This window comes from Phodopus roborovskii, unplaced genomic scaffold, assembly GCF_943737965.1.
Source record: "Phodopus roborovskii unplaced genomic scaffold, PHOROB, whole genome shotgun sequence".
NCBI lineage: Eukaryota > Metazoa > Chordata > Mammalia > Rodentia > Cricetidae > Phodopus > Phodopus roborovskii.
In genome coordinates this window covers 49118859-49180702 of record NW_026126480.1, presented here as the reverse complement: position 1 = coordinate 49180702, position 61844 = coordinate 49118859, and the positions used below count along the sequence as shown (strand labels likewise).

The window sequence follows — 61844 nt, the reverse complement described above, 5'->3', positions numbered from 1 at the left end:
AGGGAGGGTGATGCCTTCCAGGAGGGATCAACAAAATCTGTCAAGTCATTGGAATAGGCCCTCCCTCCTGCCTCTAGGTTAAGGGAGTATCCCTCCATGGGGAATGTCTGAGCAAGGTTTGTAGCGATTTTTTTTTTTTTTTTCATTTCACTGAGGTGTTTCTCTGTGTAACTTTACCACAAAAGATGGTTGAACTCTCAAATGCATTCCTCCCCGGATGTGGTTATCAAAAGTTTGGAGGTTCCCTCTCTGTCTTCTATGCTGATTCTGATTTGACTCTATTGTCATCAGATTTAGTACATGTAGGTTTGTTTGGGATCCTGGGACTTGGAGAGCATATGCTTGTTGCATTCCTTTTTCTGCAGAGACCTAAAGAAACACTCATTTATCCTAGACCAAAGAAGAGCCTGTCCAAGTCCAGTTGGTAAATATGCAGTTATGATTTTCTTATCTATTACCAAGTATCTGTCAAAAAGCATCTCAAGGGAGGATGGCTTTAGTCTGGCTTGTGGTTTAAGAGAGTAGAGTCCAGGGAAGGCACGGAGATGGGAGCAGCTCAAGGCAATGGCAGTGGGCAGGAAGCAGAGCCAGACTGTAAATCTCATGTCCCACCACCAGGGACCCACTTCCTCCTACTAAAACCTACCTCTGAAATGTCCCACAACCTCCCAAAATAACACCGCCAGCTGGAGGCCAAGTTCAAACACAGGAGCTTGCCTGAAGCATTCCACATTCAAACCACAACAGCAAACCAGTGAGTTTATTGGAGTTACTCTCAGGAGCCTGTAACATTACTATAAAGCCGCAACCCCAACCAACCTTCCACCTCTTGTAAACTCCAGCCAACCTTCTGTTGTAATTTAAGAAAGGCAGTGCACGAGAGAAAGATGCCATGAGACAGGGTTCAAGCGGAGGGTTTTTTTTTTTTTAATTAGGGAAAGGGATCATAAAAAGGGGAAAGTGGGGAGATCAGTCTCCAGGGACAGGAGCAGCAGGGGAGAAAAAAGGGGGCACAGAGAAAGGGGAGGGAGGGAGGAACAGACAGAGAGGGGGAGAGAAAAAGAGAAGGAGAGGATGAGAGGTGGACAGGGCCCTTTTAAAAGGGAACATAGTGAATACGCACAGGTGGTGCTCTTAGTGGCTGTAGCTGAGCATGTATCCTGTCCAAACCCCAAGGACAGGACAGTATAGACACCTTCTACCTCTTCTATACTCCAGCAACCTTCTGTCTCGTGTATACTCCAGCCCTCGTCAAGAGCACATACACCTAGGAAACGACCCCTTGCAGGCCCAGTTAAGGCAGACGAGAACAGCAACCAGAACCCCAATATCCCATGATTCTCTCTCAACATAAGAATGTTAACAGTTTTATTGCCCCGGACCATGCTATCAGCTGTATTCTGCTTAGTTCCTTGCCATGACTGCAGGCTAAGGTCTTCTGTAGGTCACTGTGGCAGCTCTGCTTCCAGACAGGTCACATAACCTGGAGGAAGCAACTGCTCAACAATGGTCCCTGGGCATTTGAGAGGAGGCTGTGTGCCCAGGGTGGGGTGCCTCCGGATGAAGACTAGGTTCTGTTGGCTGATAGCATTAAACTCTGCTACATCCTTGTTGGCCTACGGTCTCATTGTTCTAACAGTTGTTCAGAGGGGGTTGACAGCATCTCTAACTATAACTGTAAATTTGTGTTTCTTCTTTTATTCCTATTAGCTTTGGGGCATAAGCTTTTCAGCTTTTAGTCCCCTCCTCTAAGAAGACCTGACTGTTCTGTTTCTCAGAGCTGCCCTCACTGGAGTGGCATTCTGGGCTGGGGAACAGCTCTTCCCACACTTGGAGGATGCCCTGACACCTTTGAACTTTGTAGTTTCTGATGAAGAATCTGCTGTTAGTTGAGTTGGTGCTTCCCGTAGGTAACACATTTCTTTTTTTTTTTTTTTTTCCTTTTTTTTTTAAATTTTTTTTTATTTTACATGTCGATCCCAATTCCCTCTCCCTCCCTCTTACCCTCTGTGCCCCCTCACATGCACCCTGACCACCCTCCCCTTCCATCATCCCACTTCAATTCCACATGTAGGGCAATGCCATCCAGTTGGGATCATGTAAATCTGTCAAGTCATTTGGGGTATGGATTAGGACTTCTCTCCTGTCTCTAGGTTAAGGCAGTATCCCTCCATGGGGGATGTCCACAAGGTCCTTTTGTGCACCAGGAATACATCCTGGTTCCACTGTCTGAGGTCCCTTAGACTGCTCAGTCCCTCTGGCAGAGACCCATATTCAGGGGGGCCTGAGTCAGTCCCATGCTGGCTTCCCAGCTATCAGTCTGGGGGCCCATTAGCTCCTCCTTGTTCAGGTCAGCTGCCTCTATGTGTTTCTCTATGTCTTGTCCTCTCCCTCTGCATCTGGATTCTTTCCCACTGTTTTCAAAATGTTCTCTTTGGTTTTCAGAAGTTTGGTGCCAAGGCCTCCATGTGGGTTCTTAGGATTGGTCCTGCTTGAGATTCACTTGGCTTATTGAGCATTCATGTGCTTGGCCATACTCAAGATATTTTATTTTTTAAGTAATTTTTATTTTTAATTATGTGTGTGTCTGTGTATCTGTGCATGTGAGGCCAGGTACCTGTGAAGATGAGAGAGGGAGACAGATCCCCCTGATTTGAAATTACATTGTGAGCTTCAACACTGGTGTTAGGAACCCAACTCAGGACCCCTGCAAGAGCATCAAGTGCTCTCAACTGTTGAGCCATCTTTCCCACTCTACTCAGGAGTTTTCACCCTCTTTGGTACTTCTTTTTCCTTCCACACCCTCTGCCTCTTCTTCCATAATTCCCTCTGCTTTGTGAGTCAGCTTTGGTTACTATAACTAAATACAAATAACTAAGATAGTCATCATAGGATGATAATGGACAAATAATAGCGTTGGTTTGGGGTTTGGGGCTAATGTTGTGGAGGTTCTAGTTCATGCCCATTGGGCTCATGCTTAGGACCTGTGACAGCCCACACATCACAGCAGGAGTGTGTAGTGAACCAAAACCTCTAGCCTCATGGATGAAAAGCAAAAGAAAGAAAAATAAAGAGCTAGTATCTCAACGGCTCCTTCAAAGGCATGCTCCCAGTGACCCAAGATCTCCTATCAGACCCCATTCCATAAAGATTCTACCACATCGCCATAGCCCACACTAGGAACCAAGCCTTCAACAGATTGGCCCTTCAGGTGACATCAAAGGTCAACTATCTAAGATGTTTGACATTGACTGTCAACTTGACACAATCTAGAACCTAGAAGACAAAACCCTGCACATGTCTGTAAGAGAGTTTCTGTATTGGGTTAAGTGAGGTGTAAATACCCACTCTGAATATGGGGATCAACATCCCACGGACTCAATAAAAAGAAAAAAGCAAACTGGGTTTCAGCATTCATCTGTCTCTGCTTTCTCTGGATGACCAACTGCCCTGTGCTTCTGCTTCATGCCTTTCCAGTCACAATGGACTATACCCCCGAACTGTGAGTCAGAACAAAACCTCCCTAAGCTGCTTTTGTTGGAAGGCACAAGTGTGAGCTCTCTGACACAGTCCTTGGAATTGCTAGGGCCGTGTGTGTGTGTGTGTGTGTGTGTGTGTGTGTGTGTGTGTGTGTGTGTGCGCGCCTTCCCAGCCTCTGTTAGTCTATCTCCTCTCTAGCATGGATCATCTCCATTGACTTACATCTTTCAGCTCAGTGTTTCAGCCTTTCCCTTCCTTCTGTCACTTAAGTCCACTATAGTAGCTATTTTTCTCATTGCTGTGACCAAATACAAGACACAACCTAAGGGATGAAGAGCTCATTTTGGCTCATGGTTTGCAAAGATACAGCCCATCATGATGGGGATGGTATAATAGCGGGCCATTCTGTAGCCAGTGGTTGTACTTCCCCGTGGACCAAAATCAGAGAGAGTTAGGTAGAGCAAGGGCTTGGTTCCAACCCCTAAGGCCCATCCCTCAGTGATCCACTTCCTCCAGCAAAGCCCCATCTCCTAAAAGTTCCACAACCTCCCCAAACAATGCCCTCAGTAGAAGACCAAGGGTTGAAACAGGTGAGCCTGTGAAATACATTTTACATCTGGACACACACACACACACACACACACACACACACACACACACACACTGAGCTTTTGTCTTTTTTTTTTAATCCTTTCCATTATTGGAGTTTTCAGTACTAAAGCATCTCCATTTGGTTCTCCTTAATATATTTTAATTTTAATTTTATTTTATGTGTATTGTTTTGCCCGCATGTATGTCTGTGTACCACTTGCATGACTGGTGCCTGAAGAACACTGTGCCAGAAGAAGGCATTGGATCCCCTGGAACTGGGGCTACAGTTGGTTGTGAGCTGCCATGTGGGTACTAGGAATCCAACTGGAGTCATCTGGAAGAGCAGCCAATGCTCTTAACCTCTGAGCCATCTCTCTAGCCCTTGGTATTTTTAAATCTTTGTTTTCATTCTCTGTTCTCTGTTGAGCCTCTGTGTGTGTCTTAAACTTGCCTCTGTGTTGCCCCATGGAAGCCTTTTTACAGGGGCTGTGTTACAGTCTTAGCTGGGTAATCAGACTGTGTTGCCTTGGGATTGACCTCTGCTGGTCGCCTTTGACTTCAGCCTGAGATCTTCCTGGTTCTTGTACTGAATTTTTATCAAAGCCTATGTTTTGGGCTTAAACTCTGGGCTTAAAAATCACCTAACCCTGATTCACCAGGAGGAAGCAGATGCTCACAGTCCCTGCAGGCGTCTGAATGCCCAAGGGATCTCTGCTCACTGCTCACATGGGTCTGATTCTTGTTGACTAGGGTCAGACAAGGCACCTAGCTACAACTCTTCACTAGACCTCCACTGACACTGTAGAGGCTTGGTCACCAGTGAGGTGAAGCCAAGAGGGAGAGATAGGCGCTTTATTGCCGATACTGTTGGGGGTGGTATCCATGTATCCACACAGCCTTCACTGAAATCTCAGTGGTCTAAAGGGAAGTGGCCAGCTGAGACAAAATCCAGCTGGGGTTCCTTAACCCCAACAACCTCTACTGTCTTTTGCACACTGCCCCCCCCCACACACACACAGTTTTGTTTGGCTATACTAAGGCAATTTTCTCTGTGTGTGTGTGTGTGTGTGTGTGTGTGTGTGTGTGTGTGTGTGTGTGTGTGTGTGTGTTCTTATTTATTTGGGGAATAGGGGTTGAAGGGAGAGGATTGAGACAAGGTCTTGCTATGTAGCCCTGGCCTGGTACTTACTGTGTACACTGGCCTTGAACATGTGGAAATACCTCCTCCTCTCAAGTGCTGGAAACACAAACATAAGCCACTGTGCCTGGCTCTTTCTCCATTTCCTCTAGGGTTCCCCCTTTTTCTGTTCGGATGGTGTTCTACTCTGCCAACCTCAGCTCCATGGCTAGGTCATCGCAGGCTGAGATCACCATCCCACTAAAACATCACCTCAGGAGACTTGTCCTTAGGAAAGCAAGGATCTTGACGGGATTTGCATTTCAGTAGATGAAAGGGAGGTTTTTAAGCTGCAGCAGTGAGTCAGAGTGAAGAGTCAGTGAGGTTGATCCTCAGCTTCTCTCTGTGGCGTCCCCCAGGTTCCTAACTCAAGGTCTCACAACATCGTGCTTGGGCCTCAGTCTGTTCCGTCTAGCAAGCTGCTGCCTTCATCTTGAGCTCTCCCTGTCGTGAGCCTGCAGACTGTGGATAGAGGCACCACAGTCTGAATGAGAAACCGCCCCCTCCTGCTGCAGGTTCACACATTAAACACGAGGATCCAGCTGGCACCACCATTTTAGGCATTTAGCTTGAGCTCCCTTCCTTCCTCTCCCTGGGAACTGGAGACTCTCCTCCTTCAGGGGAGCCAGCTGCCATAGTTGGAATGTGAAATGCCCCGCTCCCCCAGCTCATGTGTTGAACACATGCTCCTCACCTTGGGAAGTTCTGGAAACATTAGCTGGAGCCTAGCTGGTGAAAGTAGGTTACTGCCACTTGCCTCTCTGTTTCCTGTCTGCCATGAGAGCAAGAACTTCCTCTACTACGGCTCCTGCCGTCGTGATGTGTCCAAGTGATCATAGGTTGAATGGATCCTCTGAAAACATGAGCCAAAACCAGCCCTTCCTCCTTCAGATTGTTTACACCAGGTACTTTATCACAACCCTGAAGAAAACAGCTACTGTGCTGATCGAATGCTCACACTTCGTCTACTTCCTTGTCCTGGTTTGTATCCCCTCTGATACTGTCCACATCTCTCTACTCCCCAGTCTTTAACGTGGGGTCCTTTCTATGCTGTCTAAATGTGTGACTATGAGTGGCAGATGTGTCCATCCTTTGCGAGCCACTCCTCACACTGAAGGGACCCCCCTCTGTCTCAGCCTTCTTCCTCCCTGTTCACAGGGAGCCTGCCATGCCCTCCGCCTGCCTTGCTCTACTTTACAACCTGTTTTTTTTTCCCCTCCTGGATTCTTTTCATGGCCCCACCACAGCTAAGTGTGTGTGTGTGTGTGTGTGTGTGTGTGTGTGTGTGTTGCTCACATGGACATTGCCTCCCCAGCCTCTGTAGCTCTCGGTAGGATCATCATTTGATTTGGCCTAAAAAACTGTGGCTTAAAAAGCCAAAAGGTATTCCCAATACACTGTGGGCTTACTCGGCCTCTCCCCTGCTGATGGAGGATCACAAGGATCTCTAGACACCATAGCACCAATAACAAGGAAATCTGCCCAAGAGCATTATAAGAAGTGCTTATTTTCCATCACTTTATATTTCCCAGGTGGGATCATAAGCCTGAATGAATGAAGGGGTGTGTTTGTGTGTGTGTGTGTGTGTGTGTGTGTGTGTGTGTGTGTGTGTGTGTGTGTGTAAGCCCATGGGGGTGGTGGAGAAGTACATGGAAAGCCATGGCTGAGGTTTCTGGAATGGACCTTCTAAGACCTCAGGAATCAGGGTCACATGTGGTAACTTCATGGTGATAGTGGCAGGGACCCAGAGAGGAGACAAAGAGGAGGGGAAGAGGAGAAGAACCTTGTGCAGAGCCCAGGCCATTCCTGTCCAGACTATGATGCCCACACAGGGCCCAGGGGATCTCACATCAGGAAGAGAGCAAGGCCAGGCAACAGAACTGAGCTTGGCCTCAGCTGTCCTTCCTCTGGCCTTTTGGCAACTCCCGGGGTTGCTGAGGTCCAGAGAGGCTCAGAACCCTGCACAGGGCTGCACATAACTACCTTCCTGATGAGATCCTTGCCCTCCCTGCTCTGGACCAGGGAGCCAGCAGTCTCAGAGACACCCACGCTCCTTCTCAGACCACTCCTGCTTCACCCAGGTGCCCACTGGGTGGGGCCAGGTTGTCTAGACTGTGGGGCTCCTTAGCCCCCAGCTTTTGTCCCCAGAATGCTTGGAATAGAAGAGGAAGCCCCACACAAAGGGCTGTTTGCCTTTCTCCCAGCTCTGGAACAATACTTGGGCTGGGAGCCAACCTTGGGGCCCCAGGCCCACCAGCTGGAGGTTGCTGTTGCTCATCAGCTAGAGAATAAAGGGTGGGTAGGGACAGACTCTAGAGGCTGCATTTCCTGCTGGGAAGATGGGACTTTGTGAAGGGGTTTTGAACATAGAGCGTTTAGGTTAAGTGGATGTGGAGCCTTCGGGACATCGTGTTAGATGGGGAGTGTATCCCGTGCACAGACTCAGAAGAGACATGCAGGATGTGATGAAGTAGAACCTGGTGATGCTAGGTCTCAGGTGGGAAGCCAGCCTGTCTGGGGCAAGGCTGGACACAGGTGGACTCAAGCCAGCCTGATTGGAGCAAGGCTGGATACAAGTGAGTTCTGCAGCAGGAGAGAGGAGGAAGTGGCCTGTATCCACCCTGCCTAGATCCCCAAGCTCTCCATTCAGCACGCTGTGTCTCCTTCAGTGTCCCCAAGGCCCCTTTCTCAAACAATCCATACCCCAGCTCCTCTAGCCTGTCTAGGCTCCTCACTTTATCTGGCCCTTCTCTCACCATCCCATCCCTACCACCTATGAACCAAGCATCCGGCTTGCCATCATCCCAGAGCAACCTGTTTCTCTTATGCAGTCTCCATGCTGGCTTTACTTAAGGTTTGGTCATGGATCACTGGAATATGCTCACGTCTGTCTTTGGATAAAAGCTGACTGCAAAAGAGTCAGTGATATTCCCTGGTTCTAGTTCCCTGGCCATGGATGCAGTCTCAGGAACCGGTCAGAGGAACATAGGGATGCATTTGGTCCCACAGGTGCCTGGACCCAGCTACAAATCCTAGTGTTTGAGGCTTCTCCCCCTCCTCACTGGCCTTCATACTCCACACACAGGGGGCACACGTGATGGAGAAGGCTGCCTCTGAGGACCAAACAAGAGCTGAAACGGCCAACCTTGGCTCCCATCCACCTTGGCTCCTGCAGCAGTCAGCCCCTGACCTGGCCTCCCCAATCCTCCCCCTTCTTGGTGGGAGCTGGGCAGTGCTGCCTCTCTGTAGCCTGGGAACACCTCTACCCTGGGCCTGCCCAACTCCACCTGAGACAACATCCTGGCCTCGATAAATCCTAAGGGCACACGCCAAGCTAAGCAGCTTATCTACCACAAGGCAACCGCACCCAAGAGGAGACACATAGAGGGTAGATAAGGGGACAAGTTGGTGGGTGGTGTTCCCAGATATCCATCAAGGCCAGTGCCAGAGCCTAGCAGGTTCCTCTGCCACCTTGGCGGGGGGAGCCTCAGGTTTCAATCCCTCTTTTTTTTTTTTTTTTTTTTTTTTTTTTTTTTTTTTGTACCCCACACCTGCAGGGATCATTTTGGAGCTGTGTCCAGATGCCCTGGGGATGGCCCATTACTCATGGCAGTGGCTGAGCCTAGGCTACCCATCTTCTGGAGGGAATCGCAAGGTGTCTTGATTCTTAGACTTTCGCCTGTCTGTGCTCCCTGGCCAGGCCACAGCAGGTAGATGGCTTTAAGCTGGGCAGTGAGGTGGTAGGTCTTGCTCTGCAAGGATTTGCTAGGTATCTTTAGGCCTTGGTTTCCCCAACCACAATGACGATGTTGAGGTAGCACCATAAAGTCCTCTGATGTCCCCTCAGGGCCAGGGAGTGTCACCACCACCACCCAAATGTCCAAGCTGGCATGAGCTTGAGACCATAGTAGTAGGGAAGGGAGAGAGAGAAAGAGTTGGAGAAGGTGGCTTCCATGGCTACCAATGGCCTTGCATGGTCACTATTCAGTCTCCACCAGGGTCAGGGCCTATTGCTGCCAGTGGCAGGGCTGCTCCCTGGAACTGCCTTGTCCAAGGTCATATTCCATCTTCAGCAGCCTGCTGGGAGAAGGGCACAAGGCCAGTGCTGGGCTCATTGGAATCCCACAGCTTATCTCAGGTACTATGGGGAGTGGGATATTATGCTGCTATAGAGAGAATATGATGCATGAGACCCCCTCTGATCTGAGTTCCACGCTGGTGTCCTTGGTGTCTGGACAGGCACTGGCAGAACATGCAAGCCTTTGCCTGAAGGAGGGTCTGGTGGATAGTGGCCCTGACTGAGGAAGTGGACCATGAGGCAGAGGGTGCAGGCTCACTCCTCTGAGGCCTACAGTGGGAGGATGTGGTGGGGGAGGCAGACATCCAGGCCTCCCCTGTACTCAGGGTCCTGCTCAGGTACTCGGTCATGCTCATGTCCCTGCCCCAACCTCACACCTTCCCTTCCCTCTTCCTGACCTCCGAAGGGCACTTGATTAATTACACATCTCATTGAGTTGATTTGAGTACTGCTTGATAATTGTCTCTCCATGTTGTTCTGGCTTGTCCCCTCTGCCACTCCTTTCTTCCTTCATGTGGAAGGCTTGAAGTGTTCCTGGGCTTAGAATCTGTAAAACTGTCCCTTCCATTCTGGTACCCCTCACGCTGCCTAACAAGGGGCTGTAAGATGTAGCCAGGCTGTGAGGAGGCACACTATGTGAATGGGACACATGCAACAGGACCTGAAGGGCTGGGACACAGAGCAGAGGACAGCGGGGTGGCTCCACAGGCTGTTTGACTATGTGTAGAGAATAGGGGCCTGGCTGGACCAGGGTCCTAACTGCCATGCTCATTCTGCAAAAGGCGGGAGAAGGACAGCATCATCCATGAGGAAACTGGACAGAGGTTCCTGAACATGTAGCTTCTCCATTTGCTATGACAAAATATTTGACGAAAGCAACTTAAGGAAAGGTTTGTTTGGGCTGACAATTTAAGGGTACAGTCCATCTTGGCAGAGAAGACATAGCAGCAGGAGCATGAGGTGACTGGTCGCATTGTATCTGCAGCTAGTATAAAGAGGGAGGTGAACACTGGTGCTCAGCTCGCTTTCTGCTTCTCAGTCCAGGACTCCAGCCAGCAGGGTGGTGCCCCCCCCCACATTCAGGGTGGGCTGTCCCACCTCAGTTGACCTAATTTAGAAACCCTCTCACATTCATGCCCACAGGTCTGTCTCCTAGGTGATTTTAGCTCCTGTCAATTCAGCACCAATATCACCATGGGGATGCCTTATTCCAGCCTTATATAGACCTATGATGCTGAGGGCCTCAGGAGTGGGGGGACCCAAATACACATATAATTTATATCCAATTATAGATCCCTATCCTCATAGGCCTCCCTCCAAAATGTACCTGCTAAGGGTATCTGAAGTGAGCTGGACACTTGGAGCAATGGCACTGGTCCTGATACACAGCATGCCACCCAGGAGGGCTGAGGAACTAGCCACATGGGATGACAATTGTACCACCCTGCTTCTAGGATGGCAGGAGTCAGGACAGCTTAGTTCCTCTACCAGAAATTTGATTTGTTCCAGATACCTTGGACACAGGCATCTGGGGAAATCTGCCTTGGTCAGCCTACCTGCCTGGTGGGCAACACACACACACACACACACACACACACACACACACACACTTCTAACAACGAGACAGATTTTTGCATACCCAAGTTCACTTGGCTTTACTTCCAAGATCCAAGAGGTGGATACCAAGTATCCAATAGATAACTGGACAAGTGAAGCAGCAATCCTCTGCTTACTGGATGTGTAATCATCCCCATGGGAGGATATTACTCCATCTTTAGAAGAAGGACATTCACCGGGATGACCATCAAGGATGCTGCACTGAATCTAGCAAGATTCCATGTCTCGGAAGTCCCTGTAGTTGACAGATTCATAAAAACAGAAAGAAAAAAAAGAGTGTTGGGTGCTGGAGAATCCATGCTTGATAGGAACAGAGGTCCAACTTTAAAATGTGGAAACTTCTGGAACTGGAATGATGGTGACAGTTACACAACATTGTGAATGGGATTTATACCACTGAAGTGTGCACTTTAGACCTGGATACAATGGGAAGCTGCTTCCCCAGGCCCTCTTTTTTCTAATATGCTCTGTAATGTGGTAAAGTACACAGAGTATGAAATACACCCTTGTGATCATGTTAAGTACACAGTTCTGGCACTGAGTGCAATCACACAGCTATGTGACTGTCACACATTCATCCACAGAGTTTTCCTGTGTCCCCAAAGTGGAGACTAAGGCTGCATTTGGGCTACAGTCAGCACAGGATAAAAATGTTCACTGTACAAAGGTATGGAGGGATTGAGTGAGGAGACAGACAGAAACATCCTCCTCCTGCCTGACATTGTGCCAAATGCACTTCCAGAAGAGACCAATAAAGAACTGATGGAAAGAGAAGAGGGAAGAAGAGAGGAAAAGGAGAAGGATAGGGCAGGGGGGACGAGACAGGCTCCCTGAGACTTATTGGTCCAGGCTACTCTTCACCACAGAAGGACTCAACCAGAGGTCACTTGGGGCTTGGGGCCTTTCTGATGGCCTGTGGTGGACACACATACGATGGCTAGTCATTCCTCTTCTAATTCAGCAAATATTGACCAAGCCATGACCTTGGGCCACTGACCACTAGCCTTTGCAAAGTTCATTGAATGTAGAAAGAACCTTCTGACCAGGATATGGTCTGTTCAAGCCCTGTCTGAACAGCTTAACATGGGGTACCTGGGGGAAGACTAGCTCAAGCCACCGAGCCAACAGTGGTGGTTGTTGGCAGGTCATCGGGTACTTGGGAGATACCCTGTGGATGATAAAAGTGTATGGGTTGCTGTTGGAGCTAGCCTAGAATTTCTTCCGGCTGAGATGGGTGGTTCCAGGTTCCCCAGAGATGCCTGAGTCATGGGCTACAGCCCAGCCAGGTTCCAGGGCCTATGAGCCATGTACCTTGGCATGCAAACTAGCAAAAGACACTTTTATTCATAGAAAAGGAAAATATCTTCTCTGCCACCCTCCTCCTTCAGAAAACAAACTTCGGGTTTATCTTTGGGCACGAGAACCAGCATTGGGTGGAGAGTCTATTCCTCAGACAAAGGACAGACTGGCTCAGAGCAAGGACTCAGAACAAGAACACTACCTGCCACCAAGTGGACTAGGTGACTCTGCAGCCATGCCCATAACCCCACTTCAGGCCAAAAGGGACGGTAAGGGGATAGCAGAGGACAATAGAAGGCCCACACTGATTAACACTCTCAGAAATGACACCAGGACCAGCTATGAGGTCTCCTCAATCCAACGCCTTCCTGAAGTGACCTCCAGGAGAAATGGGACACAACTGCCACTTCTTACCCAGAACCTCTGGGGAATCTTAGGCCTCTTCTGAACCCAGGAAAGAGAGAAAGTACTCACAGTCTCTTAGCAATGTCATTCAAAGCCTGGGAGGACAGTGCCACCACCCCCAGGCTAGAGAGTGTGGACCAGACATAGGGTCCTCCTCAACTGTCTCCTAGACTGGAGACTGGGTGGTTCTGCTTGACTGCCTGTGGACATCCTGGTATCATTAACATCTGCCTGACCCTAGACATGCTGCATTGCCAGGACTGTGCCTGGACTTGGGGGGAGGGTACAGGTACAAGAGGTAGACAAGATCTCAGTTCACAGGAGAGGCTGGCCAGCAAGTGTAGTGACCACACAGGGTGAGGAGTGTGAGAATGAAATGGAAGGTGGAGGGAAATCTTCCTGGTCCTGGGAGGTGGAGAGCATAACTGTGTCCGCCACAGTAGTAAGAGAAGAAGACCAAGTGCGGACAGCAGGAAATATGGGGCAGCTGAGACACCTGAGCAGGGGCAGGTCCTAGACCACAGACAGGATCCTTCTTGGGGGCAGAGCCTGGCCCCTTACCTCTGGAGCTCTGGCTGGGGCCATGTCAAAGTTTACGTGAGCTGGGGGGTTTATAATTGGTCTCAGTACTTCTATAGTGCTCACAGTGCTCCCACACACCATACCTGGCTTAGAATTCAATGTGGATGTCATAAGTCCATCTCCCCAGGCTGTTTGTCCACTAACACCTTGCCACTGAGTGACTGCCTGAGTGACTGCCCTGAGTGACTGCCACACCATCAAACCAAGCTACCAAGGTGTGCCCTCTGTTTACAACTAAATAGGGCTGAGTCACAACTCCTGACAGCCATGGCCAGGCTCCAACCAAGGACCTAAAGTCGCAGGGCAGGTCTGGAGTATGTGGACCCTGGCGTGGAGCCCCCAGACTCACATCCTCTTTGGGGCTTCTTAAGCCCTGAACCCAGTCCCCTCCCATGGCTGTCTTTCATTCTCTTTGATGAGTTAATGCATTTGGTGAGACAGACCCTCTCCTAGCCTGGCAGAGCAGCTATGAGCCAGCACTGAGGGATACTGTCACTCTTCTGTTCTGACAGAACTCTCAGAACCAAACGGTTTCAGCACAGGACTTGAAGGGCAAGTGTCAGAATTCTAAGGACTGAGACAGTCAGGAAAGGAGGGGAGAGCCTGTGCTCCCACAAACAACAGGGTTAGGTTACACGGATGTACCATGTTTGTTCTCAGGGCTAAACCTGCTGCCTTTTAGCTGTAAGACTTGTCAGCTTTTAATTAAGCCATGTGTAGTGGAGCCAACACCACTAGATGCTCAGCTTGATAGGAGTAGGGGGTGATTCCATATTCCCTGAAAACTCCAAATGCCCACCCAGCAAGCCTCTATGTCTCCACATTCTAGCCCTGTGGAACAAAGGTTGGACCTACAGTATCTTTCACCTACTGACAGGTCTCCCAAGTGCTACTTAGAAGGGTTTTTCAAAGCTTCAGGTTCTAGCCCTCTCTCCTGCCAACACACACACACACACACACACACACACACACACACACACACACACCTCCCATCCACCTTCTCTCAGCTTCTGGAAGATTCTCCCAGAAACATGAACCCCTTTCACTACACTAACTGGCTCTTCGTCTGGGCAAGCCCAGCTGGACAGCCAGTGACCCTCACCCTGATGCCTATTTTCCTCTTCCCATGAACCTTTTCACCACCCTCCCTCTCCAATCCCAACTCTATGCTCTCCTAGCAAGGTCTGCTCCAGACCCATACCTGAGGGCTGTCCAGGAAGCCCTCCCCAATTCTGTAGGGCTGCCCACCAAGGGAGGTGAGAGGGCTCTTGATCAAGATTGGTGACAATTGCAGACTGGAACCCTTGCTCATCAGCCACCACACATTCTTATCTAGCAGCCAGACCCGCTGGCCAGGGATGAGTGGCTAGGCTGTTAGTGCTAATCTGGGATTAGCTTGGGAGGGGAGTTTCCCATGAAGGGTCTGTAAGGGGTAAGAATAAGCTGAAGACACTGAGCTATGCCCTAAAAACCCCAAACACAGATCTTGTGTCTATGTTATTCCCTGGCAAGGCAAGAGACAGAGTCAGACCTAGTAGGTCTCCCACTATGCACACTTGGCACTGAAGGGGCCTGTGGCAATCTGACATCCTTCCCATTCCTACAGTTTCACCCACTCAGCCAGAAGAGCATGTAGCACTAGGCCACCCCAAAGATGGAGGGTTCCTTGCTGGCCATGCGGGTATCACCTTGGCGGCTCCCTTAAATGTGACTCATAGTTCATCTCTCCCATGACTCCATGTAGACATTAGTGTGAGATCATAGACAACTGACTTCCACCCTGGCAGCTCCTGCATCCCTGAGAGGCCAAAGCAGTTAGGAGAGCCTACAGTGTGCCTCACCTCAGAAATCTCATCACTCAAGGCCCTGTGACATTGGTGGCTCTGATTCCCAAGCAACACCCAGAGTCCTGCAGGAGGTTTATGAATGACAATCCTGGGTAGGCTCCCATACCAGGGGCTGAAACTGCCAAGGGACATAACTCCCTAAAGTTAAGAAGACTGACTCCTTGGCCCTATCATATTCTCTGTCAGCCATAGGAGAACAGAGAAGCAAGACAACTTATGTGTACCTAGGCCCCAGGGGAGAAGGGTATGGAGACTCTAGGGCCATGCTGGAGGCCTCTGGCACCATGGGAGCCAGAGCTGATGAGCTACTGTGGTCTGCTTTCAGCCTGCAGTCCACACCAGGACTCCAGAATGGTCTGGGGCTCAGGATCATACAAGGAAGATGGGCAGGGAACCCCCACAACTAAATATCAGGGCTGTCCTACACAATGAGAGTTCCTCAATTGTGCTGGGTCCCAGAGCCTGAAGCTAGGCCTAGAGAGACTCTGTCCCCACGATAGTGGGGATGGAAGGGCTTCTTCATCTATGGAAAAACCCTCCACCGGGCCTACACTGCAGAAAGGAGTGGTGTGGAGTAAGACAAACTCCAGGAATGACATAAACAGGGACACAGAGACAGACAGAATTAGGACACAGTGAAAGAGACAGAAACAAGCAAACAAGACAGAGACAGAGATACAAGGAGGTACAGAGATCAAAGAAAGAGGAGGGGACACAGAAACAGAAAGACATAGAGATAGAAAGCTAGGGAGACATGGAAAGAGACTGACAGACAAGGACAAAGACACACAGAGAGATAAAGAGATAGTGGTGAAGATCCAGAGACAGAAAGACAAAGGAGAGACACAAAGACAGAAGACTGCAGAGAGGCACACAGAAGCAGACAGACAAATAGCCAAAGTCAAAGAAAAAGGAGACACAGAGATATAGACTGACATGACAGCAGATTCCCACCGTTCACACCAACATCATTGGCAGAAGCCAGCAGGCAGAAGTAAACAAAGAAGAGCTGTGTGTCTCCTGGAGTTCTGTAAGATGAACAGGGTTCTGGAAAAATATATTGACCTCACACACATGGTTTTCTCCAAACCGTGGCAATGGGAACTTCTGTTTCACGTTTATTACAGTTTTACGTTGTCCAGTTTTAATGGAATATTAAAGTCATGGAAACATAACTGTCTTCTGCCTTCCTCTTCCCAGGGCACTCTCCTTGAACATGATTGTGTCATTTCCCCTTTCTGTGAAAATGCCAGGCTGTCTTAGGGCTCCTACCGCTGTGACAAAACACCATGACCACAAGCAACTTAGGGAGAAAGGGGTTTATTTCATCTTACAGCTTGTAGTCAGGGAAGTAAGGGAAGACTGGAGGCGGGAGCAGACTCAGAGGTCATGGAAGAATGCTTACTGGCTTGCTCATGGCTTACTCAGCCTGCTTTCTTAGGCACTCCAGGACCACCTACCCAGGATGGGCACCATGCATAATGGGCTGAGCCCTCCCATACCAATGTCTCATTAAAAAAACACTCCACAAGCTTGCATACATCTGCTCTTATAGACACATTTTCTCAGTTATGGTTTCCTCATCTCAAATGAACAAAAAAAAAAAGTCAGCACACAGACAAACAGGATTAGGACTCAACCTCCTGACCTTACTTTAATATATTGACCTCCATAAAGATCTATTTCCAAATATAGTCACATTGTGAGGTCCTGAGGATTCCCACACCAACACATGAGTGTGGGGGAAGGAAACAGTTTGAGTGTCACAGTGGGAATAACAAAAGTATCAGCAGTTGAAAGAATAAATAATCATGGTGTGGGCATACAATGTGACCCCACCAGCAACACGTGGGGAGAAGCATGCTTCCAAAGGTCACCATGTGCACGATCCCAGTCAAAGGGACTAATCAAAAGGAAAAGAACCAGGGTGACTTCAGCAGGCATCTGGTGCTGTGGATGTTCTGGGTCTCACCTGGAGCAGGTCCCATATGTGTACCTGTTATGAGCAGTTTCCCGCCAACCTAGTCCTACAGCCGTGTCAGCCCCAAAATAATACAGGGAAACATTATATTATGAAACTGTTGGCCAGTTACTAGCATTTCTTATTAGCTAACACTGTCTTAAATATTAACTTGTTTCTATCAATCTAAGTGTTTCCACATGGTTTTATCGTACCAAAGAGAGGATCCAGACCTCTTCTCTCACATCCTACATCTTGATTCCTCTCTACTACATCTCCCAGAATCCTCTTTGTCTCCTAGCCCCACCTATCTTGCTTTCTTATTGACCAACAGCGCTTTATTCATTAACCAATAAGAGAAACATATTTACAGAATGATGTCTCCCATCATCTCCTCTTTTCTGTCTAAAATAAAAAGTTTACTATGTTAACTTTAACATAATAAAATATATAACAAAACAGTTATCAAATAAGAACTATAGTTAACAATATTTAGTACATTAACATTTAGCAAGATTTAAAGAAAATATTCCATCATCTATCCTAATCTTTGTGAGTCTAAAGTCTTATATATAACTTATCTTTAATCCTAAGGAAAACTATAACCATATCTGTCTTCAACTCCCTCAAAGACCACAGAAGGATAATATATAAACTCTAGAAATGACAGAGACAACTTGCTGCCTGGCCAGTCACCTAAAGTTCTTCTATAATGTTCCATCTTCAGCCTATAGGCCATAGTGTGTCTGGCAGACTTCTCAGCAAAGCAGGAAACTTTAAACTGTCTACCTGTGTTGGTTTGTCAGTCACTTTTCTCTGTGTCCTGCAGACTGTCTGGCAGACTCCTCCATGAAGCAGGAACCCTGTAGCAATGTCCATTTTGTTTCAGCAGTCACTTTCCTGTGGGTCCTGCATGTCCAGTTTATACAGCATAAAGTCAAACAGTCCAGACAAGAGCAGTTCCTTGCCCAAATGGCTACTCTTGCCATATTGGGAGTAACTCCATAACGAATTTCTTTGATGTCCATCTTCCTTTATGACACAGGTGGTATTGCCAGGAACAGTTATGTCTCACTGTCAAGAAAAACCCTAAACCATTTTAAATGCCATATTCTGTAAGTCTTTGAAAGGTTTGAAGAATGTCTATCTATTTGAATTATATCTCTATAATCTAGAAAACATAGCCAACCTAACTATAAGTTTTGACTATTATAAGTAACTACCTATAATTTGTACCTAATTATAAATTACATTTTAATTGAGCTATATAAACACAATACTTAAACAAGAGAATAAATATACATATCACAAAATTGGCCTTAAATTTGTATCAATAAGTGAAAATCCATTACAAAATAAAGCATTCATTTCTATACCATAATACCCTTTTTACCTTTAAAAAGAGATTGGTTGTGATCACTTATAACCATTTATAACCAACCCCATTTAGATGAAAACAAACATTTATAGACAATATTTGGGAATTTGGGCATCAATATTTGGGAATTTGAGTGTCCTCTTTCCAAACTGCTTCCTGCAGGTTGGGGACGCTGTTATACCATGGGAATCCTAAGAAGACACAGAAATCCTGGCTGTAGTGGTCTGCAAGGCTGCCTTGTCCTAGCCGTTTTGAATGTTGGATCACCTGGGACACTGTTTCAGGGGGTCTTGCTTGGTCAAACCATGTTAGTCTGGAAGGAATCCACAGCTTTTCATTTTCTGTGGAAACAAAAATAGAAATTCTTTTCCCCAGTAACCTGTCCTTAGACTTAAATTTTGAAGTTAAAGCATTTTTAAAATATATAAATTGGATTAATCCAGAAGCATTGCTTTTAGCAGTTGTTGTTATTTCCTCTGCAGTCAAACAATTCAAAGACAACACAATAGCAAATAGTATCCAGACTCTCTGGATACTTTACATAGCTTTTTTGTTACTCTATTTATTTTATTTTTATTTTTTCCTTTTTTTGAGACAGGGTTTCTCTGTATACTTTTGTCTGTCCTAGAATTCACTCTGTATACCAGGTATACTTTGAAATCACAGAGATTTGCTTGCCTCTGCCTCCTGAGTGCTGGTTAAAGGCATGTGCCACCACTGTCCAGTCACTTTTTTTTTTTTAACCAAATATGCTCTTTATTTTCTTTCCTAAGCCTATGTATAATTTTAAACACAGTGTAAAAACCTTTTAGGTTTTACTTTATTTGAATCTGTCTTTACAGTATATATCTACCTTTTTTTGTAGCCACAAGTCTTGTATCTGCTAAACAGCATTGCTAAAATTAAAGCCGTAGCTGTTTGGGCAGCTGGCTTTCCAATATGGCAGGGGTACATTTACTGCCAGCACTGAGATCTGTGCTCACTGCCTTGGTCTATGCCACCATCAAGCAGCATGCTGTTGACTTGGAAATGTGGTCACTGTCACTGCCAACTGCTCGTACACAACATTTTTGTTTGGTAGTGGGGCCTCTTAAAAGAGCCCTGTGGTTTTCTGCTGCTTATGCTGAGTCAAGAAGACTCCCATAAAGGGCCACATAAATTTCTGCTTGTCTCTAGCAAAACAGAGCCCACTTGAGAAAAATGCTTCTACCAAGAAGCCTTGCTTGTCTCTGTTCTTTTATTTTTAAAATCCCTTTTTAAGCTTTTGTCAAGTTTTAAGTGGAAGTTCTTAGTGCCCACGTTGCAGGTGCCATTTTGTTATGAGCACTTTCCTGCCAGCCTAGTCCCACAGCTGCGTCAGTCCCAAAATAACACACAGAGACACTATATTAATTTTGAAACTGTTGGCTGGTTACTAGCATTTCTTATTGGTTAGCACTGTCTTAAATATTAACTCATTTCTATCCATCTAAGTGTTTCCACGTGGTCTTATCTTACCAGAGAGAGAGTCCAGACCTCTTCTCTCACGTCCTACATCTTGACTTCTCTCCACTACATCTCCCAAAATCCTCCTGGTCTCCTAGTCCAGATTATCTTGCTTTCCTATTGACCAACATTAACCAATAAGAGAAACATATTTACAGAATGACATATTCCATCATGTACCTGTGTGGACACTCACCAGACCATGCACCTCAGATGCCTGTGAACTAGTGGGCTCAACTCAACTCAGAGAGAGTGTTCTAGCTTCATTTCTGTTGCTGTGATAAAAGAAATTCCCTAACAAAAAGCAATTTAGGGGATGAAATTGTTCTTTTCAGTTTATAATCTCAAGTTAAAGATCACAACTGAGAAAACCAAGGCAGGAACTTCAAACCACTGGTCACATCACACCCACAGTCAAGAGTCATGAATTCACATGAGCTCACTTCCTTGCTTGTGCTCAGCTCCATTTCTCCACTCACACACTTCATGATCCCCTGCCTAGGGAATGGTGCCACCCACAGTGGGCTGAGTCTTCCCACATCAACTAAGATGACCACCCATAGACACACCCACAGGCCAATCCAGTTTAGGTAATCTCTCATTAAAACTCTTTTCTCAGATAACCCTATGCTCTGTTTAGTTGACAGTTGAAGCCAACCACCAGAGACCTAGCACCATGATCAGCTCAGGTACTCTGTGGCTGGTGGAGACAAGACACGATGTTTTTCATGTACTGAAAGAAAAGAAGCTGATACTAGCATTCTAAAGTCAGCTGAATCGTGTTTTGTTTTTTGTTTTGGATTTTTTTTTCATCATTGTGACAAAATACCTGACAGAAACAATTAAGGGGTGAGGAGGTTTTGTTTTGTTTTGTTTTTTTCATTGCAGTTTCAAGGAGGACACATCTCATTGTGGCAAGGAAGACATGGTAGCTGGGATAGCTCCATCCGCACTGGCACTGGCAGAAGTTCACAGCTCAGCTTGTTCACATCTTGGGGAAGTAGAGAGCACAGGAGACAGAAAAAACTCACCTTAAAAACCCACCTGCAGTGAGTCACTTCCTGTAAGTCCTGAGAGTTCCACAACATCCTAAAATAGCCCCACAAACTAAGGACCAAACTCATGAGTCTGTAGGGAACAGTTCACTTTCATCACACATCAGCCTAACGGTGCTCACCACAAGACACAAAGATGACCCCTTGTCTCTGAGGCTGAGGAGGGTTTGGCAGAGGGTGAAAGAGCCATGTGGTAAAGCATAGCGCATGCCATCACACCCTGCAGACATGTAGCATGCAAAATGCAGACGATGCCTCAACGACCTGCTGCCATTCGCCCACAAAAGAGAAACCTGGGAGAGCCAAAGCCAGGACTCTCCCACCATGCATCAGCTTCACAGAGACAGCAAGAGTGTGTCAGAGGGCTTAGAACACTTTTTTTTTTAATTTTTTTTATTTTTTTTTATGCATATAGAGTATTTTTTATTTAATTTTATATAACAAAGTCCAATTAAATGAAAACAAACATTTATACACAATATTTGGGAATTTGGGCGTCGTTCTTTCCAAACTACTTCCTGCTGGTAAGGGGCGCTGTCTTGGGGGATTCGAAGAAGATTCAGATATCCTAGCTGTAGTCTGTAGGGCTGTTTTGTCCAGCTGTTTGGAATGTAGGATCAGCTTGTACTCTGTTTCAGGCGGTCTGGTGTGATCAAACCACATTAGTCTGGAAGGAATCCACATCTTTTCATTTTCTGTGGAAACAAAAATAGAAATACTTTTCCCCAGTAACTTGTTCTTCAACTTAAATTTTGGAGTCAAAGCGTTTTTTTTTTTTTTTTTTTTTTTTTAATTATTTTACATGTCGATCCCAGTTCCCTCTCCCTCCCTCCCTCCCTCCCCCCAAACCCTCCCTCCCTTAGAACACTTTTTTCAAGGGGAGAAAGCAATGTGCTTTCTCTTTGGCTGCTGCTCATGTGACCCACATCCAGTCCTTGTGACTCTCTACCCTCTGTGTGTGAGGGTACCACTGGTCCTCTGTGGAGTTAGCACTTCCCTGGCTTGGCCACATGGAAGTAAGTGATGGCCTCACTCCTCTCAAGTCAGAAGAGGGTGATTGGCCCCAGGAGAGGGACTTGTGGGCTCCAAGAGTGAAACAGGCACCCAGGGTCCCCCCCTTTGGACTCTGGTCAAGCTTATCACTAGTCTTCACAGAGGCTTGGCCACAGGAGTGGGGACAGGAAGCCCTCTCCATTCTTAGGTAAATTTCTATGGCACCTGGCCAGTGCTCTGAAGTCCTGTAGTTTTCCTGAGTTCTGTTGTTTTAGATCTGGCTTCTATTTAGGCTCTGGCCTCATGGACAGGAGCCTCTGGGTGCTGCTGTCCAGGACAGCATGTGCCTTCGCCTGCCACCCATGACCTGGTCTCACCAGGGAAGGATCTCAAAGGCACACCATAAAGGAAAACCACAGTGCACCTCTGAAAGCAGACTCAAGTTCAGCTTGCACTGGGGTCCCCACTGACAGAGTGGGGGACATCTGGGCAGGATAGGGTTGCTGACTAGATCATGATCCAAATTTCCCTAGGGCTTTCTATGAAATGGGAGCTACTCTAAGCTGAAACTGTGACACATAAGCAGAGTGGTCAGTGTAGGGTCAGTGTATCCAGCAGTGCCCAGTGCAAGGCAGGACGGTCACCATGGCAACCAGATAGGCCAGAAGGAAGGCTTTATTTTCCCTCTGTTAACCTGGCCTACACTGTTCTCGGGTCTCCTGCTGCAGGACTGGCCACTCTCTTGTCCTGTGACTGCAGTTCCCAGTGTCCATGCGTGGAGCCTGCCTCAGCTCCTATGAAGGGACAGTTGTCACTGTGATGAACACAACTGACCGACTTTATCCCTGTCCCTCTACCCAGAGGCTGAAGCTAGATCAACAGAGTCAACAGTAAAGGAAAGGACCCTAGTTACAACCGCCTTAGCCCAGGAGCAAGACCCAGAGCCCAGAACTAAGGGGTCAGATGACCTTGGAACCCTGGAGACCCCTAAAGTTGAAGAACAAAAATCACAGGTGCAGAATGACAGCCAAGCCACTATCTGTGTCCCTCGGCTGGTAGGAGCCACCCTCATCTGCACAGGAAGTGTGAAGACAATTAGGTGACTCACTGACCCAGAAAACCACCAAGTCCCAATAAGCAGCATTTTGTGTCCTGGTTACAGCCCCTGAGATGAGAAGATTCCAACAGCCTTGCCACCAAAAAGACACTTTTCAACAATGTGCTATGGAAGCTGTCTTGTTGGGCCATGTTACATAAGCCTGTGCAGAGAAAGAGGCTATGTGGAAAGGGTCTGCATGCTAAAACATGCCAGGTTCAGACTTGGCTTTGGGCCTGAGACAGTGAAATGACACCCAGATTCATGAGGTAGGCATGGTCCTGATCACAACCTCATCTTCAAGATGTGGAGGGGACAACATCTCAAGCTAGCTGGATGTCCCAAAGACCAGGGACCAATCTAAAGCCAAAAACAGTAGAATAACACCAAAGACTTTCACAACACATTTGGGGCTTCAAGGATCATGAGGCCTTTGGGGTAACTGTAGGGGCCCCTGAGCCAAGGTGACCAGGCAGGCAGTCCCTGCTATCTTCTAGCTCAATGCCAAGGTCTCATGGGGTTGCTGATGCATCCAGTCTTGTATCTGTGACAAGCCCCTGGACACTGTCACTGAGAAGGCAGTGGAGATTTTGAGTGTTGTGACCTCAGTATAAGATCTGAATACAGTCTCTCTTGTAAACACCACTCCTGTTGTCCTTGCATTTTCTCTGTAAGAATACTGACAATACCAGCTAGACACATCCATGGCTTCTTGGGGGCCATGCTCCATGCTCCTGGGTTCCCTGCCCCAAACGGCTGAGTGTGTGAGTCATCAGCTCAGGACACTATTACAAAGCACCAGCCAGGGTGCAGCGTCATGGGGCTGGATCTTCCTGAAGCTTCTCTCCTTGCCTTACAGTGTCCTCATGTGGTCATACTGAGTGTCCATGTCCTGAACTCCTCTTAATCCATAGTCAATTAGATTAGGCCCCATCATAGCAACCTCATTGTTATTTAGTCATCTTTTTTAAAAATGTCTTCAGTGGATGGATAAATGTTTCAATGGTTAAGAGCACTTGTCCTTGGAGAGGATGGGGGTTCAGTTCCCATCACATACATGGTGGCTCACAACTATCTGTAACTCCAGTTCTGGGAGATCGGATGTTCTCTTCTGACATCTGAAGGCACCAGGAATGCATGTAGTGCACATACTTACACGCAGGCAAAGCACTCACACATATAAAATAAAAAAAAAAAAACAAATAAATCCCAAAGAAAAGGACCCTCTTTCTAAACAGTTGCTCAGAGGTGTTAGAAGCCATGGCTTCAATGTGTGACTTTTCCACAGTACATACAATTCAGCCAAAGCAGACAAGAGCCATAGCAGAGAGAGGGTTTGAAGTCACAGGGAAAACCTGGCTCCTCTCAGGGGCTCAGAAAGAGGGTGGTTTGCTAGTATGGCTGACAGATTTCTTCAGACTGGGTCTGACTGGACACCATTCCTTCTGCACATTCTGTCTCTCCATGAATGGTCTGCCAGTACTATGACATTTTCAGAACCCATTCCCTCCACACAGGTCCTACTCAGCCCTTGTTTCTGGCCACTGATGTTAAACTCAGTCTGTGTAGCTCAGGCCATGGAGGAGGGGCAGAAGGACCAGAATGACAAGACCTAGTCAAGCAGAGAAGAAAAAGCAAGTGGCTCAAGACCATGTGGCCTCAGTGTCCCATGCCGGTGGCCCAGTGTGTGTGTGTGTGTGTGTGTGTGTGTGTGTGTGTGTGTGTGTGTGTGTGTGTGTTCTGGCTCCCCCTGCTGGTGATCCAGTATACACTCACTGGCTCCCCAGCTGTTTGTTTTCAAACTAACTTTTATTTAAATTAAAAACAATCTTATTTTACATACCAATCCCAGTTTCCTCTCCCTCCCATCCTCCCATCCCACCCCCCATCTACTCCTCAGAGAGGGTGAGGTTTCCCATGGGGATCATCAAAGTCTGTCACATCATTTAGGGCAGGACCTAGGCCCTGCCCCCTGTATTTAGGCCGAGAGAGTATCCCTCCATAAGGAATGGGCTCTCAAAGCCTATTTGCGCACTAGGGATAAATACTGCCAGCTAAGCACTGAGCTGAACTCTTGGAATCCAGTTGTAGAGAAGAAGGAGTGATGAGCAAAAATGGTCAAGACCATGCAGGGGAAATCCACAGAAACAGCTGCCCTGAATAAGTGGGAGCACATGGACCCCAGACTGACAGCTCTGGAACCAGCATAAGACTGAACCAGGACCCCTGAATGTGGGTGTCAACGGGGGTCTGGGCAGTCTATGGCACCCCAGCTGTTCATATGAGTGACTTTAAACTTTAAGGGCAAAGGATGGCGAGATGGACCCCACCACCCCTTAAGTTAGCAAGTAGCCAGTTTTGCTTTGCAGTGTTTTTCCTTGAGGGAATAACATAGTACAGTCAGAGTTGCCCCCTCTCAATCTCACCACAGACAAAGTCATAATCCTGAGTCTAGTGCTTTCCAAGTGTTTATTACATTCATTCGTTTGTTTATGTGGGGGCTGCATGTGTGCCACCACACATGTGTCAAGGTCAGAGGACAACTCCTGGAAGTCAGTCCTCTCCTTCACCTATGTGGGTCTCAGGTTTCTAGATTTGATGGCAGTTGTCTTTACCCCTGAATGATCTTACTGGACCTCAAATGTTTTTATGTTTATTGCATTTGCAAATATCCAAGTAATATGATATTGTTTTACATTTGTAGAAACTAATAAACACCTCCAACCTTGGAGAGATGGCTCAGCCAACAAAGTACTTGCAATCAGGCATAAATACTTATATTCAATCCCCCAGAAAACGTGCAAAAAGCTGGGGAGGGAGAGACAGGAGATTCCCTTGGAACTTGCTGGCCAGCTAGCTTGGCCTAATTAGTATGACCCCAAGTTCAGTGAAGAGACTGTCTCAAAAACAAGATGGACAGAACCTAAAGAATGGCACCCAAGGTTGACTGCTGCCCTCCATGTACACCCACACATGTGTGCACACATATACACACAACACAAACACATACATAACTGTCTTCACTACTGTCTTCTGGTCTCTATGTGAGCACACATGCATGAAAGCAAGTGCACGCTCACACACACACACACACACACACACACACACACACACACACACACACACACTTTCTCTTTCCAAAGGGAGGCCATTTGGGTTTTCTCTTGCATCCATTTAAGAGCCATCACTGGACAGCCACCAAGTGTCTCTGGCTCCCCCAGCTGCTCAATGGTAGTATTACAATCCCAGCATCCAAAAATCTGTGCTGAACTGGACCTGAAGGATGTATTCTGGGAAGACTCCTGAGCTGGCTTTAACCACCACAGAAGAGACCTTGGAGATGAAAGCTGCCCTGTCACCCCAGGTTCTGGGAAGCTGAGATGTGCAGTAGGATGCCAGCCAAGCATCAAACAGGAAACATGAGGAAGACAGGCCTCATGCTGTTGTAAGCCTCCGACACTTGGCAGTTTTTGTCATTGCTGCGGACAGAGTGCATCCTGACTAATACATGTTAGAAAGTTTTCTTTTAAATGTCAATCCTTAGATTTTGAGGCTAAATCCAATTCATGATATTGGGACTCTGGGTAGGATACCGGGCTTCATACACACACACACACACACAGAAAGAGAGAGAGGGAGAGGGAGAGGGAGAGAGAGAGTTTGAACCAAGCTAAGAGTATTGCAGGTAGGTCCATGTGGTTTGATAGTTCTGCCCAACAGTCTTTGGGAAGCCATGTTATAGTTTGTGTATGAAGTATCTCCCCATACCCCCCCCCAAAAAAAGGCTCATAGATTGAAAGGTAAGGGTGTTATCTGGGGATACTCAGTGGGGAGGGGTTAGACCTAGCTAAAGGTTATAGGGGGCTGACTCCTTGCAGGATATCATCCCTGGCCTTGATCAGCCTGTGCTGTGCTGTGCTGTGCTGTGGGCAACTTATCACAGCCACATGTTTCTGCTGCTTTGGTGTCCAACTCAAATGCACAGGATCAACCAATCATGGGCTGATCCCTCAAAACCCTAAGCCAAAATAACCCTTCCTTCCTTTATACTGTTAGTGGTTTGGTGTGTTAATTACGGTAACACAGATGTAAACAATACAGTCCACAAAGTTGCCACTGCTTTTCTTTCAGTTTGTGGCAAAAGCCAATGAATGCCCTGCCCCCAGTTTGTGGCCAGGGCCCTCTTCAGTCACACACACACACACACACACACACACACACACACCATAGGCACAGACACATGGAAATACACGTGTGTTCATGCACACCTGTGTACTCACACCTGAACACACTGTCCCCAGAGCCCAAAGGAAAGTGATACACATGGTAGGGTCACATTGTGTGTGGTGTGCAAAAAACAGTGACTGGACCCTGGGGTCCCTGAGGAAGACTCTCACAACTATCTAGCCCCACCCATTTCCCAGAAATCATCCTCATAGTGGGCAACTCAGACCCTGGCAGAATCAACTTAAACCACACAACCAGAGTGGCTATGCCTGAGTTTATTATCAGAAAGCAAAGGATGGGACAGAAACTCTGAAAATAAATATCTGCAGAGAAGAAGTCAAGCTAGAAGTGGAGGAAGCACAGAGAGTCAGCAGAATGATGCAAGATGGGGAGGGATGTGCACGGTAGAACCCATTCACTTCCTTCCCAGAAACCAGGCACTGGAACGTCTGGTGCGGACTTGCTTGGCCTGCGGGAGCCCACAGACAGTGTCCTGGCACAGACAGCTCTCAATGTGAGTGTAGGTATGGCTCAGCTCACTGCCATCTGGACATTCCAGGGTCACCTGGCGTTCACTGGTCCTCTCCTCCTTGCAGCAAGAACACTTGTGATCCAGATCCTGGACTTGGACAGAGTACCTGGGGACAGGAAGAGCTGAATGAGTGCCAGCCTCCCTGGGAATGGCATCAGCATCCTCCCTCACTGGGGTCTGTCCATGAGTTCCTCCACCCTTCCATCTCACACTTGCAGCCTGGGACTCACATGGCGAAAGTCCCACAGGAGCCAGAACAGTAGTTCATGGAGACATTCTTGGTGCAGCCATTGTAGGAAATCTCCTTCATGACAGGCATGGCGGAGCAAGGGATTCTGGTCTGGTTATTAGGGATGCCTGTGGAAGGAGATGCAAGTACAGAGCGTGGTCTAAGACTGGCTACACACACACACACACACACACACACACACACACACACACACACCTGTCTCCCTCCATCTCTCCCTCCCTTCCCCCATTGTGCTGTGTCCTCTCCCTTCTCCAAGCATGGATAGCCCTTAACTCCCAGTCCCACTGTTCTTTTAGGAAATGAGCCCCAACATGCCCTTCTTGGAAGGAGACTCGGATTCCAATATGTGCACATGAGAGTAGGAGACACAGCAGGACAATAGTCCTGAGTCGCCCTGTCCATATGTCTTTCTGCCCAAGGCTCTGGGTAAAGCCCACCCACCACCCTAAACTTCTCCAGCTGTACTCACATGTCTTACAGCAGCCATTTGGCATGTATGTGATGGAACCCTGAAGGGAAAGAGGAATGAGAAGGAAGCTTAGAGCACACCCAGCGAGTGCCCCTTCTTGCCTTGGGTATGTAAGAGCTGACCTACAGGAGACTATGGAGCAAACCTCCTGGAAACCAGACAGCTAGAGCATCAGGCAGAGCACACACGGCCAGTGTTATAGGGATCCCACTCACCGGAACACAATCACTGGGATTGAAGTCAGGGCAGGTGATGTTGGAGATAGAGGAGATGAGCTGGTTGCTGATTTTCACGCAGCTGAAGAAGGTACACTTGTCATTGGGATTTTTCTGTATGTCCCCAGGCTGTGGACACACATGGGATGAGGATGAGCAAGTACACCCCCCATAGACCAGTCCAGGAAGGTCTGGGAGGTACAGCTTCACAGACAGGAGGCTATCCCTTAGGTCCAGAGTCACTGGGCAAGTGACTCCCATAGGAGAATCTTGGAGACAGGAACTTACCTGCTTGTGGTTACATAACACAAAAATCTCTAATCTACGTCTAACCTGTGAACTAGGACATGATTCTGAACAGGGAAAGGGTCTTTGAAAATCTCAAGGAAAGAATCTGGACATGAAGTCGTCCTACATCAAGGTGGTCCTAACTCCAGGGATGAGCATCCTTGTAAGAGACACAAGAGGACACATGGGCTCAGATAGAAGGGAGGCTGATACATGAAAAGACAAAGTCAGAGAAGATGCAAACACAACCAGTGTCACCTGGAGCCCAAAGAGAAGAAGGCAGGAAGGATTCCTCACAGGTACTGCTAGCCTTGATCCTGAACTTCAGATCTCACCCATACCGAGTGATGTAGGACCTGGGATGACTAAAGCCCACTGGCTGACAAGCCTGGAGCACTGCCTGTGAACACACACCTTCAGGATGAGGTACTCCTGGTTGGGCCTCTCGATGATGCAGTGGGTCTGCTGACACTTCTTGCAGCACTCCCCAGGGACCTCCACAAGTTCAAAGCCCTGTGGGCACAGAAGAGGACAAGGCTAAGATCTAAGATGTGTCCCTGCCACCAACCATGTTCTGGGATCGCTGGAATACCTCACCTGGGAGGCGCCTGCCCATAAACAAGAGCCATGGTGGGAGGCACAATGTGTCAAGGAAATCATGGAGATGAACATGGAGCCATGTGCCTCTTAGAAGATGGGAAGAGGGTAAGTGGAATCAGGAAGAGGGAGAGAAGGGAAGGGTCACACTTACAGAGTTGCAGGAGGTGGTGTTGCAGGGCACATGGGTACAAGAGATGACATTGAGCTGTGTGACGTTGTCCTTGGTATCAGTGCATACACAGTCCTGGCACTTGGTGGAATGTACTGGAGATCCAGGCTTTAGGAACAGGCAGAAGTAAGGGGACCATACACACCATCACCCATGCAGCCTCTGATTTTAGAAGACAGACAATGCCACCCATTCTCCCTGTCCCCTCCCAATCTAGAACTCACCTGGTATTCAGCATTCTGGTGCACACACACATCCTTAGGTTCTTGAAAGAAAGAATGGGAAAAGCCATCAGAGGCCATCCTGAGCCTCAGCCTGGCACACACACCTAAGGAGGCTCAGGACTGGGTAGATGCACAGCCATAGCCATGACCTTTATCATGCACAAAAAGAAAGAATGCTCCCTCCACTGGCCCCTGGTCCACAGCCTGCCCTGTCTGTTGCCTTCCCTTGCCCTGCTAGCCTCACTTACCACAGGAGTAAACTGGACAGCATTTTCCAGGCACATGATTGATCTTCATTTCGAATCCCAGCATGCATGAGGGGCGCTCTGCTTTGCATCGTTTGGTGTCACACTCTGAAGGCAGAACAAGAGTGTGGTGACCAGGATGGATCACACAGGCAGAGCACCATTTCCCACTGCATGGCATAGATCTGGGCCCCTGTGGAGCCTGCCAAGAGCAGTACTTGGAGCAGGGGCTTTTGGTCTGATCTAACAGCCACTACCACTGCCCTCTCAAGTGAGTATAACCTGAGCTAACTAACAAGGGGGTAGCAGAAAACTCCGTTACACTAAGAGCCTCAACAGGACATGGTCCCAGTGGTCTGAGAATGGCTCCCACGGCCCCGAGGTGTCCTTACTGCATGAGGTGATGTTACAGCACTTGTCATCTGGGTTGACCTCCTCAACAAGGTAGGTGCCATCCTCCTCACATGTGGTCTGGGTGCCCCCAGTACATTTCTTTGGATGGCAGACAATACCACTTCCACCCTCTAGGCAAACACATTCTTTGCAGTCAAACTCAAAGCGCTCTCCAAACTGAAAAGAGGAAAGATCAGATTAACATCAGGCTAGCCTTAATATGGTACTTCCATGGCCAGCCAGGGAGAAAACAGCTGGACTAGGGATCAAGTGAAAATGCCGTATCACTCACTCATCACCTCTGAGCCCATAGGGAAGGTTCAGGGACAGGCTAGGACTTGTTCATTCCAGGTCACAGATATCACACAGATATCACACTAACACCCACCAACATCCTCCTGGTATGCAACAGACACACCACACATTGTCTATTGATTATTTTTTAATTGAACTAAAGAACCAACCAATGTCTGTGAACACACACAGAAAACAACACTGAAGTAGTCAATGTGCCATCCCACATTTAGTCAGAATATATGACTGGTGAGTGGATGGGTGAACAGATGAATGGATGGTTTGATGGATGAGTAGATGATTTGAAAGATAGAAGGATATATGGAGATGGATTGATGTTTGGTTGCATGAATGAATAGCAGATAGGTAGTTGGATGGGTGGGTGAATAGGTATATGAGAGATGAGTAGATGCTTAAGTAAATGATGGATGGGTAGTTGGTAGGTTTTTGGATTGGTAGAAAATAGATAAATGGGTAGATGGGTAGATGGTGAATAGATGGAGGGTGGGTAAATGAATGGATGAATGAATGAAAAATAAATGGATGGTAGATGGTGGTTGGATAAGTAGTTAGATGGGTGGATGGAAGATTAATGGTTTAGATGGATGGGTGGTTTGGATAGATTGATGGGTGTGGAATAGGTGGGTAAATGATGAATGTATGAATGAGTGGAGGATAGGTGGTATGAAGGATAGATCAATGAACATAGATAGGTGGATGATGGATAGAAGAATGACAAATTGACAATGGATGGGATGAAAGAGATGAATATGGATAGGTGATTACACAGTTGGCTAATAGATGGATGTACAAATGAATATTATAGAAATATGACTTATGATTTATTAAAGCTCGACTGAGGATTCAGAAAAGCAAAGTCAACCACAAGCTGTAGAAGTCAGGCAACGGTAGCACACACCTTTAATCCTAGGACTCAGGAGACAAAGGCAGATGGATCTCACTGAGTTCAAGGCCACCCAAGCTTACACAAGATTGAATCAGTCTAAAAGAGAATTATAGCTCACACCTTTAATCCCAGAACTCATGAGAGGTATATAAATCAATATCCGGATTCAATAGGAGGCATTCATTCTCCAGCCACACTGAGGAGAGGCAGCAGTTTGAGACTTGGTGAAGAGCTTGTGTGTGAATCATCCCTTTTAGCCTGAGCTAGAGTTAAGAACTAGTGGCCAGGTGCTTTACTTCCCTGATCTTCAACTTGAACCCCAATATCTGTCTCTGGGTCTTTTATTTATTTTGTTCTAGAATAGTTTGGATAGATTAATGGATTATGGATGGGTATTGGATAGATTAATGAGTAGTTGAACAGATAATGGATAAGTTAGTGGATAGATGGGTGGGTGGATAAATGGATGACAACAAGAGGGTTAAATGGATGACAGACAGCTCAAGGTGACGAATGGATTGATGGATAAATGCACCAATGGGCGATGGATGTGTGAGTGGCTCTCACCCAGGACTTGCACAGCTCATGACTCAGCCCTTGGGACTTCCAGGCTGTCGTATCACCTCACTTCACTGATTACCCAAAGCTCATGACTTTAGAGAGAATTACCCCAGCACAAGGGGTTACCTACCTCTCTGGGCACATAGTCCGGTCCCACACAGCCTAGGAAAAAAAGAGGAAACAAACTCTGTTAACACTGTCATGATAGTATAGGTAACTGGGATATGAACTGGGATATGCCTGCTGGCCCTGCCTCTGTTGACAGAGGAAACAGGAGGGAGGCAGTAGAGGTAAGAGACATACCACAAGTCTTCACACAGACATCATAGCCAGGAGCAAACTTTGTGGTGCCTTCAGGACAGAAGCAGCCTTCCACCAAGAGTGTGGAATTCTGGAAGGAGCTGGAAGGGCAAGACATGTTCTCAGAAGGAAGGAGTGACATAGGCTGGAGCACAGCTCTGGGAGCAGGGCTAAAGCTGACTGGACTACATGAACAGGACTAGGGAACGAGCAGGAGTCATCGGGCAGCATACCCAGACTGGCAGGTGGGTTCTTCTGCAGGGCCACAGGCCTGGTACTCCCTGTGAGATGGACACTCCACAGCTGCAGGAGGGGCACAAGAACCAGGAAGGTCATATCCAGAGAGAGAGAAGGCTGCCCCTCCCTGCGGTGACAGAGTTACCCAGCCCTTCCCACCCAAGACTCATCCCATGCCAGCAGAGGATGGGGAGCTGCCTGGTGTCCTTGCCTGGCCCACAGATCCCCAGCACGGGGCAGTACATGGGAAGAGATGAGAGGCACTTACAGCAGGCACCCTGGGTATGGGTCCTCCAGTCAATGCAGGTACCTTCATTGGCACAGAGAGCTGCGTAGGCCTGTACACTGGCACACTCCATACCAGAGCCAGGCACAAAGCAGCTATCAAACAAGCAGGCTTCATAGTAGTGCTTGGGAGGCACGAAGGGGTGACACTGGGAGAATAGGCTATGCAGGGAGAGATGGTCACACTCTGGTCAGCATTCCAGCCTCTCCACATGCTCCCCCGTCCTCCCCCTACCCTACTGGAGCCTGCTCAGAAACCCCTGCCAAAGAGGCACTATGGCTACCAGCAGCAGAAGACAGAAAGTGCTGGCCTCTAGGAAAGACAAAACACTTGCCTGTGACATCAGGCATGTAGAGATGTATTCTGCACACCTGAATGGTCACTGGTTACCAGGATGTCCCCTTCCAACAATCATGGCAGAGGATCACCTAGCTTTATGTCCTTTATGTCCTCTGGCTACCACCAGATTTAGGAGTTCTTGACCTGTGTTCAAAATCAACCCTGCCTCCCTGGTATGCTAATGCTCTCTGGTCAGTTGATCTATTTGGGGTCTCCAATTCAGCTGAGCCTGCATCTGGCCAGGAGGTGAGAGATGTCTGAGAGCAAAGAAAGGTGCTGGGGTGGAGATGTCACAGGTCAAGTCCTGGGGTCCCTGTGACCTGACACCATTCCACAGTGACAACCCCAGCTCCTCCAGGCCCACACAAGTGCTGCTCTGCCTGCTTGGTAGACAGCAGGAACAATAGAGAGATGACACCTCAAGACCCTGCATTTTTTGAGGCAGGATCTCAATAGCCTAAGTTTGTCCTGATCTACTTTTCCACTTCCCTCGGGTCACCTGTCCATGATGAGCTGGCAGACAGGAGACACAGTGCAGTTCTTAGGCAAGAGCCCTGGTGTTGTGGTGGCTGGGCGCTTGGTGGTGAAGCCATTGTGGGGACAGTGTGGCTTGGAAGGATCATTCACCAGCCACTGGTCAGCAGCAACTTCACAGTTGGAGATTATCTCCCCACTAGGTAGGATGCAGTCATCTGCAGTATTGTTGGTGCAGGTGCCTATGTACAGAGAAGCCACCCATCAAGCCAGCACCAAGAGCACACTATCAGACTCAGGTCAAGCCCTGGCACCTCTCCTTCTCCAATCCAAGCTCCCTGCATCCCACTGGTCAGGCAAAAGGGAAAGGCTAATGCCAAGCCAGTGCCACAGTGCCTGTCCACAGAGGAGCAGAGAACCCACAGCAAGGTGACAGGTGCTCGCACCCAGTCTCGCCCTCCAAGGAAAGCAGCTAGGAGACTCACCACACTGCCCCTTTGTGTTGTTGCCAAACATGTGGTAGGGTAACCGGATGGAGAAAGACAGGCCATTGTAGGAGATTTGAGCACCCAGCCTGGGGATGTCCACCACAAAGTTGATGCCAGATTCGTATACCTGCACCCCATATTTCTTGTAGGGCAGAGCCACTACCTGCTTGTTCACCTGCACCTGTAGTTGACATGTCTGAGTCAGGCAGGACCCCTGAAGCAGGAGCAAGAGCCTGCCACCTGCTAGAGGTTTGTCCTGCTCTGTCCTGTTCCAACTTTGTCCTCTCTGGAAGCCATATAGCTGATGAAGATGGCCAAGTTACACCTGAGAATAGCACCTGGGATGGGTATCTCCACCCCTATCTGAAAGGGTGGAGCTTTTCTGTCCTTCACCTCCTTCTCTTCCCTTCCTGCTTCCTTTCCACCATACTGGGATAGACCTTTGTCCCAGGAGAGCCAAAGAAGATTCTTCTCAGTTTGAGGCTCCATGAAAGGGTCAGGGCTCCTCAGATGTTTCAATCAACATCACCAGTGACCCCAGAAGATAGAGAAGACTCAGATAGACACAATCACTTCCTGTTCACCTATCTTCAGAGAGCCTGTGAGAAGAGCTGACATGACCCTAAGGAGGCTCTACATGTACTATAGCTTCAGGCTGGTCCAATGGTCCTGCAGCCTAATCCCCTGTTGCCTGGGATCCACAGTATAAGGCCATGACAAACACACTGTGGATGCCCAGCCATCCCCAGCCACATACCTGCACCTCAATGGGCATCATGTGTGTGGTTTTAATCTGCACTTCCTGGGTCTCATGGCGCACAATAAGGGTGCGGGGACAGGACACCTTGTCATTGACATCACAATGGTAGTTGTCAATGTAGACTCCAAAGTTGTCCACTGTGGAGGTAATCTCCTCCACCAGCACGTAGGTGCAGTTACCCTGGTAACTGTAGTAGAGCCCATCAAAGGTGACAAAGTGCGGGTCCCCCCAGCCAGTGCAGTAGCCTGTGGAAGAAGCTCTGTAAGTTGATGTCACAAAGGCAGAACCACTGGGATCAAGTCATGGTCAAGATTCAAGGGATAGGCTAGAAAAGCAGCCGTAACTAAAGGAGTCTGAAAAACTTGGTCCCTAGGTTGGGCCACTAGGGACATCCAAACTGGAGCAGATCTTCTAAAAGCATCTTCCCAGTTGGTCTACATGCCCCCCATTCTGCAGGGAGGCCTTGCTTTAGAGACAGAAGGTTACTCCTAAACTCAGAAACATCCTTGCTCAGAAAGGTGCCTCTGCCCCACCAGTCAAGGCTTCTACCTACCCAACCTCCTACCCAGTGAACAGAAGAAGTATCGAGAAGTCCCTAAGACTGTGTGCACAGCCTACAGCAGTGCTTAGCAATCAAGGTCTGTTCCCAGGAGACTGGCCCTGAAGCCACCAGTACCAAAGAAGAAAAGACCCTGGCAGGTGCACCCCCAGTTAGCTAAGGGCCTTACAGTCACACTCCCAGTGCCAGCAGCAGCCATTAGGGTCAACGACACGCACGGGCTTGAGACCGTTGGAACACGTGGGCATGGGTGGGGGGTTACACTCCAGCTCTACAATCTCCACTACATTGTCATGCTTGCAAATGGCCATGGTACAGTTACATAACCACCAGGTCTCATTCACCTGCAGGATAGAAGATGCAGAACAGTCAGCAGATAGCCCAGCTTAGCCTCCCCAGTCTACACAGGAGGACAGGGCCCACTCAGGGATGGAGCTGAGGGAAGTTAGGATAAGGACAAGAAAGGTAAGACGTGGTGAAAAGAGAGAAGGCCAGCAGACCCTGTGCCAGCATTCACTCTACTTGAGAAGGTGCAGGGTATGGGAATATGGGCATCTTGGACAACAAGGAAGGATGTCATTCAGATGGTAGGTGTCTGAACAAGGACCTGTTCAGTGCCAGGTAACAAAGCCACATACTGCCCACTGACCTGTCTGGGAGGATCAAAGTCGAGGCACCCAGAGCTGGTGGTTATGACTGTTGAGGTGGGTGTTGACTTGGGTGTTGTGGAGGGTGTAGACTTTTGAGATGTGGTAGATGGTGTGGAGGGTGTGGTCGTCAGGGAGGACGTCGGTGTTGAAGGCTTAGAAGTTGAGGGAGTAGATGGGCAGGACCAATTGAAGAATTGGACTTGGCAGTCCACAGAGCAGTTAACATAATAACAAGTGTCCCCAAGGGTTTTGTTGTAGATCAGTTCACCTACAAAGGAAGAGAAGGATGCGGTCTTTACACCATTCAGAGATAGAGTGGGCCACAGGAACACACTGATAGACTCCATGGAGGCCATGGAAGACCCCACTCTATGGAGTGATTAGCAAGGTTAAATTAGGTATGAGGGTAAACACCCTAGCATGACATTAGTGACATTATAAGAAGTATAAGAGACTAGAGCTAGCACATTTGTGCCATCTCACTACCTAATGCTTACATCATGTTTCGATGCAGAATGAGGAACTCATCAGGTGCCAGTGCCATGTTCCTATACTTCCTAACTCCAACACTGTCAGATAAATCACCTTCTATTATTCATAAATCATCTGACCTCAAGTATTTCATTACAACAACAGAAAATGGACTAAGACCCACTTCTACTTGTTCTTCAAACCTTGCAAGAGCCCTGACCTCTGGTTCATGTTCCCAGCCACAAAAGCATATACCAGTCTCCAACCTCCTGAGCAAGCTTCAAGTAGGGGTCTGACCCTGATTCTACCCACTGGGAAGAGCAGGAACCGGCCTGAAAATTGTGAACATTAGATGTGAGACTTTGGATACCTGGGTCATAGTAAGTGCCATTCAAAACGCAGCAATAAAGTTGGGTGGAGGTGGTGAAGTTGGGAGGGGTGAGTGGGGAAACTGAAGATAGTGTCCCTGAAGATGAGGTCCTGGTGGTCTCCAAAGTAGTTGGTGAGGTTGACGAGAGACTTGTCTGGGTGACACTTTCTGTGGTGGACATTGGCACAGTGGGGGATGTAGGGGTGGACGTGGAGGGTGGTCTTGTGGTGGGGGATGTTGGTCCTGGTGTGGTCTTTGATGAGGTAGACGTGCCTGTAAGAACAGTTACATTGTGGGCCAAACCAGATGCTGCAGAACCACCTGCAGGCCCCACCACAGAAAGGTAACAGCTGACTTAAGGAGCCATGATGAGGTGCCAAAGCCTGTATCCACTCACCAGGATTTGACATCACCATACATAACATGTCACACTGACACTGGACATCAGACAGTGCCCTCAAAGCCAGCTAGCTACTTATGAGACCTCTTATGCCAATCCCAGACACAGAAGTGGCCCACTGCCTTACACCTGCCCTAGCCCAAAGCAGCCCAGAAATTCCCAGGGAGAGATTTCCCCATGGAATCCCATAAGAGTTGGGCTACAAAGTCTATGCTGAAGTAGCTCTGCCTGAGGAAAACCTATCCACAGAAAGATAGTGACCTTTGTTTCCAGACAGTTCATCACTCTCAGGATTCTGATTCAATAGGCAGAAGGTTAGCTTGCCTCAAACCCTCTAAGGGACTTGTCTCACTGCACAAGAACGGAGTTGTGAAGCACAAAGTGCTGACCCCAGGCTCAGGTCTTATGCCACAAATCTTCCCTAAGGGAAGAGGAATAAAGGTGGCTTCACATAAGTGCTTACCAAAAGAAGTTGTGGTAGGTCCTGGTGTTGATCCTGGACGTGAAGACGGTGTACTGCCCACTGATGATGTTGTTCCAGGTGATGATGCTGTGCTAGATGTTGCTATAGTTATTACAGGGGTAGTAGAAAGGATGATGGACTCCGAGGGTGGGAAAGAAGTGGGCAGAGAGGTCACAGGTGTTGAGGGCTTGGTTGAAGGTTCAAAAGAAGTTGATCCTGTAGTAGGTACTGTGGTTGTAGGGGTAGAGAACTCTTCAGTTGTGGTGGTGGGTTTGGGGGTTGAGGTTTGGCTAGTAGGAGATGTTGAGGTTGTGCTTTCAGTAGAGATAGAAGTTGAAAATGGTGTCCCTGGAGTGGTGGAAGGTGGGGTAGAAGTGTCTATGATTATGGCAGTGTGTGTTGTAGTGGGGTATTGTGTGATGGTTGTAGTGCTAATAGCAGAGGATGAGGGTGGGATTGATGAGATAGTAGAAATTGGGGTTGATGTCTCTGTGGTGCTGGGCATTGGTTTTGGTGTAACTATAGTAGAGAATATTGGACCAGTTGTCTCTGTGGTGGTAGATGCTGTTGTTGGGGTCTCTGGGGTTGGAGTGACTGTAGTAGAGGAGATTGGACCAGTTGTCTGTGTGGTGGTAGATGTTGGAGTAGAGGTACCTGGGTAGGGTGTTGTTGTTATGGTCTCTGTGATAGTAGAAGATGAGGTTGAGGTCACTGTGGTGGTAGGTGTTGGTGGTTGTGGTGTTGGTGTCACTGAAGTAGAGGAAGGTGGACCAGTTGTCTCTGTGGTGGTAGATGTTGTTGGGGTCTCTGGAGTTGGAGTGACTGTAGTAGAGGATGTTGGACCAGTTGTCTGTGTGGTGGTAGATGTTGGAGTAGAGGTACCTGGGTAGAGTGTTGTTGTTATGGTCTCTGTGATAGTAGATGATGAGGTTGAGGTCACTGTGGTGGTAGGTGTTGGTGTTGGTGGTGTTGGTGTCACTGTAGTAGAAGAAGGTGGACCAGTTTTCTCTGTGGTGATAGATGTTGTTGTTGGGGTCTCTGGGGTTGGAGTGACTGTAGTAAAGGAAGTAGGACCAGTTGTCTGTGTGGTGGTTGATGTTGGAGTAGAGGTACCTGGGTAGGGTGTTGTTGTTATGGTCTCTGTGATAGTAGATGTTGTGATTGAGGTCACTGTGGTGGTAGGTGTTGTTGTTGGTGGTGGTGGTGTCACTGTAGTAGAGGAAGGTGGACCAGTTGTCTCTGTGGTGGTTGATGTTGTTGGGGTCTCTGGAGTTGGAGTGACTGTAGTAGAGGAGGTTGGACCAGTTGTCTGTGTGGTAGATGTTGGAGTAGAGGTACCTGGGTAGGGTGTTGTTGTTATGGTCTCTGTGATAGTAGATGATGAGGTTGAGGTCACTGTGGTGGTAGGTGTTGGTGTTGGTGGTGTTGGTGTCACTGTAGTAGAGGAAGGTGGACCTGTTGTCTCTGTGGTAGTAGATGTTGTGGTTGGGGTCTCTGTGGTAATAGGTGTTGTTGTTGGTAGTGGTGGAGTGACTGTAGTAGAGGAAGTTGGACCACTTGTCTTTGTGGTGGTATATGTTGTTGTTGAGGTCACTGTGGTGGTAGGTGTTGTTGGTGGCGGTGTTGGTGTCACTGTAGTAGAGGAAGGTGGACCAGTTGTCTCTGTGGTGGTAGATGTTGTGGTTGAAGTCTCTGTGGTGGTAGGTGTTGGGGTTGGTGGTGTTGGTGTCACTGTAGTAGAGGAAGGTGGACCAGTTGTCTCTGTGGTGGTAGATGTTGTGGTTGAGGTCACTGTGGTGGTAGGTGTTGGGGTTGGTGTCACTGTAGTAGAGGAAGGTGGACCTGTTGTCTCTGTGGTGGTAGATGTTGTGGTTGGGGTCTCTGTGATGATAGGTGTTGTTGTTGGTAGTGGTGGAGTCACTGTAGTAGAGGAGGTTGGACCAGTTGTCTCTGTGGTGGTAGATGTTGTGGTTGAGGTCACTGTGGTGGTAGGTGTTGTTGGTGGCGGTGTTGGTGTCATTGTAGTAGAGGAAGGTGGACCTGTTGTCTCTGTGGTGGTAGATGTTGTGGTTGGGGTCTCTGTGGTAATAGGTGTTGTTGTTGGTAGTGGTGGAGTGACTGTAGTAGAGGAACTTGGACCAGTTGTCTCTGTGGTGGTAGATGTTGTGGTTGAGGTCTCTGTGGTGATGGTTGGTGGTGGTGGTGTTGTAGTCACTGTAGTAGAGGAGGTTGGGCCAGTTGTCTCTGTTGTGGTTGATGTTGTCGTTGAGATCTCTGTGGTGGTAGGTGTTGGGGTTGGTGGTGTTGGTGTCACTGTAGTAGAGGAAGGTGGACCAGTTGTCTCTGTGGTGGTTGATGTTGTCGTTGAGGTCTCTGTGGTGGTAGGTGTTGGGGTTGGTGGTGTTGGTGTCACTGTAGTAGAGGAAGGTGGACCAGTTGTCTCTGTGGTGGTAGATGTTGTGGTTGGGGTCTCTGTGGTAATAGGTGTTGTTATTGGTAGGGGTGGAGTGACTGTAGTAGAGGAGGTTGGACCAGTTGTCTCTGTGGTGGTAGATGTTGTCGTTGAGGTCTCTGTGGTGGTAGGTGTTGGGGTTGGTGGTGTTGGTGTCACTGTAGTAGAGGAAGGTGGACCAGTTGTCTCTGTGGTGGTTGATGTTGTCGTTGAGGTCTCTGTGGTGGTAGGTGTTGGGGTTGGTGGTGTTGGTGTCACTGTAGTAGAGGAAGGTGGACCTGTTGTCTCTGTGGTGGTAGATGTTGTGGTTGGGGTCTCTGTGGTAATAGGTGTTGTTGTTGGTAGTGGTGGAGTGACTGTAGTAGAGGAGGTTGGACCAGTTGTCTCTGTGGTGGTAGATGTTGTCGTTGAGGTCTCTGTGGTGGTTGGTGTTGGGGTTGGTGGTGTTGGTGTCACTGTAGTAGAGGAAGGTGGACCAGTTGTCTCTGTGGTGGTTGATGTTGTCGTTGAGGTCTCTGTGGTGGTAGGTGTTGGGGTTGGTGGTGTTGGTGTCACTGTAGTAGAGGAAGGTGGACCAGTTGTCTCTGTGGTGGTTGATGTTGTCGTTGAGGTCTCTGTGGTGGTAGGTGTTGGGGTTGGTGGTGTTGGTGTCACTGTAGTAGAGGAAGGTGGACCTGTTGTCTCTGTGGTGGTAGATGTTGTGGTTGGGGTCTCTGTGGTAATAGGTGTTGTTATTGGTAGTGGTGGAGTGACTGTAGTAGAGGAGGTTGGACCAGTTGTCTCTGTAGTGGTAGATGTTGTCGTTGAGGTCTCTGTGGTGGTAGGTGTTGGGGTTGGTGGTGTTGGTGTCACTGTAGTAGAGGAAGGTGGACCAGTTGTCTCTGTGGTGGTTGATGTTGTCGTTGAGGTCTCTGTGGTGGTAGGTGTTGGGGTTGGTGGTGTTGGTGTCACTGTAGTAGAGGAAGTTGGACCAGTTGTCTCTGTGGTGGTAGATGTTGTGGTTGGGGTCTCTGTGGTAATAGGTGTTGTTGTTGGTAGTGGTGGAGTGACTGTAGTAGAGGAGGTTGGACCTGTTGTCTCTGTGGTGGTAGATGTTGTCGTTGAGGTCTCTGTGGTGGTAGGTGTTGGGGTTGGTGGTGTTGGTGTCACTGTAGTAGAGGAAGGTGGACCAGTTGTCTCTGTGGTGGTTGATGTTGTCGTTGAGGTCTCTGTGGTGGTAGGTGTTGGGGTTGGTGGTGTTGGTGTCACTGTAGTAGAGGAAGGTGGACCAGTTGTCTCTGTGGTGGTTGATGTTGTCGTTGAGGTCTCTGTGGTGGTAGGTGTTGGGGTTGGTGGTGTTGGTGTCACTGTAGTAGAGGAAGGTGGACCAGTTGTCTCTGTGGTGGTAGATGTTGTGGTTGGGGTCTCTGTGGTAATAGGTGTTGTTATTGGTAGTGGTGGAGTGACTGTAGTAGAGGAGGTTGGACCTGTTGTCTCTGTGGTGGTAGATGTTGTCGTTGAGGTCTCTGTGGTGGTAGGTGTTGGGGTTGGTGGTGTTGGTGTCACTGTAGTAGAGGAAGGTGGACCAGTTGTCTCTGTGGTGGTTGATGTTGTCGTTGAGGTCTCTGTGGTGGTAGGTGTTGGGGTTGGTGGTGTTGGTGTCACTGTAGTAGAGGAAGGTGGTCCTGTTGTCTCTGTGGTGGTAGATGTTGTGGTTGGGGTCTCTGTGGTAATAGGTGTTGTTATTGGTACTGGTGGAGTGACTGTAGTAGAGGAGGTTGGACCAGTTGTCTCTGTAGTGGTAGATGTTGTCGTTGAGGTCTCTGTGGTGGTAGGTGTTGGGGTTGGTGGTGTTGGTGTCACTGTAGTAGAGGAAGGTGGACCAGTTGTCTCTGTGGTGGTTGATGTTGTCGTTGAGGTCTCTGTGGTGGTAGGTGTTGGGGTTGGTGGTGTTGGTGTCACTGTAGTAGAGGAAGTTGGACCAGTTGTCTCTGTGGTGGTAGATGTTGTGGTTGGGGTCTCTGTGGTAATAGGTGTTGTTGTTGGTAGTGGTGGAGTGACTGTAGTAGAGGAAGTTGGACCAGTTGTCTCTGTGGTGGTTGATGTTGTGGTTGAGGTCACTGTGGTGGTAGGTGTTGTTGGTGGCGGTGTTGGTGTCACTGTAGTAGAGGAAGGTGGACCAGTTGTCTCTGTGGTGGAAGATGTTGTTGTTGGGGTCTCTGTGATGATAGGTGTTGTTGTTGGTAGTGGTGGAGTGACTGTAGAGGAAGTTGGACCAGTTGTCTCTGTGGTGGAAGATGTGGTTGAGGACTCTGTGGTTATAGTTGGTGTTGGTGGTGTTGATGTCACTGTAGTAGAGGAAGGTGGACCAGTTGTCTCTGTGGTGGTAGATGTTGTGGTTGAGGTCACTGTGGTGGTAGGTGTTGTTCTTGGCGATGTTGGTGTCATTGTAGTAGAGGAAGGTGGACCAGTTGTCTCTGTGGTGGTAGATGTTGTTGGGGTCTCTGGAGTTGGAGTGACTGTAGTAGAGGAGGTTGGACCAGTTGTCTGTGTGGTGGTAGATGTTGGAGTAGAGGTACCTGGGTAGGGTGTTGTTGTTATGGTCTCTGTGATAGTAGATGATGAGGTTGAGGTCACTGTGGTGGTAGGTGTTGGTGTTGGTGGTGTTGGTGTCACTGTAGTAGAAGAAGGTGGACCAGTTTTCTCTGTGGTGGTTGATGTTGTTGTTGGGGTCTCTGGAGTTGGAGTGACTGTAGTAGAGGAGGTTGGACCAGTTATCTCTGTGGTGGTAGATGTGGTTGAGGTCTCTGTGGTGGTAGGTGTTGGTGGTGGTGGTGTTGGTGTCACTATAGTAGAGGAAGGTGGACCTGTTTTCTCTGTGGTGGTAAATGTTGTGGTTGAAGTCTCTGTGGTGATAGGTGGTGGTGGTGTTGTAGTCACTGTAGTAGAGGAGGTTGAGACAGTTTTCTCTGTCGTGGTATATGTTTGAGTAGAAGTTCCTGTGTAGGGTGTTGTTGTCATAGTCTCTGTGATAGTAGATGTTGAGGTTGAGGTCTCTTTGGTGGTAGGTGTTGGTGTTGATGGTCTTGGAGTCACTGTAGTAGAGGAGATTGTACCAGTTGTCTCTTTGGTAGTAGATGTTGTGATTGAGGTCTCTGGAGTTGGCGTCACTGTGGTAGAGAAGGTTGGGCTAATTGTCTCTTTGGTGGTAGATGTTGTGGTTGGGGTCTCTGTGATTGGACTGACTGTAGTAGGGGTGGTTGGACCAGTTGTCTGTGTGGTGGTAGATATTTGAGTGGAGGTAACTGTGTAGGGTGTTGTTGTTATGGTTGTTGTGGCAGTAGATGTTGAGGTTGAGGTTTCTGATGTAGTAGATGTGGTTGTTGATGTCAGTTTGCTGGTAGATGTTGGGATAGAAGTCACTGTAGTGGTTGTTGAAGTTTGTGTGGTTGTCATAATGGGGGAGCATCCTGGGCTACAGCACTTACAGCAGTAAACATTGATTGCATAGTTGAAACACATGGGCATTCCTATCATCCCTTCTATTTTCTGATCTTCATTTTTACACACTAGCCCAACTTCTTTGTCACAAATTACTTTCTGTCCTATCTGATCAAGTGGTTTGTCAGAAAACATCGGAGATCTGCAGGATATGTTAGCTACTTCCCAGCCTGGTTCACAGGCATCTTCAATCAGTTCAATATCTCCACCTCCTGGACCATAGGTGGGTTTGCCAGAATCCTTCCAGCCAGTCCATTTGCAGTCTTCGATGCATGCAGTTGGTGGTTTTGTGGTGGTGGATAGAGTAGACACAGTTGATGAAATGGTAGGTGAGGTGCTTGGTGATGTGGCAGTCGAAGTTCCTTGTGAAGTGGTTGGTGAAGTTGTAGCAGAGGTGGTTGGTGAACTGTTAGGAGATGTGGTTGATGAAGGTGTTTGTGAGGTGGTAAATGAAGTCATTGGTGTAGTGGTAGATGAGGTGGTTGGTGTAGTGGTCAGTGAAGTGGTTGTTGAAATGACTGATGTAGTGGTAGGCAAGGTTGTTGGTGATGTGGAAGCTGAGCTAGATGGGGAAAGTGTTAAAGTGGTAGGTGAGGTTGTTGATGAAGTTGTAGATGAGGTTAGTGGGGAAGTTGTAGGTAAGGTGGTTGGTGAAGAGGTAGGTGGAGTTGTTGGTGAAGTAGTAGGTGAGGTTGTTGATGAAGTTGTAGATGAAGTCAGTGGGGAAGTTGTAGATGAGGTGGTTGGTGAAGAGGTAGGTGGAGTTGTTGGTGAAGTGGTAGGTGAGGTTGTTGATGAAGTTGTAGATGAAGTCAGTGGGGAAGTTGTAGATGAGGTGGTTGGTGAAGAGGTAGGTGGAGTTGTTGGTGAAGTGATAGGTGAGGTCATTGTTGAAGTTGTAGGTGAGATGGTTGGAGTAGTACAGTATTCCTCTGGGAAGCAACAGTTGACTCTTATCTCATAGTCATAACAAATGTCAAATACTCCTTTTCCATACTGGTCTTTGTTTTTGCAATCGAATCCAGCTGAGACATTACACTGTACCTCCTGGTCCAGCTCCTCCCAGCTGAGTTTGGGTTCTGTGGCTGACCTGCACTCAATGTCCACAGGAGCACTGCAGACGCTTTCAAAGGTCTCTCTATCACCATCATTATCACCTCTGCTAGGATGATCATTGTTAATCCAATCAGACCAGAAGCAGCAATGTGGTGCTAGGGAAGTAAAATTACATATAGATCATTCATGCTTGAGAGAGGCTATGATGATTCAGAGTCTTCTGTGACCTCTGTAGCCACCCAACAGATATACTTGCCCACCCCATAATCACCAAGGGACAGAGTTCAGAATAAACCCATATTTACAGTTGACAGACTATGACCCAGAGAGAGGGGGCCACCCAAGGCCATGTCTAAGTGGAATACAACCTGGTCTTAGAACCCCAGCTCAGTAGCCCTACCTTGGCAATACTGTGTGAGAAAAAAAAAAACTAACAAGAGATCCATCACTAAGGAAGAGTGTGAAAGGATCTTTGTCTATTCCTGACCCAGAACATAGTCATCCACACAGGTCAGGTCCCACCTCTGTGTCCATGGACTTGGCAAACAGTGAGTAAATATGCCTGTTATCTACAAGCAGATAAGTGCAGCCTGCCCTCACTTCTGCTTCTGAAGGAAGCTGGGAAGGACTTAAGATTTTTCTCTTCTTGGCCCTATTATCATGGGAAAGTATTGTTGATGTCACTTACTAGAAGTTGTTGGTGTAATGTTAGACAAGGAAAAAAGGAGGATATTACTGTACAGCTTAAGCTTATTTTTTAAAGCATGCTCTTGCTACATAGCCCTAGCCAGTCTGGAACTCTCTACATAAACTATAAGCCTCAAACTTATGGCAATCATCCTACTTCTGCTTCCCAAGTGCTGGTTGCAAGTGTGTTCCACCATGCTTAGCCTGCATTGTATGTGTACACATTTGTGTGTATACATGTGTTTGTAGATGCATATGTGAGTATAGAGACCAGAGGACAATCTCCAGTGTCATCCTCAAGAATGCCATCTACTTCCTTTCAGATGAAGTCTCCCATTCACCTGGAACTTGGCAATTAAGTTGTACTGGCTTGCCAGTGAGACCCAAGAATCCTACTGTCTCTATATCCCCAACAGTGGGAATACAAATGTATACCCACATGTCTGGCATTTTTACATGGCCTCTGGAGATTCAAACCATGTCCTCATGCCTGTGAAGCAAGTGCTTTGCCACCTGAGTCCCAAGCCCAGCCCAGGTCCCCCATATTACAGGTGTTCTTCCCTATGTCTGTCATACCCCTGACAGGTCACTCATCATAGACATGGTTTGAACTGGAACAAATGTAGAAGAGTTCAGAGAAATGTCAATGCCATCTAAATTCTCAGTTGACCTGATGAATACACAGGCCTGGCTCTGGCCCCCCAGAAGGAGAATCCATGCTGGATTCTCAAGAAGACAAAAGCCCTCAGAATAAGCCTCACCTTCAGTGGTGGTCATCGTGGCTGTGGAGGTGGCAGTGGCAGTGGCGGTGCCAGTAGTGGCGGTAGCAGTGGTTGTGGTTGTGGTTGTGGTTGTAGAGATGGGGGTAGTGGTGGAGATTGTGGTGAAGCTTGTCAGAGTGGATGGGGATGGTGTGGAGGAGGCACAAATATTGAAGTGTTTCTCCACTGTCCCATTGGGGCCGCAGATCTCCAAGTAGCAGAAGACACCATCCTGGGTCTGGTTAATAATCTTCCCTGCACAGAGGATATGGGGCCATCAAACCAATGGAAAACACAGACTTTCAAAGCTTCCCCAGTTTATCACATGTAAGGGGAAAGTGGGGACATATTCCATCAGGACTATATCCTTAGAACCTCTCACTTTGAAGAAAAAGCCCCATTGGAACCCAGAGATGATGAGTCCAGAACCCAGATGAGAGATACACTAGAAATTCCCCGTAGGGTACCACTCCCATTAGAGAAAAGAAACAAAGATGTGTAGTGTGATTCCCTCAGACTTGCTGCACAGCTCAGCAAGTTGAATCTGGAACCTGGGCAACATAAAAAAAAAAAAAAAAAATAGAGGCCAGGAGGAAACCAATCCCTACCCGAGTCTAGGTCTCATGGGCTTCCTGGATTGGGACCTCTAACCCTCTACCTCCAGGATCCCAGCAGAGGGCAGCTTACCTTCATCTGGATGGCAGGTGATCTCTGAGTTGTTGCATATACTGAAAAGAAAGTATAGATGCTACAAGTCCTCCCCATACCCTCCCTGCTCACAGACACCATATGCCCATCTCCCTGTGCTTGGGCCCAAAGCCCCAAACATGAGCTACAAAGGAACCCCACCCATTGGGTTCTAAACGTGGCCAACCAGATGAGGTGAAGCAAGCTAAGAAAAAGCTGAGCCAAGAGGATGGGGTGAGATCAAAAGGCCTTCATACCCCTAAGGACAGGAACTAGCACCTCTGTTCCCTAGCTCCTATGACCATATGTGTATATATGTGGCTAAGAGAGCCATGTATGTGTGCTTGCATGTGCATATGCACCTAACCGGAGTGACCACAATTCCATGTATCTGACCATGATGTGTGTGTGTGTGTGTGTGTGTGTGTGTGCGCGTGCGCGCGCGCGTGCGCACGCACGTGCGCCAACCTTTTCTATACCCTATGCAATGCAGGCTCAGTACCAAGACATGCAGATATCCTCAGTGGGAACAGATTCGTTGAGTTGGTAGCGAGTGTCCTCAATATAGCAGCCACACATGTCCTCAGTGACACATTTCTTCTGGTCCTCATCATAGATGGGCCTGTCCTTAGGGCACCGAGGATAGCAGCCTAGTGGGTATAGGGAATGGGGTTTACACCACCATGGAGAACTGGGTCCCTGATCTACCAGACCTTTCCTCATTAGCCCCACCCCATCTGGTGTTTTGCTTGGAGATGTTCATCTATGAAGACCAAGAGTCAGAAGACAAGGTTTGTGCCTTCCCTGCCACTAAGGCATTCTGCTCTGCACACACCCGAGTGGTTCCCACCCATGAGTTAGCATGCTTCTTTGTCACCTCTTCAAGAGGCAGGTCCTTAGCTGGGTTCCTAGGTCCCAGGTCAGTGAGAAGACGATAATGAAGTGAACCTTGTCCCCTAAGCCAAGCCTCTTAGCCCTTGGCCATCTCTCTAACATCCCATGTATCTCCAGCTAATGGTAGCCCTCAGCCTGACAGGGGACTGCCCCTTAGCAGCTACCTCCCTGAAGGGCTATGCCTCCTCACCCTCCAGGTGGGACACAGAGATGTTGGAGTGAATGCCATTGATGGTCCTACAGGTCTCAAAGCTGCGGTTCCCACATGGTTCATAGTGCCATTCACACTCATTGGGGGGGTTGTAGTAATCACAGAATATGGCTAGAGGGAGAGAGAACAGAGACATGATCAGGCTTGGGAGCATACAAGTGGGCACTTAAGTGAGCCTGCATCAGGAGATGTGATCAAGAACAGGTCCAGTCAGCTCCTACCAACACAAGCCTCACTATGCCCCAAAAAAAGGATACCTGGGAACAAGTATGGGATAGGTGGTATTCAGTTATCACTTGCATGGGGAAGGAAGATGCTGTCTGCCATAGATACTCACGGCATAGGTCCGGCGTCCTCCAGAACACACAGGCCTCTGCCTTGGTGCACTCCTGAGCATAGGAGGCCACAGCGGAGCAAAAACACTCACAGTCACCACCCGTGTCACAAGAGCAAGAGTCATGCACACAGGCCTCATAGAACACCGTGGGGTCCACCTAGGAAGAAGACGTCAATGTGCCCAAGGCCCACACTGCCCATACAGGGCCTGGAATTCAGGACATGAAGCTGGCCCAGGGCCTCAGAGTAGCTGATGGAGGGAGGGCACTCACATTCAGGACACCCTGTCCAACAGATCTGTCATCCATCCCCTGAGTGGCTCAAGATGACAATTCTAAAACTGGCCCTCCCCCTGCTACCTTCTAGGCTCTAACAAAATGTCGTTTCTCTCCCTCCCTGATGAGCATGTAATTAGAGCAAAGGAGGTCAGAGTCTACCCAGGAATCTCAGAGAGAAAGGTTGATCATCTAATTACAGACTCAAAAAACCAAATGTACGGAATTAAAGAACAAATACCCCATGGTGGTACAGCAACGTGCCTCCAAGTATCCTTAGCCTACTTGGAGAGGGCAGGAGCCCGAAAAACAAACATAGCAAGACTAGTAGGCTATATCCCTCTCATGGCCACAGTCATGCTCATCAATCTCTTTCAGCGGCCCCAACCATGGCCCTAACCACAACCACAATACACCTACAATGGGACTCCACCTGCAGAGCCCACGGTCCACACACATCTGTGCCCCTGCCTGCATTTGTGGCCCTCCCATGCCTTCAGCCATGCCTTTCCTGTGACCCTGCCCATGCCTTCAGCCATGCCTGTCCTGTGACCCTGCCCATGCCTTCAGCCATGCCTTTCCTGTGACCCTGCCCATGCCTTCAGCCATGCCTGTCCTGTGACCCTGCCCATGCCTTCAGCCATGCCTTTCCTGTGACCCTGCCCATGCCTTCAGCCATGCCTTTCCTGTGACCCTGCCCATGCCTTCAGCCATGCCTTTCCTGTGGCCCTGCCCATGCCTTCAGCCATGCCTGTCCTGTGACCCTGCCCATGCCTTCAGCCATGCCTGTCCTGTGACCCTGCCCATGCCTTCAGCCATGCCTGTCCTGTGACCTTGCCCATGCCTTCAGGCCCACCTACCTTGCTATGACACCCTTTGAATACACCACTCTTGATAATGCTGCACTGTTTCTCTGCCCAGGAGCGACGGTGTGGGTTCAGGCTGCAGGGGTCTGGGGTGTGGTTCACATCTGGGCACGTGGGAGCTTCCTTCCAGCTATTCCCAAAGTCTAGCTCGCTGGTCACCACCATGTGGTCCCGAGTGGTGAAGTCATTTTTGGTCTGGTCATCAAAGTTCCCACACAGACCACAGACAGTGCCCTACCGGAGGAAAGACAAGTCTCCAGCTTGACAGTCTTGAGATAGGTGACAGTAGCATCCCACAGGGTCTGTGCTGGGAGCAGCCCACAACATGGCTGACATCTTGGTGGCTCACCTTGTAAGAAGGGGCCAGCTTGATGAAGATGGTGGTCCTCTTGTCCCAGATAACAATAATACCAGAGCTGGCTTCCACCACCAGGTACAGACCCACTTCCCGTGTGATGTAGGGCACATGGTGTCCCTCCTCCAACTGCTTTACCACACGGTGTTTATCCACCAACTTCAGCTCTGTTCCCTATCCAGAGAAAAGGATGGTCACTGACCATGTCCAAGGGCTCCCAAGAGATCCCAGAAACCAGCAGCACTCACCCCTATAAAGATCTTTATGGCCTTGGAGCAGGTAACACCTGTGGTGCCGCAGGGGACATTCTCGGTGATAATGCTGAAGGAGCCAGTAGAGTTCTGGCCACAGTAGTCCTGGGGGCCAACAAGACAGTGTCAGCCAAGAAAGCCAGGACACAGGTGCCAACCCCAGTTGGCAAAGGTAAAGCCACCCCTGAGTAGAAAACATTCTGCCTTTCTCCATCTGGGATTCAAGTCCCTAACTCAAACCTCACCCAGCCAAATCTTCTGTTGTCTGGAGATGATGAAGCCATACAAAGGACAGAAGGGACAGTAGTTGGGCCACACACACACACACACACACACACACACACACGGGGGGGGGGCTTTCTCAATACCCCCATCCCCATGAGGGAAGAGAGGGATTTACACCCTCTCTACTCTCTAGGAGTGCAAATCCTGGCAGTATGGGTCCCAGTGTGAGGAAGGGCTAGCTCTCCCCACCCCCAAGGGCCCTGTTCCGCATCTCAGGGAAGTCCCCTTCCTGGAGAGGTTCACAATCGCACCTGGACAGCCACATAGGAGCAGTGTCCATCAAAGTCATAGTGTTTTCCATCGAAGGTGATGTAATGGCCACTCCCGTAGATAGAGCAGGTACTGTGGCATGCATACTGGGTGCACTCCCAGCGTCCTTTCTGGCAGGTACTGAGGAGAAAGGTAGAGGAGCCTGAAGGGCCTGAGGCCAAGACTCCCACCTGTCCTCAGAGAGTGGCATAGGTAAGGCCCTGGACGCTGTGGCAATAGCCCCTGAGGCGGTTCACATAGGACCTGGCCTATGAGTGACCTCTGGGCCAGGGGTAGACACAAGACTCACTCTGTCAACAGAGTGGGGACCTTCTTGTACCCCCACAAAACGAGTCCCGTCCCTCCAATGCAGCCTGACTGGGCCAGCTCACCAGGTGTTATTACAGTCCAGTTTGATCTTGTCCCCAGGATTGTACAGGTCTTTGTTGTGGATGCAGGGACAATCCTTCTCCTCCACACAGTTACCACGGCCATCATCCAGCTTCTCATCGGGACACACACAGCCGCTGATACACTCTGTATGGTACTGGATTAAGAAAGGCTAGGATGAGGGCCAAGCCTTCCTTGAGGGGTCAAGTGCCCACGTGAGAAGATTTAAGTGTCCTGGACTCCCCAACTTCTTCTCCACTCTCCTAAAACCCCTCCCTTCAAGCTCATCCTGGTCAGGGAGACCAGGGAGGGTTGCTGGTCAAGGCCCCTAGGCTGAACTCTGCACTGCTGAAAGTCACAGGGCCACAGGGACTATCAATAGATGCAGGTGTGTGTAAGACTCAGCCCCCAGCCCAGTGAGCTGGCAGTGTGGGAGTCTGCCTAGCCCACCCAGTTAACTCAGGCATCCAGAATGCCCCCAACCAGCCCAACCACAGCAGCCCTCCCTGGCACTCACATAGCCAGCCACCAGTGTCTGGCAACTAGTGGGGCGGGGTTTCCGGGTGGCCAGAGCAGTCAAGTTGTTGCAATCCACAAGGATTTTGGGGTGCTCACAGCCTGTGGGGTCAAGAAGTCTGTCTTAGCTCAAGATAAATTCAGGGTACCAGGTAAGTAGGGAGGGGAAACAAGACTCAGACTGGTGGCCACACTTGGACAGCATCTGTGAAACTTACTGTGGCCAATCAGTTTGACCTGGGTGCACTGCAGCCTCCCGTTCCGGCAAATGCTGTGAGAGAGAAGTGGGACAGGGTGAATGGGGCCCAGTCCACTCCCAGAATCTCACCTCTGTCACCCCTGCACCATTTGAGAGCCTCCAGTCCCACAGGTAGAGCCTCTCAGTTTTTCACTTGGGGTAGAGATTCAAGAGCAGCCCCCCCCCTCCGCCTTGTGGACCCCTTACCGAGTCCAGGGCACTCACCAGCGCTCAGCCTTGTGGACCCCTTAGCGAGTCCAGGGCACTCACCAGCGCTCCGCCTTGTGGACCCCTTAGCGAGTCCAGGGCACTCACCAGCGCTCTGCCTTGTGGACCCCTTACCGAGTCCAGGGCACTCACCAGCGCTCCTCTTGCCTCAGGATCACATCTCCTGCCTCCAGGTAAAGACCATGGTGGTAGCAGGAGCACTTCGCCAGGGGCACACAGCGGCCCTTCTCATCCATGAAGGTATGGTCAGGGCAACCACAGCCTTCCACAGGTGCAAATCCCTTGAGGCAGTGGCTGTCACCCTCTGAGAGAGAGCGGCAGGTCTGCTGGCAAGTGGTCAGGTTGTACAGGAAGATCTGTGAGCTGGGGCAAGCGTGCACATCTTTGTCTGCAGAGGAAACCACAGGAGTAAGGGACAATGGCACTGAACTCCAACTACTGTCCCTATGGGCTGTCACTGAGCGTCTCCCCCCACCAGGACTACAGAGAGAGGGCAGTCACACTGGGAACCCCTCCCAGGCTCCTGAACTCAGCTGCCACAGCTGTGGCCATCCCATAGTCCATCTCTGCAGAATTCTGCTCCATGCTGCAAACAGAGCCTCAAAGGTCAGGTAAGTCTGCTGCTTCTGGCAGAAGCTGGGAGGCAGCTACAACTGGCCCCTCTCCCTGGACTGACTGTGCTCAGGGCCCCCAGCCCCCATCCCATGGAGTTCTATGTCTGGATCACTATCCTAGGAAGCAGCCAGTGGGGAAGCACTCACTGCAGACACTCTCTCGCCAGCCCCACAGCATGACACCCTTGGCAGCACAGGCACGGGCATAGGAAGACAGAGCTGCACACATGCAGTCCTCGTTGTTCTGACAGTTGCATGTGTCATATTTGCATCTCTAGGAGGCAAACCAAAGTAACAGTGAGGTGAGGAAGCCAGGTGCATGGCACTAGCACCCTGTGCACTCACGTGAGCATAAACGTTCACCCATGCCAGCACTCAGGCACACACACACACACACACACACACACACACACACACACACACACACACACTCACAGGCTCAGCCAGGTGGCCTGGGCACATATTGCTAGCTCTAAGGACACTGCATGCAACATTGAGTATGTAGAGTTGGGGGATGAACTCACCTTGTAGTATTCAGTGGGATCCACAGCCAAGTGGCACCTGGCAAAAGGGGTCTCCGACCTCTTCAGTAGGGAACACCAGTGCTCAGCATAATTGGCTAGGGAGTGGGTCAGAACCTTAGCACGGCCAGGCTCCCTTCTCATACCCTGAGCCTAAAAGTCTGATCACCCAGGGGGGAGGCGACACAGTCTCCTGTGTAACCCTTCCTCCCTCCCATCATAACTCCTGGCAGCTATCAATCAGCAAAATGACACCTTTTTGTATAACACCTCCTCCCTTCCTCAATCCCAGGGGGCTAGAAATCTTCAAATATGATTGAGACGTGGGTAGGGGGGCGTGTTGCCCTAGCATTAGGCCAGGCCTAATGAGAGCCACTACCCAGCAGTTAGCATGACCAGCCCATCTACTTTGTCATTTGGAAAGCTGCCAGCATGGGGCCACTCTAAACTAACCGAACAGCAGATGGATGTGCTGGTCCCCAGCGCCGTGGACCATGTGACCTCCACCCACCCCTCCATCCACATTCTATGCCCCCATCAGAAGTCCCATCTGCTCGAGGACAGTACTGGCCAGAACTCTGTCCTAGACAAGCCAGTGGACAGCAACCCTGAACCTTACCACTCTCAATGTTGAGGGAACAGGGATCATCTAGCCAGTCTAGCTTGTCATGGCAGCTTGATTGGGCCTTCCAGGTATTGGCAAAGCCGGCACCAGTGGCCTCCACCAGCCCCCCAGATGTCATGAAGTCATCACTTTCCAAGCCATTGAAGTTCCCACAGAGACCTAAAGGGCCAGGGCAGGGTTAGGAAGGATTGGTGGTGGGGCAGGGCCCTCAGGGGACTTTTTGAGGGATAAGACCACTCACCCTGCACCTGTCCCTGTGCATCCTGGTCCAGAGTCACAAAAAGTTGCATGACTGGGACCAACTGAACCTGTAGCCGCAGCCCGAACACCGTGTTCACAACAATGTGGTAGGAGGAGGGTCGGAAGATGGAGAAGCTTGCTGTAAGACAAGGACATGGTGAAAGATAGCAGAGCTCCTGGGTTCCACCTTACTATCTGGTGGGATGCCCACCATCCCCTCCCCTGCCACCAGCAGGGGCCCAAGGATAAAGCCAATGTCCTAGGCTGTCTAAGTCCCGACTGGCTCTGTTAACTGGCAGCAGCTCAGGACCCCTCCCTGAGCCACTCACCTGCCACATGGGGCAGGGTCACCTCCAGCTCATTGAGCAACACGCTGCCACCTGATTTGAAGACCACCACCTGCAAGAAATGTCACAGGTGCATAGAGGTGAGAGTGACTGCATGCAGGACCCAGGCATGCTGGGAATGGAGAGCAGGGAGCACTCACATTCTTCTTCTTGTCAGTCAACAGCACTACAGTCTTCAGGCAGGTCTGCTTATCTGTAGAGCCGCAGGGGGCCAGCTCACCAAGGAGAGCATAGGAGTCATTATGGTTGCCCTGCATGGGGAAGGGTAGTACAGTTAGTGAGGATCCGACCACCTCCTACACCCTAGAACCCCACTTTTCATACTGTCTCTAAGAGCAGCAGCACCCACCACCCCAGGAAGACCCAGTCTTTCCATCCTCCCCAGAGGGCTCCCATCCATCCTAGTAGCCTGATCTGCCTACCTTGGTCAGGACATAGTAGCAGTCCCCGTGAAAGGTAAACTTTTTTCCATCAAAGGTGGTGATGTGGGAGCCACCTTCCAGGGCGCAAGTCTCAGGGCAAGGCAGGTCTTTACACTCCCAGCGACCAGCATTGCAGACACTGCCCAGAAGCAGGACACAGGGACAAGACTCAGTGACACCCCAGCCTGCCTGACCCCCAAGCTCTGTGCCCTGAGACTTACCACTGCTCACAGTCATTGGTGATCTCCTGGCCTGGCATATAGAGATGCCCATGCAGCTTGCAGTGGCACTGGCTCACAGGGATGCAGCCACTGCCCGTGATGTCATCATATACAGTGCCTGTGGTAGCCAGAGATGTAAGCTTATCCTGGAAACCTCAGGAAGTGCCAGCTTCCCCCCAAAGAGAGGCTGCCAGTCAGACCACCACCTACAAGCATCTGGACCCCTACTCTGTCGATGGTGATGCTCATCTCCCAGCCCTTAGGGTTCTTGGGAGGGTACTACTCCTCCCTTCCTGTTCCCCACCCAGTCTCTGGAACAAGGGTCTTCCAGAGCATGTACCTTCTGGGCAGAAACAGCCATCCATGTAATGTTCTTCACACAAGCTGCTGACCTCCAGATGTGAGCAGGTGTCCACACAAGGAGAGCTGCTCTCCAGGTACACCATGTTACCAGGGCATTTCTTGGCTAGAAGCAAAGTCAGCACCATCAATCCACAAATAAGGAGCTAACAGAGTGCCAAGGCCACTGGCAAATAGTGTCTGGGTGCTTGACACAGACATGGATCCCACCAGGGGCTCCTTAAACCCAGGGATGCTCACACTGACCACGATGTGAGTGCCCCCCCCCAAGCATCCCATGGGTCACCAGCTACTTACGGCAGAGTGAGGCAGTCCTCCAGTTCTGAGGTCTGCCGCCTGCATGGGAGCATTGGCGGGAGAACTCAGCAAGGGTGCTGCACTCGCAGGCGCTACCCTGAGGACAGTGGCAGCGGTCCTGCATGCAAGCGCGCACATACAACTCCACTGGCACCCGGGCCTGGCAGTCCTCAAAGGCTGTGGAGGTCAACAGCCTCTCACACTCAGCTCGCTGAAGAGACAGACATGAATGTGGACAGATTCACACCCCTGTTCACACCCCTTCTTCCCTCCCCTTGTAGCATAGGGATCCCCAACAAAGGCCAGCAAGTACAGGTTCCCTGAGAGCCAGGGTCCCCAGCAGTGACTCACATGCTCAGAGCAGGACTCTGGCTCTTGCACCACCTCAGGGTCCTCACACTCAGCCTCAGGCTTGTTGATCTTCTGCATGTTCCCAAACTCAATGGCACTGTATTGTATGCCTAGGAATACGGCTGATCAGCAGTGGTCCGGGGGGGGGGGGGGGGGGGGGGGGGGGGAACCTGCAGCCTCACCCCTGCCTTCCTCTCAACAAGCTCAGCCCAGCACTCACCTTCACTGAGGAACTCATAATAGGTCTGCATGCCATTGAAGTCCCCACAGAGGCCACAGGTGTGGTTCTGGAACCGGCTGTCCAGTTCTAGCTATTAAGGGGGAAGGGAGGGCAGGTGAGCAGACCTCAGGGCCCAGCACAGCTTCCAGAGCCCCTAGGTCTAGGCAACTTCTCCAACAGGGCAGGGCAGGAGGAGGGTAGGAATCAGCAACCAGGAAGGATCCTTCAGGGTAGTATGCCAAAATGCAGTCACTAAGAGACAGAGACCAATCACTGCATATATGGCACAGACAGCCCCTCCCAGGCCCGACCAATGGAAACAATCGTACCGATCACTGTCTCCTGCAGCCTGCTCTACCACATAGGATCCTATTCCAATTGTGAAGTGTGGGTCCCCCAAGCCTGCCCTTCTATGGAGCCACTAAGCCTCTGGCCAGATAGAGGAGCCCCACCACCTCAAAGCCTAGGATACTGGTGCCCACCATGAGAGCATCTTCCCGGTTCCACATGAGGGAGAGGCCGGCACGGGAGTAGACCTTGGTGTAGGCATCGTTCTTCTCAATGAGGAGCCCGGAGCTGTAGTGTGGGGTGCTGACCCTGTGGGGACCACTATGGGGTCACTCACCAAACCACCATACCAGAACCCACCCACTCGCCCTCCTGAGGGTTCTGTTGTCCACATGGTCCTGAAGGAATTATCTGGGTGAAGACAGCCCCAGCCTGGCTCCTTAGTTGGTCAGCATGTTCTCATTTGGGGCCACAGACTTAGCCAAGCTCCAGGAAGAGGCCAGAGAGTCAGGCAGAAGCCTTGGCAATGGCCAGAGAACCCTTGTCCAGAATGAGGTTGATTTCCTTGGAGCAGGGCCAGGCTCTCCTGCCTATTTTCCTTCCCATACCCTCTCTGAGTCCAAAACATAGGCCCTTCTCAGGAGCCCTAAAGGATGGGATATATTGGGAACTGAGTGCCCAACCCTCTCCAAGCCCTTTGTTCAGAGGTATTTGCTCACAAAATCTGCCAGGTGGGACTCTCAACTCCAGCCCAGACCATTATCCAGAGCTGTCCTAATGCCAGGACTCCATCCCACTCCTGTGTTGGCCTGGAACTGCCAAACCCCATCCTCTGAACCCCATCCCTCATACCCAACCCACACATGACAGCATGGTCCAGCAGACCAGGCAAAGTAAGGGAACGCTGGCAGAGCCCAGTGCAGGACCCAGAAACCCCTGCCGCAGGAAAAGAGCAAATCCCCAGCAGGGTGAACCTGCAAAACAGGAATGCATTTAAGAGGACCTCATTGTTACAGACAATGCCAGGGAACAATAGGGCTGGCCAAGCAGCTGCTCCTTTCTGAGCTTCTGCAACTTTAGCCTGGAGGACAGGCTCTGGCAGCCATTCCAACTGAATTGGCCCCCAGGGAAAGTCTTCAGGGGACTTGCATTCACCCAAGACCCTTGTCTACAGAGGGGACTTAAACCTCACAGCACTCCTATTAGCCATGTGCAGAGCAGAAGAGAGTATCATGGAGGCTGGCTAATTTATACAAATTGTTCAGGGGTGAACTTGCTCCAAGGAGCCAGAAGCAACCTCTAGCTGCTGGGTAACGGGAGACAGCTACTAATCCCACTCACATGGCCCCATTCACCACTGCCAGCTTGTGGGTGAGGTAGATGGTGTCGTCCTTAACAGTAATCAGGATGGACTCTATCTGGGGGTGACCCCCAGCCTGGCCCAAGCCCCGCTTCAGGTGCACAGCAAATTCCTTGTAGGAGTCTCGGCAGTCAGAAGCAAAGTTGTAATCACAGAGGCCAGGGAATCGGAAGACATCGCCATCAAAGGTTTTGTAGTGGAAGTCGCCCCAGGTGCTGCAGACATGGTTTCGGGATCTGGCTTCTGGGAGAGCAGTAGGGATTCAAGGTGAGACACCCAAGTCCCAGGAGGGCTCCCCTAAGCCCATTCTCCAAGTCAACCCCAGGGTTACACATGTGGGGCTCCAGACCGGAGTTTCTGGCCAAGATGGTGTCCCCTGCATAAGTAGTCTGCTAAATATTGGTGACCCTTCTACAGAGACTCTCAGACAGGGTGCTAGCTAGTGTGGAATGCAAGCAGGTAGTAAAGGCAGAGAGGCCTTTGGGCAGTCTGGTCACTGTCTACCTGTACACCTACCTGCCCTCGACTGATGCTCCATTTAGTCCCCCTCCACCCACCCCTTCAAGAGACTGGGCTGGGTCCCTCATTCTTCAGGAGTCCCCACTTGGACATCTCCCACCCATAGCTTTGTCCTGATGGGATGGGACATAGCCCATTCCCCAGAGGCACTGTCTTGAAGAAGGTTCCCTTATATCTGGAGCTGTTCTAAACTTGGCTTCTCCTAGATATCCAATGCTTCCCCCACTCCCACGGACAATGGTCACTCAGAGATTCCAGCTTCTCGTCCACCTGGTGCAGAACCCTGAATGTTCAACCTCAGAGTAATGGTGAGAGACCCAAGACCCCAGTCCAACTGGAGTGACTCTGACTGGGGACCACCTCCTATTTCAGGCACCCCTTACTAATGCCCTGGGCTTCCCAGCCCAGTTCACCCAGTCCCTTACCTTTCTGGAGCTCCGAGCCCCAGGCTAAGGCCAGGACGAGGCACACAGCCACCAGACGAGCTAGTGGCAGCCCCATGGTGGCTCAGGAGGGTGGCACAGGAGAGCATCCCAGGACAGGGGTCCAGGACTTATATGCCCAGCAGGCATCCGAGGGCGGGAGGACAAGGGAGGTGCAAAGGGTGGGTGGGGCATTTGCTGAGTTATCAGGAAAACAGCTGTGGGGGCTCCTGGGTCCCCGTAAGGAAATATTGATTCGGGTTATCTAAGTTTATCTTTATATGACTCCCTGGGTAAACTTGGCCTTCCTCAGGATGTCACAGCCTCAATTATCCCAATGCCAGCACACACCCCAAGTGAACTCCATTTCTTTAAGTTACAAGCCAAGCCAGTCTCAGGTTGGGAGAGGCAGAAGGTCCCTGCAGGAATTACATCCCATGAAGCTCTGCCATATCCCCCTAACTGCCCCCCCCAGGCCAGCCCAGCACACTCCAATACAGCCCAGGCAGAATAAGGAGCCTCCAAGTCTACCAACTTCTCGTCTATTTCTCCACGAGTCGCATAGGCTGAGACAACCATGACTCCCGAAGCACCTCAGCTCATGTCACCAGTGTGGCAGGAATCAAGACTCCAGAGAGGGGCATCTGACCCTAGTCCATGATCCACCTCAAAGGCAAGGAGCAGTGGGGACTGGGGCCATCTGTCCCTGGGGAGCCTGCTGTACTCTGCAGGGCCCAGCTAAGTCCGCTCTCTAATCCCTTTATTTTCCCAGGCTCTGCCAGTCTCTGGAATTACATGTAATTAGAACTTGGACAGCCCTCAGCCCAGGCAACAACCCTTATTGGAATCACATTCCCTGGTGCAAGAGCAAGTGGCCTGAGGCCTGGAGTGGCCACTCTGGGAGAATGGGGTCTGTCTGAGCAGAGAGGTTAGCCCCAGCCCCAGCCCCAGCAGGTCTCATCCCTGCAGTCTCCTGAGGCTAACACTCCTCCTAAGGACATGTATGCTCAGGCAGCTGTCCTATTCCCCAGCCACAGCTAATATTCAAGGATGTGTTTCTGCCCCCAGAAGAGCAGGGGCCCTGGTGATCCTCAGTTCCCCTGGGCTTAACCCAAAGCTGCAGCTGCCTCGCCAGTGTCTGGAAATGACTCCCACAATCAGGATGCAGCATTGGAGCTGGGGAAAATAAAAAACTGCAAACATGCACCTATGAGACACACCAGTTCCCAAGGTTCACATAAGAGTGGAGATGCACAGGTGGCCATCCATGCTGGAGCTGGAGTGTAAACTGAGATCTAGGGAACCCCCCCAACTCCATATTTTCATCTTCCTGAAAACAATGATAGGTCCTGACTTTGGGTAGAGTACACACAGTGAATTTGGTCACAAGGTACCTCAAGCTCCAATTCAGTCCCCAAGTTCCAGAAATGAGTGAGAAAAAATGCATTAAATGGTCACAGGCTCCCTAAATGGTGAATGGTATCTCCTTTCCTAGGCTATCATTCTGCCCTTCCAGGCTCTGCACAAAAGCCACATCCTGGGCTAGAGAAACAGTACTGTTAGTGATAGAACCAGTCCTGTGATGTCACCCACTTAGACCACCAGAACTTGCACGCCATCCCAGCTGGAGCCTGAAAGGGGTCTATGCAGTACAAAGACATCAAAAATAAGAGTGACCGCCAGCCAGGACATGTGTGGAAAACACTCTTCCCATCTCACTGTTCCCAGCAGCTCCAGCTTTTTCTGTCCTCCCTACTGTATGTAGCTCAGGCATGTGGGAGAACCTGAGTGTAGCCTGAGCCCAAAAAATAGGGATTATGGAACTAGACCAGCTGGTCCAAGGAAACCATTGTTTGACTTCCCTATAGGTGGGCCCCTCAGGCTGGCACCATGCCCCAGGGAAACCCAAGGATGGACCAGGCCCCAAAAACTTGTGGTTTTCTATGCCATGCTCTCTCTGCTATGAAGGGAGTCAGAGAAATCCTGGCCAGACTCGTGATGTCCAGCACAGACACCCAGCTGAATTCTGAGAATCTGGGTCCTCTCTGAATGGACGAAGTAAGTCCTCCCTGGATAGAAGAAGTAGGTTCTCCCTGGGACACCCCTGGGTAGAGGTCAACACTGTATTCCCATTAGATGAAGCAGTGGTGATGACCTCTGGGTCCATTGCCAGATATCAAGCGATTTATGTGAGCTTTGATGTCAGACAGCCCAACATATGACTGGGTACAGTGGCCAAGCCGTAACCCTAGTGGTTTAAGGAGCTGGTGTAAGGGCAAATGGCAGTGAGGGTTCTGTCAAGTTCAAATGGCTTCATCACCTGCTTTTCAGCCACCAACTCTGGTAATGAAGGATGAAGACAAGGACAGCCAAGGTTGGGGGCAGGCCAAGGCTTTGCAATAAGATAAACATGAACTGGAAAGCACTGAGTGGCCACACAAAGGCCAACACACATGTAGACAGATTCTCAGGCCATACTGAATGTGGTAAGCACAAAGATGATGACTTTATCCACCTGATCGATCCCTTCTCTGTGCTGAGGTCTGATGGGCAGCCATCGCAGACCTTGAAGCTCAGTTTCCTACTCTTGGCCCCAGAGGCCCCTA

General features: G+C 49.5%; 1 protein-coding gene across 1 annotated transcript; it reads right to left on the bottom strand.

Annotated features, from left to right (window-relative positions):
• Positions 1-27530: 27530 nt before the first annotated feature.
• Positions 27531-59317, bottom strand: Muc2 (mucin 2, oligomeric mucus/gel-forming). The gene is made up of 53 exons (XM_051193397.1): positions 59242-59317; positions 58279-58540; positions 57132-57246; positions 56650-56740; positions 56430-56539; positions 56079-56289; positions 55762-55887; positions 55422-55539; positions 55201-55339; positions 54919-55029; positions 54761-54830; positions 54433-54570; positions 54189-54350; positions 53570-53664; positions 53193-53319; positions 52564-52819; positions 52184-52236; positions 51967-52067; positions 51452-51606; positions 51062-51200; positions 50523-50630; positions 50269-50448; positions 49914-50153; positions 48780-48936; positions 48422-48553; positions 47840-47987; positions 47338-47378; positions 46702-46905; positions 45037-45357; positions 44697-44832; positions 44125-44615; positions 43888-43950; positions 40430-40587; positions 39809-40093; positions 37352-37604; positions 36510-36778; positions 36030-36204; positions 35299-35546; positions 34539-34722; positions 34079-34295; positions 33223-33401; positions 32951-33020; positions 32721-32818; positions 32548-32579; positions 30655-30832; positions 30266-30370; positions 30018-30058; positions 29776-29901; positions 29439-29537; positions 28737-28865; positions 28522-28561; positions 28033-28159; positions 27531-27908 (listed from the first exon to the last, which is right to left on the bottom strand). The coding sequence occupies exons 1-53, from the start codon at positions 59315-59317 to the stop codon at positions 27686-27688; spliced, it is 8112 nt and encodes a 2703-aa protein (XP_051049354.1). The 3' UTR covers positions 27531-27685.
• Between the last annotated feature and the right edge of the window lie 2527 nt (positions 59318-61844).

Coding starts and splice junctions, on each gene's coding strand:
- Muc2 (XM_051193397.1), bottom strand. CDS start 59,317: ATGGGGCTGCCACTAGCTCGTCTGGTGGCTGTGTGCCTCGTCCTGGCC. Junction 52,237..52,563: donor CTGAGGCAAGAGGAGCGCTG/GTGAGTGCCCTG, acceptor TCTCTCTCACAG/CATTTGCCGGAACGGGAGGC. Junction 48,937..49,913: donor TCAAAGGGTGTCATAGCAAG/GTAGGTGGGCCT, acceptor TCTTCTTCCTAG/GTGGACCCCACGGTGTTCTA.